General features: G+C 38.6%; 1 protein-coding gene and 3 long non-coding RNA genes across 4 annotated transcripts; 1 reads left to right on the top strand and 3 right to left on the bottom strand.

The window, feature by feature from the left end:
- Positions 1-34856: 34856 nt before the first annotated feature.
- LOC122411340 (uncharacterized) lies at positions 34857-37535 on the bottom strand. Its single transcript, XM_043420084.1, has one exon. The coding sequence runs from the start codon at positions 37533-37535 to the stop codon at positions 34857-34859; it is 2679 nt and encodes an 892-aa protein (XP_043276019.1).
- Positions 37536-38777: 1242 nt separating this feature from the next.
- LOC122411032 (uncharacterized) lies at positions 38778-39275 on the bottom strand. Its single transcript, XR_006261058.1, has 3 exons — positions 39047-39275; positions 38865-38923; positions 38778-38791 (listed from the first exon to the last, which is right to left on the bottom strand). It is a non-coding gene; the product is annotated as an uncharacterized lncRNA (long non-coding RNA).
- A 135-nt stretch (positions 39276-39410) lies between these two features.
- LOC122411037 (uncharacterized) lies at positions 39411-40275 on the bottom strand. Its single transcript, XR_006261061.1, has 3 exons — positions 39879-40275; positions 39600-39794; positions 39411-39514 (listed from the first exon to the last, which is right to left on the bottom strand). It is a non-coding gene; the product is annotated as an uncharacterized lncRNA (long non-coding RNA).
- Positions 40276-47842: 7567 nt separating this feature from the next.
- Positions 47843-48839, top strand: LOC122411033 (uncharacterized). Its single transcript, XR_006261059.1, has 3 exons — positions 47843-47867; positions 48040-48440; positions 48712-48839. It is a non-coding gene; the product is annotated as an uncharacterized lncRNA (long non-coding RNA).
- The last annotated feature ends 23250 nt before the right edge of the window (positions 48840-72089 follow it).

Genomic DNA, 72089 nt, shown 5'->3' with positions numbered 1-72089 from the left:
CGACTCTGAGACAAGTACATTTATAACAACAACATGACATGACGAGTTGCTGCCAGAGACTCTTTACCGGAGCGATAGCGTTTCCAATTATTTTCGAAAATTTTCAAAATTTGTTTCTTTAATAATTAATTAACTATAGTATTCCAGAGAATATTATAAGTTAACGTATTTTTTATTTTTTTTTTCTTTCGATCGCGACCTCTTCGAACTCTGTAGCTTAACGCGTTGAAGAGATATTAATTATTTATTTTTTAATAGCATCAAAAAATGGGTCGGATTTTCGCACACATTTTTGATGTTTATTTGTTTTTTTTTAGTGACAAATCTGGTGCCATAATACATTTTATATACCTATATATTTTTTTTCTGGTGCCATAATACAAGTATATACTTATATATATTTCGTGATATGACGTATGGTGTGTTGTTAAATGAATGAGGTTATAAAGATCGCGTTTGACAGTTCTCTGTAGTACAAGTATATATCTATATATTTCCGTGATGTAAAAGAAAGATCGCGAATGTAACAGTTTTCACCGACTATTCACCGACTATTTAAAAGCAGGACAATGTTTAGTGAAAATGGTGAAAAAAGTAAAGATGAAAAAAAGCGAAATAGAGGTCGAAATCCAAGATTGTGTTTTCAACAGTTAAAGTTTCATACGCAGAAGACTGCCAGTCAGAAGACCGAAATAAAATTTTGGTTCCTTCCGGATAGAGATTTCTTGAGTTGGTCCGTATTTTGAATTTTTGGATCAACAAAAATTTTTGGATCCGCAAAGAAAATGAAGAAAGATAGAGTGCGGGTGAGTATTCTTGCAGGCTCCGGTGACAATGCTTTTAAGTAAGTAGAATAATTTTTCAATATAATAGTAATTTTCTGATTACAGAATCTTTTATCTCCAGTGCTAATGAAATGTGGAAGCGGTCTGTTGCTGTTCCTTTTCATTTTTGGTTGTGAAGACTGTCGCAATGGTCCAAGTCCACGGGTTCCTAAAGTGTCAGAATTTGTTACGGACCAGCAAAAATTTTGTTGTCTGAGATAAAGGTATCAAAATTTGATCCTCAATCAGAATTTAAACCACAAGTTAATAGTAGAGATGAAGATGAAATTGCAATGAACAGCGTTAAAGTTTCATACTAGAAGACTGCCAGTCAGAAGACCGAGATAAAATTTTGGTTCCTTTCGGATAGAGATTTCTTGAGATTTGGATCAACGTTGATCTGCAAAGAAAATGAAAAAAGATCAAGTGCGGGTGAGTATACTTGCAGGCTCCGGTGACAATGCTTTTGAGTAAGTAGAATAATTTTTCAATATAATAGTAATTTTCTGATTACAGAATCTTTTATCTCCAGTGCTAATGAAATGTGGAAGCGGTCTGTTGCTGTTCCTTTTCATTTTTGGTTTTGAAGATTGTCGCAATGGTCCAAGCGTACAGGTTCCTAAAGTGTCAGACCTTGTTACGGACCAGCAAATCTGAGATAAAGGTATCAAAATTTGATCCTCAATCAGAATATAAACCACAAGCCCTTTAAACTCGTTCAGTTTAACCTTTTAAGCGGCAGAACCAATTCGCCTCATAGTGCCCAAAATGCGGGAAAAAAAAAGTATTCAGATTGTTACGAAATTTAGTACTCGGAGGTTTTTGGGGTCGCTGATTACGAATCCGCTCTCAAAATTTCGAAATTCAAAATGGCGGATTCAATATGGCGGCCGAAAATAAAAAATTCGTTTGAATCGGATAAAAATTGGTACTCGGGGGTTTTTGGGGTCATCGATTACGAATCCGCCCTCGAAATTTCAAAATTCAAAATGGCGGATCCAATATGGCGGACGAAAATGAAAAATTCATTTGAATCGGATAAAAATTGGTACTCGGGGGTTTTCGGGGTCACTGATTACGAATCCGTCCTCAAAATTTATAATTCGAAAACAATATCTCATATGCCGACCATGCACGGGGCAATTTTGAATAGTATTTGTGTTACATTTATTCACATATAAAACTTGAAAAACTCAGGGTTAATATAAAATCAATATGAAGAGAAAGGTGCCATTGCAAAAATTTTACATGATCAATTCATATGTGTCATAGAGAATCTTCTATTTTCAATTTATATACTCCGTAATCAGCGACCCCGAAGAATACTAAATTTCGACCGATTCAAATGAATTTTCGGATTTTTGACCACCATATTGGATCCGCCATTTTGAATTTCGAAATTTCGAGGGCGGATTCGTAATCAGCGATCCCGAAAACCCCTGAATGCCAATGCCTATCCGATTCGAATGAATTTTTGCATTTTCGGTTGCCATATTGGATCCGCCATTTTGAATTTCGAAATTTTGAGGGCGGATTCGTAATCAGCGACCCTAAAAACCCCCGAGTACCAATTTTTATCCGATTAAAATGAATTTTTAATTTTCGGCCGCCATATTGGATCCGCCATTTTGAATTTCAAAATTTTGAGAGCGGATTCGTAATCAGCGACCCCGAAAACCCCCGAGTACCAATTTTTATCCGATTCGAATGAATTTTTGCATTTTCGGCCGCCATATTGGATCCGCCATTTCGAATTTCGAAATTTTGAGAGCGGATTCGTAATCAGCGACCCCAGAAACCCCCGAGTATCAAATTTGGTGATAATTGATTGACTTAATCACGAGATAATCGATGTGCGCCATATGGCGTCATTGCCGCTTTGGGCCCAGAAAAAATGTGCGCCATATGGCGTCATTGCCGCTTTGGGCCCAGAAAAAATGTGCGCCATATGGCGTCATTGCCGCTTAAAAGGTTAATAGTATAGATGAAGATGAAATTGCAATAAAAATTTTTTTTTATTACAGTGGAAGCGGTGTTTCCTGATAAAACTTTTTTGATTCAAATGGACACGGTGTGATTTTTTTCCATGACCTCAGTTTGGTTGGTCAACACGGTTTTACAGTCTCAAGCGTTCCATGAAAATATATGGCTCAAAGTCTTGATTGTCCAGATTTCGTGATCTCAAGTGATTGATATGGAGGTATTCCTTGAGCCAAGGGCTTCAAATGAGTGGATACTGGGAATGAGATTCTTGGGTCAGACTCGTTGGGAATATGTTAGAACTTTTCAGTTCTGGAAGGTGCGATACTACAGAGAATGAAATTTCGATTCAGGTATATTTATATGCATTTTTTTGTAGTTTTCTATCAAATTGAATGAGAAACGAAGTCATCATTATGTGATTAATTGTATTCTATTTCAGTTAAAAAAAAAAATATTTCTGGATTTTCGCTGTGAGAATTCCGTCCAAACTGCTTGGTCATTTTTCGTGTTGCTCTTGCCAAGACACAACCATTGATTCAAGTGTTTCTCAAGGTAAGTCAGTATCCAAGTTTAACGCTACGAATTAGTCGATGATGGAAATTATTGCAATCATGGTTTGAAACACTTATATATATATGTCGAATTATTTAAATTATCACTTGTCTCGTTTTGATTTTCCGTCATATTTGTCGCGTTAAACAACTTTCGCTTTCTCAATTATGATCGATTACAAAAACTCGGTGATCTTGTCACGAGTGCACACGTCGGATCCCTTTTTCTTACTGACTCCTCTTTTCTTTTCAAACAACCCTTAGCAACGATCCATCTCTTGACATGTGCCTCACTTCAATTTCACCCAAGCACCTATGCCTGACGTCTTTGTAACACCATCAACCAATTTTGTTTTACTTCGACACGGCCATTCTGATTTGTCACATGTCCCCATGTGACTCATCTGTAATAATATACAATCAATAATTATCGACTCGGTCAATCCTGACAATCTTCATATTTTATTATTATTATTATTTTAAATCTTTTACATAGTTAGGGCTGATCAGGTCACAACTGCAGTTCATTTAATATCACATTATGTTTCATCACTTACATCCAGTGGAATTCTCTTTCATTTACTCATTACAGAATAAACGATCCATCACTTACATCCAGTGGAATTCTCTTTCATTTACTCATTACAGAATAAACGATCCATCACTTACATCCAGTGGAATTCTCTTCGTTTACCAATGGCAGAATAACCAATACGTCTATCACTTACATCCAGTGATAGGTATACCCTTTTCTCATTTCACACTTATCTCCAGCATTTTTATTATGCGATAGAATTCTTGTAACATTTCTATTGATAGAACATACATTGTAACCTGAATGCCCTCTCAATGTTTCCTTCATAAATTGTACTGAAATTTATTACATTTTTTTTTTTTTTAAATAAAATTTTGATATCATGAGGCTTAACTCACAAAGAGTCTAGATCCCCACTATCAGACTGCATATTACTATCCGGCATTTTCCGCAATCGGTCATGAGCATATTTATACGTCCGTTTAGAATCAAGAGAAGTGAGAACGTATCTATCTCCTTCAAGAATTTCAGTTATTTTAAAGGGTCCTCTGTATTTAGGGTCAAGTTTTGCTTGATTACGTTCTTCATTGCAAGCAAGACAAAGTCTCCCACTGTGAATTTGTTTACTTTTGCTTTGGTTTTATCGAATCTCATTTTATCATATGCACCGTTTTTATTCATGTTTATCACCGCTAATCTTCGTGCTTCTTCAATGTCAACTGAAGATTCATCATCCTCTGCAAACATTAACTTCAAAGGCCTATCGATTTTTCCAATAAATAATTCAAGTGGACTGCATTTAGTAACTCTATTAACAGTGCAATTTAGAGCCAACTGAACATCTGACAATGCATCTTGCCACGAACGTTCTTTACTCGTTTCCACCGCAGTTAACATATTCTTGAGTGTACTCATGACACGTTCAACTTGTCCATTTGCACGAGAACTACCAGTTGCTATTAAATGAAGATCAATTTTATGTGAATGACAAAATTCTTTGAAATCTGAATTCGCAAAACAGCGACCTTGATCAGCAATTACTCGTTTCGGAGATCCAAATAAAGATACCCCAAACGATAACGCTTTAATACTGCTCACTGCATCAATGTGGAGAGTGTGTTGTAGTATCACAAATTTCGTGAACGCATCAATTATCACGAATACATACTCCTTCCTGTCATTTTTTCCATTAAGCTTCCCAGTTACATCGAGATGTATTGTATGCCATGGTATAGCAATCTTTGGAATTGGATGCAACTCCGCTTGAATCTTTCCCGAATGTGATTTTGCAATTTTACAAGTAGCACAATTGTCCACAAATTTCTTCACAAATTTAGCCATATTTTCAAACCAATAAAGGTCATACAACTTTTCCAACGTTTTCTCCCATCCCAAATGCATTAAGGATTCGTGAGTGGTATTAATGACAGACCATCTGAGAGCTCGAGGTAAAATTGGTAACCATCTTGATCTTCCATTTCGTTGAATCTTCCGATACAGTACTCCAGATGGAATCTCAAAAGTTTTAGCCAAGTCACTATCCATTTCTTCTTTGTTTAAATCATTAATTAATTTTAAGATTTCAGTATCTCGTTGTTGCTCTGCAACCAACCAATGTTCAGAGAGTTCTGCCACATAAACTTCTTTTTGCTCAACTTTTTCAATCGTTTTGTAGCTATTTCAGGTAAGGGATTTCTTGAGAAGAAATCAACATGGCTCATACTCTTACCATTTCTGTGAGTAATTTCAAAATTAAATGCCTGTAGAAAGGCCCACCATCTATGAACTCGTGGAGTAAGATCTAACTTCTTTCGTGATGCTGCAAGTGAATTACAATCCGTTACCACTGTAAATTCACAACCATGCAGATAATGTCTAAAATGCTTAACTGCATTTACAACTGCAAGAGTTTCTAACTCATACGAATGATATTTTGATTCTGCATTTGTAGTGCGTTTACTGAAATACGCCACCACTCGTAACTTTCCTTCTATTTTTTGCATAAGAATAGCTCCATATCCAATAGAGCTTGCATCTGTATGCAATTCAGTTGGATATTTTGGATTGTATATTGTCAATACTGGTTCATTGGTCAATATAGTGATGATTTGTTGTCTTACTGCTTCATGATCTGGTTTCCACTCAAAATTTCTTGTACAAGAACTTGTCAGAGCAAAAAGCGGTGCCATAATCTGGGAAAACTTTGGCACAAACTGACGGAAATATGATGCCAATCCTATAAATTGACGCAACTGAGCTACCGTTTGTGGTGGGGGTAAGGCGATTAGAGCCTCAATTTTCTTTGAGTTTGGTCTCACTTCACCACGACTCACTTCATAACCCAGATATTCAACTTTTTGTTTCATGAAAGAACATTTTTTAATATTAAAAGAAAATCCCGCTTTTGTGAGTGTGCATAATACATTGTGAATTCTGTTCAAGGATTCCTCTATATCTTGAGTTCCAATTATCAGGATATCATCCATATACACGATGACATATGTATTAGCAAGATCCCCAAGAGCATTTATAACTGAACGTTGAAATATCGCTGGAGCGTTTCGAAGTCCAAACGGTAATGTAAGGTATTCGAAGTGACCTTCCGAAGTTATAAATGCAGTTTTCTCAATAGAATCAGGATGCATGGGCAATTGATGATAGCCACTAGCCATATCCAAAACGGTGAAATAATAACATCCGTAAAGCCTGTTTATCTGATCTGATATCAACGGCAATGGGAATCGTTCAGGAACCGTATTATCATTTAGCTCTCTATAATCTATACACATTCGATCCGAACCATCCTTTTTCTTGACTAAAAGGATAGGACTTGCAAAAGGAGAAGAACTCGGACGAATAATATGAGCATCCAAAAGCTCTTTTATTTTGTCACGAACTACTTTACGTTCTTCTTCACTCAATCTATATGGGCGTCGATAAACGGTTTTGTTTGGATCTTTAAGACGGATGTGTACCGGTTCCACTTTTGCACAACCATTTGGAGTTCCACACACAAATTGAGCTTTAAATTCATTCAAAATAGCTAATAATTTTGGTTTAAATTCCATTGGAATATCAGTATTGATATTTTCAAAACCAGACTCGTATGGTTTTACATTACAAGTGTTAACCACACATGTTTTTGTTATTTTTAATGTATCCACTGTCATCAATACAGTCAGACCCTGACTCAATATTTCAGCTCCGATCATGACGTCATGACGTAAATATTTATCAAGCAATACATGAAAAAGAATTTCAAAAGTGATATCATCAATGTGCACTGTAGACAATATTTGTAAAGTGCTATTAACACTGGTTTGCCCAATACCAGTCATAGCTACAACATTATTTATTCGCTTGCCTCGAATTTTATTAGCAATAGTCTCCTTCATAAGAGAACATTGAGATCCAGAATCAAAACAAAATGAAAACTGCTCACCGGATTGCCGAAACACACTCGTAGGTGTATTAACCACACACATATCGACACGGTGTTCAATGATATTGCCAGTTTTTTTTTTCATTTTTCTCCGGACAACGTGAAGCATAGTGACCAACCCTTTGGCACTTGAAACAAGTGACTGAGTTTGAAGATTTACTTGAAGTATTCTTCTTGAATGATTCTTTGACAACATCATTTGCTCTATCCTGTTTTTCATTTCCTTTCTTCATTCGACACGATGATGCTTTATGACCGATTTTATTGCAATAAAAACACTTGACAGCGGAAGATACTGTTATTTGCTTAGATTGTTTTAAATCATTTCCTTCATTTCGGTCATTACAATTATCCACAAACTTTCGTTTTAAAAATGACATAGCTTTCAATTCATTATGAAGCTGATTTCTTGTCTTGATATCAGTAGTAAATGCAAGACGTTGAATGCGTGAATCCAATCGTGCAACATGTGCCAATGTAGTAGACACCGCAATTTCTTCTATACTCAAGTTTTTCCATCGAGACGTCAATGACGTTATCATCGAAGCAGCATATGATGCAATACACTCACCTTCTTTTGGTTTACCACCCATCAAATTGATCAAAAATGCAGCAGGAGTTTCTAGTGACTCAAATCGTGTTATGAAAAGTTGTTTGAATTCTTGCCACGTCATGCCAGGATACGATATTTCCGATAACCATGATGATGCTTGTCCTTTCAATGCACGACTTAACACAATCATCAAAGCAGCATTTTGTAATGGTTGTTCCGTCATACAAATATCGGCAGTTGTTATCCATGCTTTAGCATTAATAGCGTTTTTATCCGGATCAAACTCAAGTAACCGCACACTATTATTAATTGACGGAGGTTTAATAACTTCCAATAATGCAAGAAAATTTCGATTTTGTTGTTCGAATAACGATCGCCACGATTCATCACTATTTTTATTTGTATTATGTAGGCTCATAGATTCCGTGGCTTCGAATCCACGAAATGATCCCACTTCTGATGTCGAATTATTTAAATTATCACTTGTCTCGTTTTGATTTTCCGTCATATTTGTCGCGTTAAACAACTTTCGCTTTCTCAATTATGATCGATTACAAAAACTCGGTGATCTTGTCACGAGTGCACACGTCGGATCCCTTTTTCTTACTGACTCCTCTTTTCTTTTCAAACAACCCTTAGCAACGATCCATCTCTTGACATGTGCCTCACTTCAATTTCACCCAAGCACCTATGCCTGACGTCTTTGTAACACCATCAACCAATTTTGTTTTACTTCGACATATATATATATATATATATATACGTTTTTTGCAGTTTTCCTCGTTGTTGCTGATAAGAAGTTACGGACTTGTGGCTTGGTTCATCGTGTTTTTCAGAAACGAGTTTGCTTAATGTATTTTGGTAAAAAATATGGTCCATTTTGAAATTTGCTCTGACTCGTTAATTCAGGAGTCAATGGGGTTGGACAAGAAATTTATGAGGGCGTTGATGGAATTCTTGATAATTTAGAAAATGGCGCTGAATTTGTAACCGCATAACAGACTATTCGAAAGTGTTGATGATTTTTAATCGAACAAAGTAAAATTTAAGTTGGAAATAAAATATGCGCGCGCATGTTTGTTTGGCTGTATAGTACTTAAAACAACTTTAATGTATAATAAAATGATTTTTCAAAAAAACTAATTCTGCGTAAGTTAGATTTTCAATATCGCGTTATCTGGAATTTTTATTAGCCGTAATTTGATATATTTTTCTCTTTCAATGAGGCAGGGAATTTTTTAAAAAATTTCCAAGATAGGGAAACTAAAAATCTATTTTATTAATTACAAATTTTTCCGAATACACTGATAGGTAATAATTATAATGCAGGAAATTCTATATTCACTTGTGGACAGACTTATGTCGGTCTTTCTGGTGTTACTACCTTAGACGGACTACATTTAATCAATTTCGATCCCCATTCTGTAAAAGCAGATGAGTTAGCTATAAGGGAATACAATCGTCTCAGACAGAAGTTTCGTACAGATCTTGCCCTCATAAAGTTTGCCAAACAATGGGCTCCCAAAATTCCAGATTTTGTTTGGGCTATATCCAAAAATGTTATGGAGTGTCAATCAGCGCCAAGTGAATGGAAAAATATGAGCTCCTGGTCTATTAACGGATTAACCAATACGGATGGTGTTTCGTGTTATGCTAATTCTATTATACAATGTATTTTCAATTGCAAACCTCTTAGGGAAGAATTTTTCAGAACTTCGGAGGAGAAAGAAAATCCTATACCTCTTTTACTTCGGTCTTATGTGGAAAGAAATAAATCAGTGAGTTCATGCGTTGTAAGAGAATATGTAGGAGAATCGTTTATTCAAAAAAAACAGCACGACGTTTCTGAATTTTTCATGGGAATCTGCAAAAAATCTGATTTACTTCGAAATGCTGTGGAACATAAATTGATTATTAAAGTTCGATGTAAAGCTTGTCAATATACGACCACAGATGAACAAGCAAATAATATACTAGTTTTGAGCTTTCCGCGTGTTAAAAAAGCTTTTACTTTACAGGAATTAATCGAACATAGTTTGTCTCAGTGGAATCCGATTGAAGGACATCAGTGCAATGCTTGTGGCGGAATGGGAACACTCTTAACAAAAACTTCGCTATCAACTGTTCAAGGCGTTTTGATTCTTCAACTTTTAATATTATCTATAGATGAAAAAACTATGAAACTTTCAAAGATTGATTTTAGTATTAAAGGTATTCCATCCGCTGTAGTTACTGTTTGCGGCGAAAAATATAAAGTCAATAGTGCTATTTTCCATCATGATCGAACAGTATTTGAAGGGCATTATACGAACATGTTAAGATCTGGTACGTCATGGGTTTTTGCTGATGATGCTAAGGTCGAAAAAAGAAGTTGGCCGAGAAACGCCAAGAATAGTTATGTGTATTTCTTGGAACGAACAAAAAAATGAATTAACGATAATAGTTGTGTCGTAACATGTCCTGTGAATTTTTTTCAAGTTCACAGTGCACAAAAAGTAGTCAAATCAAACCGTGAAAACAGCATGAGTGCTGTAAAAAAATTGGAGACAAGTACATTTATGTTTTATGTAACCTCGACTGACAAGGAACATCACTTTGGTGTCCCCCTCCGATTTTCTTGAAACTGCTGTATGTGAAAGAGCATTCGAAAGTAAGAGACACGTATTTTTTTTTATCGGCGGAAAAACGGTTTTAAGGGGTGAAACCACCCTTGAAAGTAAGGCATGTCAGGGGGTGATTTTGCAGTTTCACCAGCAAGCACTCAACAGATTTTGATAAAACCAAAACCAAAATGTTTCTTATCTGAAGTGATGAAAAGTTCACCCTGTGCACGAAAAAAAAAAAAAAAAACAGGGGGTTAACCACCCTTACATTCTTATATTTCTCACGCCACAATGAAAAGGAACGAATATGATGGAATGAAACGGGTTCTATTTCCATGAAAACATGAAAATAAAGTTCACATGTTTTTGCATTTTTGCAAAATAGCAGTCTTAAGGGGGTAAACTACCCCTTTTTTGAATTTTCGTACTGTATGTGGCTTATTTCTGTTTTACATGTTTTTGCTGATTCGAAATATTATAATAATTTCGAATCAAGATTTTCTGAGGTATCAAAGTCAATACAAGACTCTGAAAGTGTGAATCTCCCCCACTCGATTTTCCTCTTTATTCGCTATTTCAAAATTTCTCCCTGCATTTCGTTCAATTTGGTTGCTCTGCATCGAAATTACGAATTCAATAATTTTAGGAACGTATAATGATCGTATTGACCTCAATCTTGGCGGGCAAGGGAAGGAGGAGGGGAGCCATTTGATATTTACTACGATTCAACTTTGAAGTCTGAATAAGTCTATGCTGTTGATCTTGTTTACTAACGAACATTTTTTAAATGAAACTTCAATACACATTAACAATTCATTAACCGTCTCATAGTATAGAATCGGATTTTATTAGATAAGTACATATATCGAAATAAAATATAATAAAACCTATCATTTCCAGCAATTATGGCTCATACGTTGTACAATAATGATATTCATCAAAAAAATGTTTCAAACACAAAGATTTTTTGCACCATGCACATTTTATAATCGCTATATTATTGCAACCAGGTATTTCACAGTGTGTTTTTGATTGACCGAACCCAAAATCAACAGGATTTTCGAAATATTCCGGTTTTTCCGTAATATAATTACTTTTAAACCATGAATATTTGAAAAGATTGATATAGCGTGGAGATGACAATTGATTGTGGGCCAAAGATTGCAGTTTGATTATATTATTCCTCAAATGTAAATTTATATCAGCATCCACTAATAGAACACTATCTGAAAAATGTCGTACAAAATTTTTCCATATCCTGAATCCAAATACATCAAGCGGTTGAATTTTTCCAGTTGTACCTTTTGGGATAATCATTGTGATGATTTTTTTATCATGAGGGGTGGCTTCACGTACAACTTTGGGGCAGTGTCCACTCCAGGAATCAATCAGTAATACATTGTCACTTCCAACATTCGGAAAAAAAACTTTTTCCATCCAAATTTTAAAATGATCTGTAAACATATAACAAATTATATATTTATAACTATATTTTGGAAAAAGTTGATGCACCCTTAACGATAATACGCACCGGAAGTAAGTTTCCCAGATTTCGATGCTGTTACTATGACGTTATCTGGCTTAAACAATTCGTTCGTTACTCTCGGTCCAAATTCACCTTTTGCCTCCTTTAATACTATGAAAAGTGGAGAAAGTAGTTTCCCGTTGGCATTTATTGTTGGCTGAATCGTGTAGCTATGGGTCGTTGAAGACACTGATTGTACAACGCATTCAACTTTTTTCGATCCTTCCATCGCTAAAGTTCGTGCTGAATGGATTTCCAGTTGAAAACCGCTTTGGTCCGAATTATATACATTACTTGACCCATACTTTTCTATTAGTAATTTAACATCTTGAACAAATTTGTCCGCATTTGTTTGCAGAAGCGCTTCTTCCTCCACAGTTTTTCTCGTTATAAATTTATTAATTTTTCTGGAAACAATGCGATGCGATTTCTTAAATTTCCATAGCCAGTTATGAGAAGCTTTGAATCGTATATCTTCATGGCCTATTTCTTTCTGTGCCTGTAGAGCCCACTTTCGAAGGTCAATATCATGAACAATGACACCCGCGTCTACAGCAGTTTTCATATTCCGTAATGTGTATTCAGAAATTCGAGCAAGTTTTTCTTTATATGTACCACCCTTGTTCAGTTGTTGTGCCCAGCGTCGTAACTGCCGTATGGATTTTACAGATTTGTATTTTTGTTTGACGGTTTCAACACTGTAATTCTTTTTTTTACCAGATCTCCAATATTCAACAGCTTTTTTTTTATAATCATAGCTCAGCTCATCGTCACCAGAACAAGCGTCGGAATCGACATCATCATCCTTTTGCCATATCATATCTTCAACAGCAATTGCTTCGAACTCTTTAAATGGTTCTTGAAAATCAAGAGTTTCTTCCTGTATCATCTCAATCCCGTTGTAATCTTGCATAGAATCGATTAAAATTTTTTCGAAATTCTCCTTCATCTCTATTTCTGCATTATTAACAGGAGTTTGTGCAATGTTCATAGCTTCAAATGTAGCCAGTAACAATTTGATAACGTTGATTGGGTTGACTTTCATGCTGGTAAAAGTAGTAGGCACAATACACCAAAAGCACAGAAAAAGCACGCACGATTTGGAGCTCACTCAAAAATGCACTAGTACAATGCTAATGGTTACCGCCTTCGAAAATAAGTATCGAAAGAAAAAAATATTTATTAATCTCACGATGCCTGATAACGTTTTTATCTGATGCATGACTCAAGAATATTCGGAATGACTAATGTTATTCGGTGTGTGAGAATGCCAAAAATATCAGGTGATCATAACTACTTGATAACATTTTTATCTAGCACAAACACCGGGATCATATGTCTACGCCTCTATTTTTCCGCCAAAGTTATGAAAGTGTTTTATAGAGGCATTTTTATCTGTAGCATGGTACCTATTCATTTACGTGCAGTTTACAAGCTTTCTATGATCACCGAAAAAGTAGTTGTGAGAACTTCCCCCCCCCCCCCCCCCCCCCCCCCCGCCAAACCGACACCATCCAGGTCAATACGAGTTTTATATGTTCCTAAAATTATTAAATTTGTAATTTCGATGCAGAGCAACCAAATTGAACGAAATGCAGGGAGAAATTTTGAAATAGCGAATAAAGAGGAAAATCGAGTGGGGGAGATTCACCCATTCAGAGTCTTGTATTGACTTCGATACGTCAGAAAATCTTGATTCGAAACTATTATAATATTTCGAATCAGCAAAAACATGTAAAACAGAAATAAACCACCTACGGTACGAAAATTCAAAAAAGGGGTAGTTCACCCCCTTAAGACTGCTATTTTGCAAAAATGCAAAAACACGTGAACTTTATTTTCATGTTTTCATGGAAATAGAACCCGTTTCATTCCTTCATATTCGTTCCTTTTTATTGTGGCGTGAGATATATAAGAATGTAAGGGTGGTTAACCCCCTGTTTTTTTTTTTTTTTTTCGTGCACAGGGTGAACTTTTCATCACTTCAGATAAGAAACATTTTGGTTTTGGTTTTATCAAAATCAGTTGAGTGCTTGCTGGTGAAACTGCAAAATCACCCCCTGACATGCCTTACTTTCAAGGGTGGTTTCACCCCTTAAAACCGTTTTTCCGCCGATAAAAAAAAATACGTGTCTCTTACTTTCGAATGCTCTTTCACATACAGCAGTTTCAAGAAAATCGGAGGGGGACACCAAAGTGATGTTCCTTGTGAGTGAAACCCGACGTGTTACTCGTGTAGTCCAAAAAATAAATGCACGATGATTTATAAGAAGTTGTTCGATCTATTCTCTGGAAACTTGCTTCAATAATGAGCAATTAATTACTAAAGGTTATAAAAATCATTACTAAAGGTTATAAAAAAAAACTATTTCAAACGTAATGAATAAAAAAAATGAATCTGTTAAATCTTGGTAATGTATGAAAAACATTTGGTTCAAAGGAACAAAAGGTTGTCAAATAAATGCAAAAGGGACGAGTACATCGGATGACGAATAAACAAAATTTGTGTTTGAATAAAACAATTAAGAAAAGCTTTCACAAATCATGAAAAAACATTATATTAAAAAAAATAAAAATCTGGAATTATTTTGTAAAGGAAAAAAAAATTCAAATAGAACGTGAAAAATTCATTCTTACGGGAAGTATCCGGAACTTGAGAAAGTTCTAAAACTTGCTTCAAATGAGCAATTCATTACTAAAGGTTATAAAAAAACCATTTCAAACGTAATGAATAAAAAAAATGAATCTGCTAAATCCTGGTAATGTATGAAAAACGTTTGATGTTCAAATGAACAAAACGTTGTCAAATAAATGCAAGTGACGAGTACATCGGATGACGAATGAAAAAAATTAAAAACATAATGGTATGTAAAAAAAATTATGAAACCAACTGTAAATAATTTCAACAACACAATTAAGAAAAGCTTTCACAAATCGTGAAAAAAACATTATATTTAGAAGAAATACAAATCCGTAATTATATTGTAAAGGAAAAAAAAATTCAAATAGAACGTGAGAAATTCATTCCTACGGGAAGCATCCGGAACTTGAAAAAGTTCTAGTGAATCAAAAAGTTACCAAAAAATCGCATCAAAGGTAAAAGTCATTTGTTACTCTATGGTGACAGATACTTAGAAGAAAATCGATTCTTCTCAGACTTTCAGGATCCCTTGGTATTCACAATATTCGATGTCGATTTCGTGTCGGTACAAATTATGTTTAAATATGTGCTAAAAGTACTTGTCCGGCCCATCACTTTTCATTCAAATTGCTCATTCAAATAAAAATCAGGGCTCTTTTAGATCTAATGGATCATATGTATGCCTACAGAGGGAATTGAGAAAATTATCTCCAAGAGATTTTAACTTAATTGCATTCAATTTTTTTGTAATATACAAGAGATATTATTGTGTATTGATGAAAAAATACCCTTCGGACGATAAAAATTGTCAAGCTTCCAAATTAACTCTCCAGTTTATATTGAAATTTTCGAGAGGATTCGTCTGTATAATCTCGTTTTTTTTTATTATCACATACACAATTGCACTTTGTTAAAATCAACATAAAAACATGAGTGAATTGTTGCGAAGAAATAGTTGCCGCCGAGCATATATGAGATGATGTTCGAATTCAAGTGGGCGTGTAACGGCAGCGTTAATACTAGTTCCATAAAAATAATACATTAATTAAGGTCTAGTTTGATTTTTATTTGAATGAGCAATTTGAATGAAAAGTGATGGGCCGGACAAGTACTTTTAGCACATATTTAAACATAATTTGTACCGACACGAAATCGACATCGAATATTGTGAATACCAAGGGATCCTGAAAGTCTGAGAAGAATCGATTTTCTTCTAAGTATCTGTCACCATAGAGTAACAAATGACTTTTACCTTTGATGCGATTTTTTGGTAACTTTTTGATTCACTAGAACTTTTTCAAGTTCCGGATGCTTCCCGTAGGAATGAATTTCTCACGTTCTATTTGAATTTTTTTTTCCTTTACAATATAATTACGGATTTGTATTTCTTCTAAATATAATGTTTTTTTCACGATTTGTGAAAGCTTTTCTTAATTGTGTTGTTGAAATTATTTACAGTTGGTTTCATAATTTTTTTTACATACCATTATGTTTTTAATTTTTTTCATTCGTCATCCGATGTACTCGTCACTTGCATTTATTTGACAACGTTTTGTTCATTTGAACATCAAACGTTTTTCATACATTACCAGGATTTAGCAGATTCATTTTTTTTATTCATTACGTTTGAAATGGTTTTTTTATAACCTTTAGTAATGAATTGCTCATTTGAAGCAAGTTTTAGAACTTTCTCAAGTTCCGGATACTTCCCGTAAGAATGAATTTTTCACGTTCTATTTGAATTTTTTTTTCCTTTACAAAATAATTCCAGATTTTTATTTTTTTTAATATAATGTTTTTTCATGATTTGTGAAAGCTTTTCTTAATTGTTTTATTCAAACACAAATTTTGTTTATTCGTCATCCGATGTACTCGTCCCTTTTGCATTTATTTGACAACCTTTTGTTCCTTTGAACCAAATGTTTTTCATACATTACCAAGATTTAACAGATTCATTTTTTTTATTCATTACGTTTGAAATAGTTTTTTTTTATAACCTTTCGGTAGAGTCTCGGGACAAGTACATTGACAGTCCTGTCGTCTGCTGGCCTGAGGCTCTCGCCGAGACTATACTTTCTCTGAATAAAACGATTCGCGGTGGTGGGAGTAAAATGTGCAAATGATTTTATTGAATTACGAAGCTCAGGAGCAATTTAGCAACTGGAAAATTGAAGTTTAAGCCAATTGAGTAATTCTCTTTCGATTCCGCCCTAAATTAGCATGATCGGTAGTGTAATTGCTGAGAAAAAACTTTGCACGGGCTCAAGATTATGCAAAAGTTACCAACGCATTCAAGAATTTATGCGTCTGTATATATGAACACCATCAAAGGCACTTTGATGCTCTAGTGTTTCTGATTAGTTGGATCTGACGACATCCGTTTTTAGACGTTGTGATTGGTTGTTGAAATTGGTTGTTGTTTATCGGAAATCTGACGTCAAATTCAGCACGTAGCACACGGCAGCACAGCAGACATTAAAAAAACGTAGCACGGTAACAGCAGTCATAAATTCGATCGATATATACAGGGTGTCCCATTTTAATCTTACACCTGACTTTTCTCGGAAAATATTGCTCGGATGCAATATTGTGTGGATCAAAACTTTTAGGGGTTGAAGGGGGACGTTTGATAAAAATTGGTTTGTGGATCCAAAATTCAAAATGGCGGCGTTAGAATGGCCGACATGTTTTTTTCGAATGGAAACATAACTTTTTTTCATCACCAAAAAATTTTTCAGCGCAAAACCAACAACTTTTGTTGGAAAAATTTTTTGATTAAGTTCATATTTTTTTAAGTGAGAACATAATTTTCAACTGTTTTAGAGGTATCCAGGACGCACCGCGAAGAGATCTTTAACGTACAAAGTGCAAGTGCGTTTGCGTGTGCGTCTGCATATGCGTGCATACGTGGAGGTGCATGTGTGTGTTTTTTTTATTTTCATTTTATTTTTCAACTTTTTTTAAAAAGAGGGGCATGCAATGCCTTTATGCCCATAGGTACGAGCTCACAAGGATTAGGTCTCTGCGGTTCGTCACTACCGCAGTATTTTCGGACTCCAAACCCTCCTTGTAAGTGTACTCTGATCCCTCCCTAGAGATGTTTAAAGATCCCTCCATTCATGTTTAAACATGCCTGAACTCTTCTCTCAAAACCATCAACTGTGCGTAGGAGAACATCTCTCGGGATCGCACGGCAGGCAGCTCTTATCCGCTCCTTCATGTTCTCTCGTGTTGTTGGAGCTTGACGGTAGACAGCGTCTTTTAAGTACCCCCACAAAAAGAAATCAGGAGACGTAAGATCTGGTGACCTTGGATGCCAATTTACAGGACCGTCTCGACCAATCCACCGTTGACCAAATGTTGTATCCAGATGATTTCGAACAACATGAGCCCAGTGAGCGGGTGCACCGTCTTGCTGAAACCACATCTGTTGACGTGTTTCCAAATCCAGATCTTCTAGCAAAAGAGGCAGTTCATTTTGTAGAAAATCAAGGTAACGGACAGAGTTCACATTTCCCTCGAAAAAATGGGGACCTATTAATTGCCCGTTCATAATACCACACCATACGTTCAAACTCCATCGATGCTGGTGATCGATCTGTCTCAACCAATGTGGATTCTGATCAGACCAATACCGAAAGTTCCATCGGTTCACTTGACCACGGTTGTTGAAAGTGGATTCATCACTGAACATAACGTATCGAAAAAAGTCCCTGGATCGCTCGATTTGTCTCAACGCCCACCGACAAAACGCCACCCTTCGCAACGGATCTGGATTAGGAGTGTCTTGGTGGAATTGTAATCGGTACGGGTGAAGTTTCGCACCTCTCAATACACGGTGCACTGTCGATTTGGGAAACCCCAGTCGTTCCGAGATCACTTTGGCACTCAAATGAGGATCAATTGCTATCATGGCTAAAATAGCCATGTTTCGGGCTTCATGCAATCCACCAAAATTATTGACGTTTGGGAAATGTCGACGGTGGCGGATCATCCGACCTGCCCTCGCTCGCTGCTCAAGGGTTCGGATTGTCTGCCGTGATGGGTGACGACGATTAGGATATTCACGTCGATACAAATTTTCAGCTCGGAAGTAATTGCCCCGACACCTCCCTAAAATAATCAGCATATCAACGATTTCGTTGGGACTGAAATCAGCCATTGTTGCTAATTTTCAGAATTTTCCTCTAATTTAAGAACTTTTAAAAATTTCGAGAATCAAGAATTTTTCTCTGATTTCAGAACCTTTACAAATTTTCGATTTCGTCTCTTGCTAATGGCTGCGGAGTCAGAAGATAAACGTTTCAATTAATTTTTCATCCGTGGGCGATCACAATGACTTCTAGAATAAAAAATTCTTCTCTGATTTACAACTCAAAACTAGGCGTAAGTCTCGCTTACGTGAACTTATCTTTAAGCGTAAGCCTCGCTTGCGTGTACTTATCTTTAAGCGTAAGCCTCGCTTACGATTAAAGGTAAGTTCACTTTGCGAGAGATTAAAGAAAACATCATTGGTAGTACTGACGTAGTCTGACTTTGCGTAGTTCTCTTACTTTAGAGTTTTAAATCAGAGAAGAGACGCGCGAGATGCTGTGGGATGATTGGAGGTAGGCCGTAACTGTCGAAGAACCATCCGTGTCCATTTCGATCGACGTACATGGCGACCCAGTGGGCCCCTGGGCGTTTGTATCCATCGGTGTTAACCACGAATGCCGTCGGTTTCGTCCACACCTTCGGGATACGATCGGCCGGGTAGACGCCTATAGCATGCTCCTTTATGTTTTTGAGAGATTGTAAGATCTGAAGACTGTTCATGATTCAGGGGTTCTTCTTCCTCCACGGTCCTGGCCTCAGACATACCAATGCTCCACGACGTGGTAGTCCTATACTCCGATAAGGAGGTAATCCGTTCGCTTTGACAGAGCCAGGCTTTGATTCTCATAGCGTTGTTCAGGGCGCATCTGTAGGCCTGTCTGTGATTTGCGACGCGGTGGTGCATACAGCATGCGTCGCTTCGAGGTAGCTGACGTAATGAAGGAGCCTCTTCATCATCTTCTAAATTTATAATAAAATAGCCCGTGAGTTGCGCCAGATACGATGATTTGTCAGAGCCGCGCGTGAAAATCCGTGTCGCCTGACCCGCAATCCTTTTCAGATTTGTCTCCAACGCTTGTAGCGATGTATCGCCTTTAGACCATTCTATACCATGGACATTATCGCGTAGCCACATATTTTGACGTCTCACAAAGACTGGCAAGTTATCGTCCGTATAGGGTGGCTTTACAATCCAGTGACCATAGTCTTCAGTTTTTACCGATACGACGGCTACTTCTTTAGGTATAAACTGGTAATCTCTACCTCTCACGCCCTGCACATCAATAACAATATACATGATGCCGTCTTTTTTATTTGACCGTCACTCTTTGAATGCTCAGTGAAAACTGAGGGTGCTTCTCTCTCTCGCTCATCAACCGCTGAAATCTACGATGACCTGTCTGGATGAGTCAATCTCAAGCACATTATCATATTCAGCGTACACAATACAGTAAATCGTTGTAGGTAAAGACCCCGCGAAGCGTACTTCTATCCTCACGCTGCCATGCCTCACCAGATTCCAGTGGGTGCTGCTATTAGCAGAGAGATCGGGTGTCAGATCAAACGCGAAAAGGCAATGGCCGTATGGGTAGTTCAAACGCGAGATACAATTACCGTCGTTGAGAAAGTGAATACCCGAGCCAGAAAATAACGTGTGATATGCATCCACATACATATTACTATCTGTGAAGTCTGTCTGCAGGGGTTTTGACGGTATCTGTTGGCCGTCTACATATAAAGAAAGATAATTGATCGAGTAGTGGTGAAAATTGAACGGATTTTTGCCATAATCACCGTTGAAAGCCTTATTATCGACAAAACCAATTATTATACGTTTTGGTAGTTGGCCCAGTACGACGTTATCAAGAGTATCGTCGTGTATTCCGGCGTGCATTGATATAGCTTTAAGGATATATTGCACAGGCGATACAATGTTGCCATGCTAAACCATGCTAAAAACATAAAAAAATTCAAAATGATCAGAATTTTATAAAATTTGGTGAACATATTCTTTAGTGCCAAATTTGACAATACAAATTTTTTAAGATTTTTCTTCTGTACAGTTATCGAGTAATTGATCACTAAAGTTCACGTGTATAAGCATAGCGTTTCCATATATATAGGTATACATTCCGGGCATAAGAAATCTGCTTTTGCGTAATTACTTGATAACTAAACAGAAGAAAATTTTGAAAAAATTTGTGTTTTCGCACTTGATGTTGAAGAACATAATCACCAAATTTGATCAATTTCTAATTATTTCGACTTTTGTATAATTCACCCTTAACCTCGACACGCGTCAGCGGATATTTTGCTGTGGATTTAGACAGAGCTCTCGCATGAGACAGGAGTATACCGGGCGCTATCTTAACGCGTCGCACGATTAGCGATGCTTCTGTAATGCGGATTTTACAGTTTTTCAAATCAGTCATGAGACAGAAAGCACTATTGTTCTGCACGAGTCGCAAACGCATCTCAACACCGTTCAGCAAAAACCTTTCCTGATTGAAGATATCGCAATGCAGATGTCCAAGAAGATCGATCGTTCTATCCTTGCCTAACGCATCCCGTCTCTCTACAAGGCCTTTGTTACCATCGCCCTTATCATCCATTGCTCCCTCTGTATCGCTATACCATAAAGCGCTCGTAAGATGCGAGGTCTTCGCGGCGTACGCGTAGTTCAACAGAGTTTCAATATAAGCTCTATAAGCATAAGCATTGTTAGGAGGAGACACAAGTTTTTGATTCAAAAATACATCGATCTGGCTGAACATTGAGTGTAGGAGATTATTGACAGGTCCTACATCGGGTGATACGCCCTCTAACCCCCCTGTCTTTTTATAATCTGGGGCATCTATCTTAACGCGTATACTTAGCATTGTATACGCGAGATCAATGTACTCATCCCCCTGGCCTGGGACGACAAATTCTATCGGTGAATCATCCGTCAGCGATGAGATTGGTTTGTAGTATACAGAGTGTGTCCCCTCGATCGTTGTCTGGGTTGGCGGTAATGAAAATAATTCAAGCTCCGACTTAAGACACTCGCACGAGTGCGCGTGTAGGAACGCCATTTTTCAGAGCGCAGTTTAAGCAAAAATATCCGTCACTGTTCTTGGTTTCTTGTTACGTCTCGTGACACGTGGTTTAGCCGATGATCTTCTACCTCTCACACCCTTCTTCCTCTTTTTAACACACTTCGTTCTTGCACCACCGCCGCTTGAACGTTTTCGCGATTTCACCGCCTTTCTTTTCACAGAGTTGCGCCGTGATACGCTCCCCGCAGCAGAATGCACCAGTTTATTAATTTTGCTGCCTTTATAGCCGGAGCCCTTCATGAGCGATGTAATTTTTTCCTCAGCTTTACGCCTCAGGTTTTGCCCTGATTCGCGCAGGCGCGTTTGAAGGCCATGTTAATCCCCGAGCGAAGCGCCTCTCTACCAACAGTCCGAGCCCCCTGTTTCAAGAGAGGTATGATACGTCGAAAGAGACCCCCTAAAAAACTTCCAATACCATGACCTCGCTGGTTTGGTGAGCCGATATACACATGGCTGATACCGCCATAGCCTGTTCGAGCCCCGCTCCCCGTTTGCATCTCGAAGTACTCGTCATAGTAATCCATTGTAGATACACCCAGGTCAGTCTATACGTTTGAACTGTAGCGTCACCGTCAGCGTCCCGTGCTCGAATGGTATTGGCTCGCCAAACTCATCCCTTATATCAATGGTTATTGTTTGAAAACTAGTATGTAGTAAGGGAATATAACGCGGTGGCGAGAAGCTTTTTATCCTCACAGATCCGTAATTATGGGCATCGGCGATAGCAACAGGCACAACACGTAGCAATGGTGTGCGAACATCGCCGGTAATATAGGGCTCGCAGATACCGGTATAAACGTACATCATGTTGGGGGTCCCGTTGGCTAAATTGGCAGGCCTCTGAGCAGTGTATCCTCCACGGGGTACTACTACGCCTCCTGTTTCGGTGAACCCTAAAACATTGCTCAGTACGTCGGAGAAAAAAAAGGTATGCTCCAGGTTCTTACAGGATTCGCAGACGCGCTTCACCGTCACATACCCGTTGCGGGCGTACTTGAATTTCAAATGGCCCGTGACATAAGGTATTTCGTTAATAGCCTCGAGCAATGTCCCTATGCTGTGGTATACACCGGGTGGCACACAGGCGTTATCTTCCTTAAAAGCAAAAGCCGTTGAAACACCGGTCGCCAACTCGCGCTCGATAGGCACGTACTTCACCGGGGTACCAGCCGGCTGCCTCGTTGTCACACTCAGGAGGTTTCGCGCGCCCTCGACAGGTACGTACTTCGTTGAGATACCAACCGCCTGCTCCGTTGTCATATTCAGAAAGTTTCGTTTGCCATCGGTAGGCACGTGTAAAATGGTTGCGGGTATATGGATCTCAGCTAATGAAACAGCCCAACTACCGTGAAGAGACATACGCTGCGGTAGATGTGTGGTATACCGTGTTGTTACATTATCGGGATAATAATCCATACTACTATTACTAGCAAGGAAAGGTTCTCTGCTGACGTCCTTCGATTTTGATGAAATTTAAATATGTTATTCTACATCAAAATCTAAAAGACACGTATTTTTTTTTATCGGCGGAAAAACGTTTCTAGGGGTTGAAATCACCCTTCAAAGTTGAGACCTCCGAGGGGTACTTTTCAGGTTTCACCTATTTTCACCTGAGATAATAGAATGCACCCAAATGGATAATTATCTTAATGATAAACGATGAAAAATGCAACTGGTTTCATATCGGAGGGTTGCATAGGAAAAAAGTTATAGGGGTTGAAATTCACAAAATCGTTATAACAAAAAAATTATTGCACCTATCTCGATGAACTTAATTGCATTTCGAAGAGGGCAAAAAAATAGTAGATACGGGTTTTTGCGTTTTTCTCGCAAATCAAGTTAAGGGGGTGAACTACCCCTATATATGTTTACATCAAATCTCAATAAAACGGCAGTAATTTTTTGTTTTCCTTATTTCTTCTGGTCGTGATACGTTTTTCTTTCACATTTTCAATATTTACATCTTAAATGATGGATAGATTTTTCTCGAAATTACATTTTCATAACTAGTGAAAGTTATAGAACCTAAAGTATGCGTCCAATCCTTATGGTTTATTTTTCATTTGAAGGCAATCTGACTCTTCTAGTTATACTTAGAAGATTCCATTCAAAATTTATTTAAACAATGGATTTTACCTAATTGAGCAAGAAAAATGCGAGAACATCAAATTTTTCGGTTGAAAATTCTATCACATCCATAGTTTGAAAGAATTCACTTTTTCCCGCCAAAAATTACTGATGGGATAACTTCTACAGATAACAATTTTTTTTATTAGTTAATATTGAATAACCCCCAAGACAAATTCCAAAAATATCTATTCCTTATGTTTTTCACAAAAATTCGGTAAATATTGACACATTTCTATAGTTATCATCAATTCAAGTTATCATCAACTCCCCCCCTCCCCCCGCCGTCCCTTTACTTGACGGTGTTATTTGGAAGTCATCTCTGTTCAGTCTGTGACTGGCTCCCAAAATTAGATTTGAAATACGACGCAGAAGCAGTGATAAAACTGCGATCGCGGAATATATTCACCACAGTCGGTTATTTTTATTCTACACGAAAGAAGTGCCTTACAATTCGAGACTATTTAAAACGAAGTTGCAAGTATTAATCAAAATGAAGATAAATCCTTTGAACGTTATTAGAATGCTTCTCGCAACTTTTGAAGTCATGCATTTACCGGATTTGCCAGTGAATAACGATGAAATACAGTTGAAAGAAAACTTTGAAAATATTTTGTTGACTGCAATGAACGAATACAGTGGTTTTGAAATGGTAGAAGAAAATTCTTTGGATTTTGAAGAACCGTTCAAGGATTGGGAAATGGAAATTGTTGAAGATAAGGAGTGGGCAAACGCCTTGCATGAACGAGAACTTCCGCCTGATACATGCACTCGTGATGACGAAGATTTATCTCACGAGTACAAATTAAGGGCCGTTCAGTATTGGCGCAGCGGGAAGAAAGGAAATTTAAGTCTGGGCAGTGTTAAACAAAAGTTCAAGAGAGTGCAATCTATACGACAGTTGCAGCGGTGGGCACACAATTTGAACAAGGGTGGGACGTACAAAGAAAAATTAGCACGAATTTGTAGTTACACTTTGGAAAATTTCAAAGCTGCTGTGGATGCTGGTTTAATAGTGCACGATTCCGATTTGAAAAAAATGGGCCTTACATGCTCAAAAAGAAATAGGGCATTCTGATTTTCGTTTCAAAGCATCTCCTAAGTGGATAAAATCATTTAAAGCGGCTCATCGTATCGTATCGAGAAAAATTAATAAGTTCATTACATCCAAAACAATTGAAGATGGAGAAATCTTGGAACAATAAATTCAAAAATTTGTCTTTGACGTAAAGCAAAATACTGCAACATACAAATTGTCAAATCCATTCAACGCAGATCAGAGTGGCTTCCAGCTAGAAATGCATTCCGGAAGAACTTTAGCAATCGAAGGAGAAAAGCAAGTACAATGTCTTGTACAATCAGTCTCATCTACGACCCACAGTTATACGATTCAGCCGACTATATCAGCTGACGGCAAACTGCTATCTCCTCTATTTTTGGTTTTAAAAGAACCAACCGGCAAGATTGGTCCAATAGTGGAGAAAACGCTTTTCAGACCAGATAATGTGTACATAGAAGTATCCAAGTCTGGGAAGCTTACTTCAGGTATAAATTACACCCACTGTTTGTGTATAGATATTTTTTCGAATGAAAAAAATACGTTTTTCTAATTTCAGATCATTTCAAAATTTGGTTGCAGCATGTGTTTTTCCCGAAAATTGGTTCAAAATCTTTATTACTGATTGATTCTTGGACTGGACACTGTCCCCAAGCTGTACTTGATGTAAAACCTTCAAATAGAGATGTCAAAGTAATGATTATACCTAAAGGAACTACCGGAAAAATCCAACCCCTCGATGTTTTTGGATTCCGAGTATGGAAAAATTTTGTTAGACATTTTTCTGATACTTGTCTATTGATGAATTATAATATTGATTTGCATTTGAGAAATAATATCATAAAGCTGCAGTCACTCGTTCATAACCAACTGTCGTCACCACGTTATATCGATCTTTTCAAATATTCTTGGTACAAAAGTGGTTATATTGAAGAAAAACCAGCCAATTTTGAAAATCCTGTAGACTTTGCATTTGGAGATTCTTGCTACTCACATTGTGAAGTTCCAGGATGTGAAAATGTTGCTATTGTTCGCTGTTCCTGGTGTAAAAAGTCGCTATGTTTTAAACACTTTTTCGATGACTATCATTACTGCAGTACTTACAACGGCTAATAGAGCATACGATTATATATTCGCTTCTATTTATTGCTGTTGACATATTATCAATAAAAGATATAAGCATATTGTACGCTCTCTTTTTTTTTACTTGACTACGCAATTTTTCTATGCGTCATCCCAAATCTTGGTCATATCTACCGAAACGAATATGTGTAAGCTCTCATCATATGCCTGTGTTATCTCATTGCCAAATATAAATCAGTCAGAATTATCAATAAGGAAAAACGTATCACGACCAGAGGAAATAAGGAAAACAAAAAATTACTGCCGTTTTATTGAGATTTGATGTAAACATATATAGGGGTAGTTCACCCCCTTAACTTGATTTGCGAGAAAAACGCAAAAACCCTACTATTTTTTTGCCCTCTTCGAAATGCAATTAAGTTCATCGAGATAGGTGCAATACTTTTTTTGTTATAACGATTTTGTGAATTTCAACCCCTATAACTTTTTTCCTATGCAACCCTCCGATATGAAACCAGTTGCATTTTTCATCGTTTATCATTAAGATAATTATCCATTTGGGTGCATTCTATTATCTCAGGTGAAAATAGGTGAAACCTGAAAAGTACCCCTCGGAGGTCTCAACTTTGAAGGGTGATTTCAACCCCTAGAAACGTTTTTCCGCCGATAAAAAAAAATACGTGTCTTTTAGATTTTGATGTAGAATAACATATTTAAATTTCATCAAAATCGAAGGACGTCAGCAGAGAACCTTTCGTAGGCAAAACCATGTAAAACTCGTCTTTCATTTTAATGCCCGCTGTTTAACCTGCTTTGTTTGCACTCTCGATAGCTCGGGCTCATAAAATATACCATCAATATCCTCGTCGTGGAGATCGCGCAGGAAGTATACCGCAGGGCAAATGCCGGACGACACACGGTGAATCTTGAACAGCTCGCTACTCCAGCCACCTTCGTAACCTTTTGCAAAGGCCGCCTTCGCGCTACTGATATGCACAATGTCACCCACCTTATATTTAGGGAGACAATGCTCTGGTCTTTTGTATCGCTGTATCAGGTTATTCCGAGCCTTAGCGGCTGTAGCAAACGTCACTGAGACGGGCTTCATTTTTATAGCGCTATGCGTAGAGTTGTTGTATGCTGAAACAATGCTCTGTAGAACGTCGAGGTAGCGTTTTTGCCGGGAATACGTGAAATAGCGCCACATTCTCTCCTTCAGCGTTCTATTGAATCTCTCGACAATAGCCGCTTTGATATCGGGGTTTCTCGCAATGCGAAATCGTATGTCTTTTTTCTTTAGAAGATCCTGAAATGCAGCACCTACGAATTCTTTACCTCTATCCGTCTGCAGATAAACGGGTGATCGACCGTTGCTATTTTTCTTAGACAAGATGAGATTAAACGCTTTAGCCACAGATGCGGCAGATTTGTCGCGTAGAGGTTGAACCCATGCGAATTTACTGAGTGTCTATCACAACGAGTAGATAAACATAGCCGTCGTTATAATCTTTAATTGAGCGAAAATCTACCAGATCAGCTTCCCAAAAATCATCAATGTTCCGTACGTTATAAAAACGTCGCGGAAAGTGCTGTCGCACGGGTTTGTGTTTCGTGTAAGCATCCTGTCCCTCAAGCCACTGCAACGTCTTCGTTCTGGATACTTTTTTCTGACGTGCCAGACGTAGCAGTTTAGCAGCACCTGAAAACGATGCTTCATGGGATGGATTAAAATACACTTTTTCCAACGTTTTCATATTTATAATTTGAGGTTAGCCCAGGTTACATGTCTTTTCTTATGATATTTATTAGGATAACCGTTGCCGCTCTGCCCTGCGTTATCTGATTTGCTATCGCGGCCGCTGAAGAACGGCGACTGACTCGTCGCACCTGTACTGTCGCTGTTTGTACTGCTGTTGCTGCTCTCCTCGAGCTGTGACGGTCGTAGCTTTGAATTGGCCCTTGTCTCCTGCCACAATGCGTCATTGCCGATGAACTCCCGCGGTGTCTGTATTGCTCTCAGAAATTTAGCGAAAGCACCACGCCCCGCCGGTTTAGATATTTTTCTAGCTCTCATGGCGTCGTTCACAAGATCAACAATATTCGAGCCCTGAATCGGGCTACCCTCAATCGATACGACTCCTCCGGAATCCCAAGAAAAATTGCTGCGTGGCGCGTCATGTAAACGGCGGAGCAGCAACTTCGCTTTCGTGCGATATTTGGCTGGTATGCTTTCAATTATGACGGAGTCGTTCATGCCGTTACGAATTTCTCCTTTTTCACTTTTATCATAATTAGGCGTCGTTGCATGGTCGTTCTTCATAAGATCGCTGTGTTGTCGAGCTCTCTCGTCATCAGAAAAATGGAGATAACGCTGTAGCACAACCAGGTACGCTGTCCATTTTTCCCTCTCATTCTTGTAGGTATTAGAGTTCAAAATTTCATTCATCTCCGCGTCCAGTCTGGATAATACGGTATCAGTAGATTGTGGCGGTTGTGCCGAGGCGTTCCAGCCGGCCGTTGGCTGTCTCTGGTTTTGCATGCCCAGCTGTGCCACATGCTCCTCAGGGATAAGAACCATTTTTCTCGCGTGCTCCATCATCCCCGTCCGCCAATCAGGCTCGATAGAACAGTGCCTAGTATCGGTGGTAGTAGGAGCGGTAGAAACCCGCCGCTCTGGATAACAAAACGTTTTTTACTTTTCCAGCAGCCTTTTTTCGCGGCTAAACGACGGAGAGCGGGAGCGTGTCGTCGTAGCTTTTTTCGCTGATCAGCCTTCAAAGGAACGTTACCGCAAAGGACGTTCAAAGCACACTCGCAGATACAGCGGACGATGCTTGGGTCCGCTTTACGCAGGACAGCCTCGCGCTGCTCTTTATTGAGATACTGAAGAGCCCGTAGTATCGTCACGTGCTTTTTACAGAGCGGTGCACCGTTTCGCTCCATTACGCGTGTCAAACTGTCTAACCTCTCGACGTATCACCCCTTTTAGCCGATTTTTTCAACCTATAGGGATGGGGGGTAGGGGTGCCTTTAAGAATATACCACACGCATAGACCAATACAATAATAAGGGTGGGAGGTGTTTCCACAGGTGTTGGGTCCTTGCGTTATCTTGTTAGCTCGCTGAAGCGCGCTCAAAACGATCATGCATTTATCACAGTGCGATAGCCTTTTGGGCGCCATTAGATGCGCTGAACTGGTAATTCACCAGCATTGCATCCGCTTTTAAACTGTTTCCGCGGTACGTAGACAAAATGATGGGGGTCGTCGGGAAAAATACAGGTACGGAATCTACAGTTGTCAGGCGTCGATTGTTTCAGGTCGAGTAGCAAATAACCGTGCGGCTTGGCTGTTGCGTCGTGGTACGCCTCCTGCAGGAAACGCGGGTTTTCAGGATACACCTGTCGCGCGAGATGCTGAATTTGAGCACGATCACGGGGATTTTTGAAAATCACTATATAGTTGGCATTCAGCGAGATATCTCGCTGGCCGTGTCCTTGATGGAATAAGTTCTGGGTAATAAAAATAACGCTCAGATTTTTATGATGACTGCCTTTGGTGAAAAGGTCCACAACATTGTTGTTAGACGCCTCGCGCATCAAATCATCGATTATGAGAAGTTTTGCGCGAGGGTCGTTAGCATAATCAGCACTCTGAGGTAGAACCTCGTGGAACTCTATTGATTCACCATACTCCGTGTACGCTGACTGCCACTCGGAGTAATAGAAAATGACTCTCTCAAACGGCTCACTGTTCATCCGTGAAATAAACTTTAAAAACTTTTTTACAAAGTACGTTTTACCGCAGCCTGTGGGACCACAGATCATTGAGGTCCAGGGATGCTTCCACCGTACATCCATCTGCGCGAATGACCACGTTTCCTGCGGGGCAGTATAATAAACCCTAGGAAAAAAAAGGTTGGGACAAGTACATTGATGGTCCCTCGTTTGCTAATAAATCCATCCATAAAAAAACTTTAAAAAAAATTTTCTTTAAAAATTGTCAAAAAAATTATTTTATAAAAAAAAAAATACAGTACAATTCGAAAAAAAATTGACAAATCTAGAAAAACATTATGTTTAAAAAAAAAATATTCTGTATCTATTTTTTAAAGTTCAAAAAAATCAAATAACAAGTAAAAAATAAAAAACCGAAAAATCGCGTTTGAAATCATTATGCAAACCGATGCCTCATCCTTCTTATTTGATTCGAACAGCTAAATCAATTGAAAAAAAATTCCATCTAATTTACGTGCAGCATTAAAATTTATTATATCAATTCGAGGCCAAGTATTTTCTAATGAATTGAAAAAAGTTACCACTTGAGTTACGTACAGCACTAAAATTTATGATATCAATCAGTGGACAAGTATTTTATTAGTAACTCCAAATTTTGACATTATTAAAATGTTCTAAGAAGCTTTTAAATCCAAAAAAAATCACATGAAAGCTAGTCATTCGTTACTCTATGGTGGCAAAGACTTATAAGAAAATCGATTTTTCTCAGACTTTCAGGATCCTTTGGTATTATTCACAAAATTCAACGTCGATTGGATCGATAGAAATTATATTTAAATATGTGTTAAAAGTACTTGTCCGGCCCATCACTTTCCGTTTAAATTGTTTATCCAAATAAAAATCAGGGCTTGTCTAGAACTGATGGTTCACAAGTCACAAGTATTCATGCAGAGGGAATTGAGAGAATTATCTTTACGTAATTTTTACTTAGTTGCACTAATTTAATAAGAAACGGAAACAAATTATTCCGCAATATACAAGGGATTTTATTCTGCATCGATAAATGAAACAAATTGTACATAATATATATGTTCATGCTTCCAAAATAACTCTCCAGTTTATATTCAATGATGTCAATTCTTACTTCCTACTTATTCTTCCAGCGAACGAATTCCATACGGACTAAGAACTAACCTCTACTGTTATTAAAAGCATTAAACTAATAATGAATCGCATTTCAACAAATTTTTAACCAGATTCTGCCGTACAATTTCATTTTTTTATGATTGATTTTTTATTGAATGAATAGTGATGGGCCGGACAAGTACTTTTAACACATATTTAAACATAATCTGTATCGATCCAATCGACGTTGAATTTTGTGAATAATACCAAAGGATCCTGAAAGTCTGAGAAAAATCGATTTTCTTATAAGTCTTTGCCACCATAGAGTAACGAATGACTAGCTTTCATGTGATTTTTTTTGGATTTAAAAGCTTCTTAGAACATTTTAATAATGTCAAAATTTGGAGTTACTAATAAAATACTTGTCCACTGATTGATATCATAAATTTTAGTGCTGTACGTAACTCAAGTGGTAACTTTTTTCAATTCATTAGAAAATACTTGGCCTCGAATTGATATAATAAATTTTAATGCTGCACGTAAATTAGATGGAATTTTTTTCAATTGATTTAGCTGTTCGAATCAAATAAGAAGGATGAGGCATCGGTTTGCATAATGATTTCAAACGCGATTTTTCGGTTTTTTATTTTTTACTTGTTATTTGATTTTTTTGAACTTTAAAAAATAGATACAGAATATTTTTTTTTTAAACATAATGTTTTTTCTAGATTTGTCAATTTTTTTTCGAATTGTACTGTATTTTTTTTTTTATAAAATAATTTTTTTGACAATTTTTAAAGAAAATTTTTTTTAAAGTTTTTTTATGGATGGATTTATTAGCAAACGAGGGACCATCAATGTACTTGTCCCAACCTTTTTTTTCCTAGGGGAAGTTTATGGTTTGATATCACGTATTTTTTCTCTAAAGTTCCTTATTTATGTTCAGTTGACTATAGGATTTTAGTTTAAATTTCTACGAATTATTTATGATTTTCGGCTTATAACGTTGGTTTTCACGAAAAAAGACCTATTTTTCGTCAAAACAGTACTGAAAATATTTCGTCACAGGTCTGTCCTTGGACTTTCAGGATTTTTTTCCATGTACTGTAATGTGTTTTATCAATTAGGAATCAAAGAGCACGGTGGAAAGCAGGTTGGAGGCCGAGATATGTTTTTCGGCTTGTAACTTTGGTTTCCACGAAAATAGACCTATTTTTCGTCAAAATTGTATTGGAACTATTTCGATAGAGGTTTGTTCTTGGACTTTGGTGATTTTTCTCCTTGTCTTCTAATATGTTTTGTCCATTGGGAACTCAAGAGCATGGAGCAATGCGTGTTGCGGCCCGAGATGTGATTTTCAGCTTATAACGTTAGAAAAAAGAAAGGAAAAGAGGAAAGATAGATCAAATTCAAGACTCAACAAATCCAACAGAATTGGCCATTTTTAAATGTCGCTTTTGCATTCTGAATCTAGACATTTTCGTGTCTTCCAAAACGTACCCCCGACGAAATATATTTCCAAAGTTTGCAAGTGGCCGCTGCGATCCAATTATCTACAGTTTGATAGTTGCCGAAAAAAGGCACCTGGAAACATTTATTATGTTAGAACTCAAAGAAGCAAAAAAAACTGAGCGTACTTAATTCAACAGAGCAACGGAATTCAAAGACGTTTAAGGTACCTGCATTGGTTGTGGAGGTAAACAATTTAATTTCAGGATAATTTAGAAATAAATTTAGAAATTCAGAAATTCAGCATAGAATTTAGAAAAAGGTAAATTAAGTTAATTAGTAAAGCTGAAGACTTTTGGGATGAATTTTCTAGATTACCTGATACGGTTGGAGTAAATGATTTGAATGATTGGCACACATGCTGCAACACAGAAATATCAAAGTTTGGAAGTATTCGCTGTATATCAGTCATACAAACTTCAATACTATTTGAAAAGGAACACTTAAAAACTTACCCAACCAAGTTCCATTACATATTACCATAATCAAAGATAAGGGGTGATCCGTAGCACACATATTTATGCACAGAAATTTCAGAGTTCGCAGGTATCTGCTGCGGTTCAATGTATCTGCGCAATGAGCTTCGAAGACAGCAATTTCAAATCTATCCATAAATGAGCAACTGAAGACTTTTATAATCAATTTTTTACTTCATATATATGTTACGGTTAGAGTCAAAATGTAAAATGAATGGCACAGTATATAAATTGTATAGTTTGCAGATTTTCGCTGTATTTCAATGATCCGAATCTACAGCATTATAATGAAAAGTTGTCAAAAGTCATGATGTCCCATTAAAATGACATAGCGCACATTGCATTCAGAAATTCTGTAAGTTTCTGGGGATGTTGGTAGGCATTATATTTGATCACATCCAAAACTGAGCAACTGTAGACTTATCGGAATGAATTTTTTTTATAATAATTCCATATTTGTAGTTAGTTTCTAAATTTATCACTCGACAGACAGGGAAAAGAATAACTACCCAGTATACCAAGACCAGAAATTTTTTTGAAAATCTGATTTACAAAATGTGCAATTCAAGATTATGGTTAGAAACCTCTCGAATCATGTTACCACTATCATCATGAAGAAAGAGTAGAAAATCATAGGACACATATTAGGGAACGAATTAATAATATGTATCGATCCTCTGCAAACTGATGGGGTGAAAACAAGGATCGGAGAGGGCAGAGCCAAACTGAATATCAAGCAAAATATGGGAATGTTTATATATAATGTTGACACAAGAAATAAATTAGAAAACATTTATTCAAGTAAAGTTTCTAATATCATTCTAACAGTTCCGTGTGTTTTTGTTCTATTTATTCGTATGTATAGCCTATTTACACATGATATATAACCACGCCAGTGACGATATATTCGCACTGGACAATATTTTGTAATCTGGTTTAATTGAAGGATTATTTCAGTCAACACTTATTTCCAATCGAACGAAATAATGAAATCTTGAAAAGTTTCATTGACATATGCATCGCGCATTTTTTATATTCTTTTTCACACACACATCACAGACTACATTTACGCGGCCGCTTTGATACCGATTTAATATATCATAAATTTTAACAAAATAAATAGTTATATGCACTTCTTTAGATGACGAAAATTATTTTTTTATTTATCCCGCACGCACTTCGTAATGTCGAAACTCTGTTCATGCGATCAAAAACTGACACACGGTTTGTATATATATATGTATATCGATCGAATTTATGACTGCTGTTACCAGCTGTGCTGCGTCGTGTGCTACGTTATGAAGTTGACGTCAGATTTCCAATCATCAACAACTAATTTCAACAACCAATCACAACGTCTAAAAATGGATGTCGTCAGATCCAACCAATCAGAAACTCGATAGCATCAAAGTGCCTTTGATGGTGTTATACTATAATATACAGACACATAAATTCTTGAATGTGTTGGTAACTTTTGCATAATCTTGAGCCCGTGCAAAGTTTTTTCTCAGCAATTACGCCACCAATAATGCTGATTTTGGGCTCATTCGATAGAGAATTTCTCAATTAGCTGAAAGTTCAATTTACAAAGTCGTACATAACTCATAGGCTTCGCAATTAAAGAAAATCACATGCCAATTTTACCCCCACCACCGCGAATCGTTTTATTCAGAGAAAGTATAGTCTCGGCGAGAGCCTCGGGCCAGCAGACGACAGGGCTGTCAATGTACTTGTCCCGAGACTCTACCGAGTCTCTTGATATAAAGAATTCGAGCAGTTGAAACATGTATAGAGCTTTTATTTTCCGGTAACAGTATAAATATTTTACAGTAATAACATAGATATTTTACAACGCTGCTTAACAATGTTTAAAGCGAGAGTTTTTATAAACGGTTATTTGTAGCCGTAAGGGAGCGAGCCGTATTCGCCATCACGTCTTCGCTTGACGCTCAGAGGCATGCACGATTTCTTTTCGGGTCGTGTGACAACCTGGTGGAACGGTGTACGACGTATTGAATCAAACTGTAGTACAACAGGATTTTCTCTCTCACCTATTATAAATGACCGTATTGATTCGTAATTTATCAGCGAGCTGTTTGCGTAATTCAGCGTTATGCCTTTAACCTTGCAAACCTCGCTTTCCGCGCCGCTCGGCGTATTAACTATGAAAGAATAAAATTTAGGGCCGCCTGAGATGATAGACTTAATGTAACTGCCCTCGCCGTAAGAGCTTAGCTCGTCGGTTAAATCCCCTAGCAATTGACCCGTTGGCGGTTCATACTCTCCAGGCTCTTTTCTCGTGACATAAATAACGGAATCGGTGTCGCAGTACAGAGCACGCTTACCCAGCGGTTCGAGATAGGTGTAAAGTTTTAAACGGGCTTGGGCTGTGGTGTATGCAGCTATGACAGTATTTGCTATATTAGACGGTATTACAGCATCATCGGTTTTCGTATAATTAACATACAGCACCTGGTTGTTAACAGGTAGCATACCAGTGATCTCGTGCTCGGGGCTATTTAGCAGCTCCATAAGTTTTTCGCGTGTCGACACTATTTCTGTTTGTGGTAAATTTTCGCGTTGTCCAAATTTACCCCAAAAGGAGTTAAGACAAAGTTTGGCTACCGAGCGCAGCCCCGGGTTTTTCGCTACCGCACCCCGCTCCAGCTGAACCCCTTCGGCTGTCTTAAAAGCAGTTATATAACGATCTTGGGCAGCCTCGTCATCTGCATAACCCTCGGGCCAACCGCTAGCCTCTTGTTTGATTTTAAGAAAAGTGTTTATGTACCCGGTGAAAAGGCCCCCCTTCTGTGTATCGCGGTTGTACTGCGTTATCTTATACTGCCAAATCTCGCTCACGGTTAATATTTTATACCCGCACGCAATAGCTTTTCGCAATTCATCCACTACCCAAGTACCGCTAAACACACGCTCCGCGGGGTCTTCATGAGGACACGCGTCCTGGTTCATTGTTTCGCAGCAGCTACGACATAACCCGAATAACAGGCGCTGATGCATTCGCACCGGCAGCACCGGATGATAAAGATTTTGCGGTGGAAGCACTGTACATTTAACAAGGCCCTCGACGCGGGAAAGACTGATATTATTTTCGGGACCTGTCAGCTCCCTGCACTCGTCGCCGACGTATACCGTTGGATGGCCCACCGGATATTTGCCGTACTTGCAGATGTATGGGTACAAAGAGCAAACGTCAACATATCGTATCTGCTCCCCGTCTTTCACGTCATACAGAGTGACCATGTTTTCCGTGCGACCACCGAAAAAAGCATCGCGCGGATTGAGAGGCTCCGCTCGAACCAGAGGGTGATCACTCACAAAAGCGCTCATCTCTAAATCTGTTTTTATCATCCGGTCATACGCGCACTCCCAAATCTCGGTTAACGTGTAGCCGCTTGAGCGAATTCTCTGCGATATAGCGTTTGTTCTCTCGAGACGCTCGTTCAGTGTATCACCGTCGCTTTGTACACGGTCTCTGTTTACAGTGAAACAGCTCAAACACCCGTGCCAATAGCAACCGTGAAACTGTAACACGTGGGCTGAATCAGGTGTTTCGTAGTAACCGTCTACTAATAAATTTTGAGGCAATTTAAACTCGCGCGAGCGTCCTGCTTGAATGATACGACGATTTAAAGAATGCTCCATCCACACGAGCCAAGAGATCGCTTTTTTTGACTGATTGTGAGCCCATCTGTAACCACCCGTAGGTATAATTCCCGTCGTGTTAGGTTTTAAAAAATTTTTTCGAAAGATTTGAAAGCAGGCGGACGCGATTGTTGTGTTTTCGCTAAACGGGCAAACGCGTCCGCTGTCCTTGAACATTTTCCGGAAAACCACACAGGCCTGTCTCAATATCGTAACGTCGTTTTTACAATAGGTTATGAGCTCGTTTGAAAAGTTAAATACATAAGAGGCATTCTTTAACTCGTTATACCATGCAAAAAAACGCTCGCGTTCCTCCGGGCGCATAGTGTCGGGAGAGTAATCGGCTGCGGGCGGCATCGGCCCAATATAATTTTGATTCTCGGGTCTATTGAACAGATGCGGAAAAGATCCTTTGGCGAGAGCAGTTTTTAGACCGAAAGATTTAGGCAGTGCACTCAGAGGCATGTGAAAGTAGTTCAAGCTGTCGAGAAACACGAGTTTGCCAACGCGCATTGTGATGATTTTAGTGCCGTTCATTATTAAAGACGGGAGCTGCGTTTTTTTCTCCTCGATGAAGTAGCGCAGGATAAACTGGGCGTCGAAACCACCGGCGTTATGGGCTATTAAAAATATGTGAGAGAAGTTCGGCATACTCTGTATGGCTAACTCCATAAGTTGACACACAGGGTTCGTCCTAAATATAAACTCGTGATCCCCGCAATGCTCGCACGGCTCGTCTATAGAAGCATTATCGCAGCACTTGGTGCAGACACGTTGAGCTACGCAAAGATTCGGTTCGTGAACGCGCGTTGTAGGATCACCTTTTACAGGGGTACACTGCTGCGTTTCAAAATCATAGAATATGAATATGTTCTCTTTTGGCCTCTCATCGACGCGAATAGGCCTCATATAGCACAGGCAATTATAGGGGTGCCGCGATTTACACGTTTTACAGGAACCCTCCCCGCACACATGCGTCTTTTTCTCTAAAGGTCTTATCGCGCGAAAGCAGTTACGGCACCGCTGAAGAGACTCGCAAACAGTGTTTACCCTGTGTTTACGACGGATGGTAATAGCCCTGTGATTTTCTAAACATTGTTCCCCAAAAAAATCGCGGTTACATGTCTCGCATCTGATCGCGGCAGCTGCTCCCAGAGCGCAGGGCGGTGCTTGAAGGCAGCGAGGGCATTTCTTTTTTAAACATCTATGATCCCGACGAGAACGAGCGTTACAGATTGCGCAGAAGTTTAAGCTGCCTACAGCACCACGCAGATTCAAGATAGGCTGGAAATGATGCGACAGCTCATAATACAGAATGTATAACGTGTGCCGGACTGAGCCTACTGTATCCATAACCGTCTGTGTACCGTCAAACACCGGTCTTTCGCGTCGCCCCAAAGTTAAAAACTCGAAAACCACGATAGCTAACCCCTCGCGAGCCAAATAATTCTGGTATATAGCAATTTCGCGCATACCGCAGCCAGCGGGCTGTATAACAACATTTGCGCTTCTCGTGAGCTCAAGCGCCGCCTCTTTTTGAAGCGACCCGTTAATCTGTCGTATACGCTGCCATCTAGAATGCAGAGCCCCCGAGCGTATCTCACCCCTTTCCGCGTACGCGCGTGCTGTTACTAACGAGCGCGGTAGACACAGATTGTCGGTATTTCGAATCGTTAAAATTGATTTTTTAGCAACGCCCTCGTGTGTCAAATCTTTTCGCCCCCTACCCTCCAAACCTTTAACGATACATACTTTTATATGGAAAGAATCATTAATATCCAGAGACGCTGCACTTTGAGCTATGTTTGTTATTAATTGCCAGATATCTACAAATGTATAGGCGCGGACAGGACGGAATGAAAGCCACACGGGGCCGTGCGCTAAGCAGCTCGCGGAGAACGAGATCCCCGCGTTGTCACCACCCTCACAGTGACTCGTGAGATGCGTCAGAAGATCGCGGAATGCTCCTTCAAGCCATGTTGTCACGTTTGCGCCAGCGTGAGGCTGGCGGATACGCAATGTTATCTCCCGACCACGTAGTTGAAAACGTTTGAAATAACGGGCTGTATCGTGCGTGATGATGATCCGCCCTCCCGGGGGTTGCACATCCCCGAAAGCCTCGTTCCCCTGTGTATTGCGTGTTCTTCCCCTGCCCGTTTGTATATCTGTAATCAAACAAAGGCGTGAGTTATAGAGTAGAGATCGCCGATAAAAAGGCATATTGTAACTTTAGTGTACCTCGTACTAATCGCGGTACGCCTATAACGAGATAGCTGACGAGTCAGCTGACGAGTACCCTGTGGTAAATATAATAAAGCCTTTTTAAACATATCCTGTATATACCGCAAGGGCTAGAGATAAAGAGAGAGAAAGCGCGCGAGTGAGGGAGAAAGAGAGAGAAGACGTTATTATTTCTTTACCTGAATCACACTCCATCAGCTCTTGAAACCATAGGCCGAAGCGTCTAGCTTCTAATCGCTCCTCGTTTAGACGCTCCCCCTCCTCCTCCTCCTCCTCCTGTCGAGCATCCATCGGATACACCCCCAGCTGATTCTCGGGCTGTACGAGGTCATCTTCCTGCTGACGATGGTGGTGATACGATGGACCCGCTATCGCTCCGTCGTCATCGTTTGCTCTGGCTTGCCGGTACACAGCTGTTTGGGTTATTTCATAATTTCTGTTTATTAACGCGGTTTATTTTTATTTTATTATCATTGTACGACTATGCTTACCCAGTATATCTGACCGATCGCTAAACATCAAGGAGAGGTTGAGAATAGTCGACGCCTCGTCGTCATCAGACTCGGGTTGCAGCGGTATCGGTTCGGCCGATGCTGCCGAGGTGCTCGCCCTAGGCTCTTCCTCAGCCCTCTCCTCATACTGCGGTTCTGAAAAAAAATACCGCCCCAGTAGTTTTTATGTCTAAAAACGAAAATCGAGGATAATAACGTCAAAACAGAGCTGAATACGCACGGTAGAGGGCGGTTTGATGCTCTGCTTCCTCCACAGCTCTCGTCGCCTCAGCGAGAGCCTCTTCTTCTTCTTCGTCGCTCACCGCGTCGTAAAACTGCCGATGGCCTATGGTGAAATCCTGCGGTATCGGCTCGGCCGGGGCTGCCGAGGTGCTCGCTCTAGGCTCTTCCCCTACCCCCTCCTCATGCAGCGGTTCTGAAAAAATACCACACCCAGTAGTTTTTATGTCTAAAAACGAAAATCGGGGATAATAACGCCAAAACAGAGTTGAATACGCACGGTAGAGGACGGCTTGACGCTCTAGATCCGTTTCCTCCGCAGCTCTCGTCGCCTCAGCGAGAGCCTCTTCTTCGTCACTCCCCGCATCGTAAAACTGCCGATAGCCTATGGTAAAAATAACTGCTGTATTGCTAACCGCCAACAACAGTGATTTATCGAGCTAATGGTACTTACATCTGATTTCATCGACAAGGCCTCTTACGCGGGGAGCTTCTAAAACACCGCGGCGCTGTAACTCCTCATACACAACACCCAGCACTCGTTGACCACTTAATATGCCTCTGTTATAGGCCACCACTAGAGCGCGTAAAGGGGCCCACCAGATCACGTATTTAAGTCTGTTCACGAGTCGATCACCCGATAAACGCAGCAGCTCGTAACACCATAGATCATTACACCGACGTCTCAGCTGAGCGCTATGTGGTTTTGTTAGACGTAAAAGACCCAAAATACAAGAACGCACTGATTCATCCGACATTGTAAGGGGTAATCGTTAAATATCGCTCTATATAACGGTTGAATCGCTACTGACATATCTCGAGCGAGAAGATAGGTGTGAATCATAATTAAAATGCTAGCGATATTTTTTTTCAAGACGGCAAAGGAGCAGTCGCTGAAGTTTTACAGTACTCTGCATGGTCCCCGGTGTTTGCGTGAAAAAGCACGCGCACGAGTGAGACAGCTTTGTTTATGCCTGTGCAAGCATATTTCCGAGCATATTGCTCCATCTCCTGTATAGCATCTTCTCCCGAAGACCGAGCTGTGTCTTTAGCCCTCGGAGATACGCCCTTCATAAGTGAATCGGTTGAATCCGCAAAAATAGCATATAATAAAGAATATATATCGGTGGGGTTTGTTTAGAGGTATCAAGAGGCTGCAGCCGTATGCGTCGATTTGACAGCTCTGTATAAAGCATCGCGTCTCACGGGAGAGCGAGAGAGAGGTTTGCTCGCTAAAGGATCAGTGTGATGAGAGCGAGCGAGACGATATACGGTATCACTGCTACAACTGTGAAGCGCTGTGCCTCTACACCTAGCGAAAGAGCGAGTGAGAGAATGCACAGTTTCGCGAGTGTGAGCGAGAGGGCATATGCTGTTGCTGCTGCTCTCGCGCTCGTGCGCTTCACAAGAGAGAGTGAGCGAGAAAATGTATCATGGCTCCAGGTGTGGGCGAGAGGCTGTGCTCTATCCTCGTTACAGCTCTGGAGCGCTCGGCCGATGCACGTGCAATTCTGATGACGCTGCACGGCGGCGTCGCGAGAGCGCAGGGCCTCGCATCTCATGAGAGAGCGAGCGAGAGGCTTTATCACGACACGGGTGCGAGCGAGATAGCATGCGCTATCGTTGCCACGACTCTCAAATGCTCGAGTATTGTGCCTCACGAGAGAGAAAGAGGATGTATCATGACGTTGGAGCGAGCGAGACGGTATATGCCATCGTTGCTGGCTGTTGCTTAAAGAACCAGCGCGATGCTATGACTTAAGGTCAATGCTGCGATGACGTACTCCCCCCCCTGCTTAGAGGCTGTGCCCGGTGAGCGCGAGGTACCGCATCTCAAGAGAGAGCGAGCGAGAGCATATACGTTGACGCGTATGCTAGCACGAGAGCGAGCAAGAGGGTGTACGCCGTCGAGGCTGCAGCCACGTGCAGTTTTGATGAAGCAGCGAATACCTCAAGCTCTCGCGAGGCATCGCGCCTCGCGAGCGGCCTTATCTAAGCGTGAGAGTGAGCGAGAGGGCATGTGTGAATCCTTTGCCCCATATACGAGGATGACTGCATCGGGCCGAGGTGTCGGCTGTTTTTACGGCCCCTCCTGTCCTTCTTTTACCCCCGCAATGATGTGCTCATCATAAGCACGTATTTGCATAAACGTCTTAGCCTTCTTTGCCCATCAGTCTTCAATCGAGTCGCGCGCGAGTATCTCGTCCCGGTCACTCTCTCATATTCTGTCGGTCTACAAGTTTTTCCTTTTTTTTTTGTTTTCCTCAAAATGTATCCACGCTACCGCTATTACGAGTTTCTGTCTCGCTCATTTACGTGCCGCGTCATACGGTTGTTGAGCGTTGCGTCCCTGTACATCCGTACCGACGCTCTAGAACAATTGTATCTCCACGTGGTAGATTTAATGTATAGTGAGTTTAAAGACGGGAGGTTGGGCCGGCCCATCCAAAGCGAGGAGGCAACGCCGGGTGTGAACTGTGTGGTGGTGCTGCAGGGCTCGCGTATTGCGTACCGTGGGGAAATAGTGTACTGTGATAGCGGTGATTTTGTCGAGGTGCATCTGGTGGACCACGGTGACAGTGAGTTTTTCGATTTAAACTGCCTCTACCACCCCTCACCGGCGTTAGAGGCGATACCGGCGCTCGTGATAGAGTGCTCCCTCCACAGCCTCGCCTACTTAGAGGCTTTTCACCATCCCATCCATGAGATGGAAGCGCTGTGCGAGGGGCCTCTTACGGCTACGGTCATGAGCCCTCCTACACGTCACTCCCTGAGCATCCAGCTGTTTGCCGAGGACTGCCGGGATCTCGGGGGTGTTCTCGTGAACGAGCTGCAGGCCGCCTATCCCGATTACGACGAAGGGGTTGAAGACGGGCTCCTCGGCGTTGCTGCCGCCCCGGACGACCCAGAAGAGTAGTGTGTGTGTGTGTGTGTGTGTGTGTGTGTGTGTGTTTGTGTGCGCGTGAAAAACAATGGTGCACGAGACAGCGTCGTGGAGCCTGGATCGGGGACAGAGAGAGACGCGTCACCCTGGTGAGTTTTTCGATATATATTTTTTATTTTATTTTATTTTTATTTTTATTTTTTATTTTTTCTTTTTTTTTTTTTTGATTTTTTTTTACCCGTTTTAAAAATAAAATTAATATGTATAGAGATAGAGAGATTTTTTTATTTTATATTTTTTACAAATATAAAATAAAAAAATATACACCGGAAAAAACGATGGTGCACTATGACGACGCGCTCACCCCCTCCGCACACCCGCAAACCTCTCGCCCACAACGCCGGCCGCTCGGCCTAGTGGGGGAAAGGAGTGGGGATAGGAGTGGGGGTCGCCATAGTGCACCACCTACTACTAAGATTAAAATGGGACACCCTGTATATATAAATATATATGTACAAACCATGTGTCAGTTTGTGATCGGATAAACAGAGTTTCGACGTTACGAAGTGCGTGCGGGATAAATAAAAATAGTTTTCGTCATCTAACGAAGTGCATATTACTATTTATTTTGTTAAAATTTGTGATCAACTGAACCGCTAATAATTGGAAATAAGTGTTAACTGAAATAATTCTCAATTAAACCAGAGTGCGAGAAATATTGTCCAGTGTGAATATATCGTCAGTTGCGTGGTTATATATCATGTGTAAATAGGTTATATATACGCATTAATAAAAGAAAAACACACGGAACTGTTCGAATAATGTTAGAAACTATAATTGAATAATTGTTTTCTAATTTATTTGTTGTGTTATCATTATTTTAAAACATTCCTATATTTTGCTTGAAATTAAGTTTGGCTCTGCCCTCTCCGATCCTTGTTTTCACCCCATCGGTTTGCAGCGGATCGATACATATTATTAATTCCTTGCCTGAAATGTGTCCTCTGATTTCTACTACTTCTTCATGCTGATTGAGGTAACATCAGTTGAGAGGTTTCTAACCATGATCTTCAATTGCACATTTTGTAAATCAGATTTTTAAAAAAATGTCTGGTCTTGGTATAAGTATAGTTATTTTTTTTCTACATAGTCTCTCGAGTGATAAATTTGGAAACTTGATCCAGAAAGCCTTTGGATGCTTTTTTTGCTAATAATATGAAAAGTCGAAACTTCGGAATGCGGTAGGCAAACACAAATTTTGACAACCATACTTATCAAATGACATGTATGTTGAGTATTCCTATTCTGCAAACTGCAAATGTGGAATTATTAAAGAAAAAATTCATTATGATAAGTCTACTGTTGCTCAGTTTTGGATGCGATTAAGTATAATGCCTGCAAACATCATGGAATCCTACAAAATTTCTGAATGTTATGTGCGCTATGTCATTTTAATGTAACATCATGACTTTTAACAACTTTTCACTATAATACTACAGATTTGGATTATGGAAATACAGCAAAAATCTGCAAACTATAAAATTTATATACTCTGCCATTCATTTTACTTTTTGACTCTCTCTATAACATAATGTGACGAAACACTCGAACTCGAACCTAACCTCAAAAACATCGCGAGGCGGCGCGATGTTTTGACCGAGCGCGTACAATGACCGGTGAGATGCGTCACTGCTGGCCGGCGGCGGCCGTACTGGAGGGCAATACAAAGGCCCGATACAAGCCGCGTATTAAAAACTCGAACTATTATATTTTTTTTCTTTTGTTAATTAAAATTCAACGCGATTTCGCAAAATATTGTAACAAGGCTCAAATGAAGCGGAAAATTATAAGGAATCGAAGAAAATTAATGAAAAGGTTAAAACTTGTAGAAAAATTTGTATTATTTCAATTAGAGCGAGACGCGTGCTTACGGCGCATGCGCGGGGGTAAGCGTTCATGGGCTATAGGAACCCGAACGTGACTTTTCCCGATTTTACGAATAAAATTGAAATTAACGATAATAAATAAAACAATGAGGCCAAATCATAAAAACAATTAAATAATGGCAATTTTCATTAGAATTTTATTATTTTAAAGTCACGCTGAGCTAAAAATTATTAAAAGAAGAATTCGGCGCATCGGGCAAAATAGAGATCAGCCAATAGCAAGGCGCGAATCATGGCAAAAAGCCAATAGAGAAGCCCGTTACAAGAGAATGCGCAGAACACGTCCGAAACAGGGAAATTCGGCGTTTGAGAGATTTTAGAGTGGGGAACGGGGTATAAGAGTCGGTGCACGGCAGTAGATATACAACACGGGTTCTGGATACTTTTTTGCTGAGTCATTGTCACGATGACGTCATCACTTCGAATGTTCTAGAACGATGACGTCATCATTTCGAATGTTCTGGAACGATGACGTCATCATTTCGAATGTTCTAGAACGATGACGTCATTTCGAAAGTTCTAGAACTATGACGTCATCATCATTTCGAACGATGACGTCATCATTTCGAAAATTCTGGATACTTTTTTGCTGAGTCATTGTCACGATGACGTCATCATTTCGAATGTTCTAGAACGATGACGTCGTCATTTCGAATGTTCTAGAACGATGACGTCATCATTTCGAATGTTATGGAACGATGACGTCATCATTTCGAAAATTCTGGATACTTTTTTGCTGAGTCATTGTCACGATGACCTCATCATTTCGAATGTTCTAGAACGATGACGTCATCATTTCGAATGTTCTAGAACGATGACGTCATCATTTCGAATAACGATGTCGTCATTTCGAAAATTCTAGAACGTCATTTCAAAATGTTTTAGGAGACGCCCTTTCCTGTTTTACCGACTGAACATTTCGAAAAAATGTTGGAACCATAGATGGAGTCATTTTCACGATGACGTCATCATTTCGAATGCTCCAGAACGATTTCCTGTTTTACCGACTGAAAATTTCGGAAAACTGTTGGAACCGTAGATGGCGCAATTTGGATCCATCGGAAATGGCCATCAGATGACGTCATCATTTCGAAGAACGATGACGTTATTCCGGATGTTCCAGAATGATGCATCATCTCGAACCTTCTGGAACCTCCGATGACGTCATTTCGAATGTTCCGGTTCTGGATACTCTGGATCCAATGGAAATAACCAATCAGATGACGTCATCTCGAATGTTCTAGAACGTCATTTCAAAATGTTCTATGAGACACTCTTTCCTGTTTTACCGACTGAACATTTCGGAAAAATATTGGAACCGTAGATGTCGCAATTAATAGTCGCTCCTGGTACATTCCAAGAAATTTCAAATCTGATTGATGATGTCACCTCGATTTGAAAAAATTCTGGAAAAATGTGTGTCATAGTGAGGATGTATCCTATAAAAGGAGATTTTTTCCCTCATCATCACTTTATGCTGAATACTTGAGCATCACGATACCGTGAAAACCAAGCTGAGCAATGGAAGCCATTTTGGATTTGCAAGGTTTCAAGATGCCTATCAATAAGTTCGTATTGAAAGAGCTGGCTGCCGTTAAAATTTATCCTAGTGCGGAAGCTTATGAAGAGTTTGGAATCCCATTCACATGGAGGCTTAAACCGTAGATTTCGCAATGGACAGGGAGCTGGTCCTGATAATAGTACATTCCAAGAATTTTAAAATCTGATTGATGGCATCATCTCGAAATGTTCTATGAGCCCTGTTTTCTTTCCTGCAAAAAAAAAAAAAGCTAATTTTTTTCTCGGAAACTATTCAGCTTAGCTCAAATTATCTAGGAATAAGAATATATCTTAGAATTAGTCAAAGAATACTCACAAATTTTTTAAGAAAAAAAAAAACAAAATAGGCAATGTTAATTTTTTGATATTTTGGAAAACCAAAAATCATCTCAAAAATATTTCAAAATTTTTTAGGATATTCTTTGGCCAATTCTAAGATATTTTTGTACCTACATAATTTGAGCTAAGCTGAATAGTTTCTGAAAAAAAATTAGCTTATGTTTTTGTAGAATATTTACGTTCCTACCACCATATTGTAAAATTACATGAAAATTCCCTGTTAAACTTCAATTATCGTGATCACCCCTGATCATGACTACAGTATGAATTCTTTGCGGTAACATTGCAAAAAAAAAATACAAAAAAGTTTTTTTCAAAAATGTTCACGTTTTTTACGTTTAAATCGGTCATATTTTTTTCTTTCTATCTCATCAGAATTTTGAGCCAATATTCTGGAAGAGCATACAATTCTACGTCGATTTATTTGAAAACAAAATTTTTTCAACGCCGATAACATAAAAAACAATCGCGTTGAAAGTTTGGTAAAAAATCAAGACGCTTGAGCGTTAATGAGTTAAGAAAGAAAATAACTCATCTTTCAAACATGACATAGTTCAGTCATTAGCTGCACTATAGAATGTATCCGCGATAGTTCGAGCATGTGTGTAACAAGATGCCCTGCGGATGCCCCTACCACGTGGAGAAAAAATAATTATTTATATTTTTCTGGGGGTCACCGAGTGACGCAAGTATTTATAATCAAGTTTGCTCTATGATTCAAGAAAAAGTTTCGAATTATTACTTGCTTATTCAATTACGTTTATAACATATGTTTTTCCGCAGTGGAGCGTCTTATCTCCTGTAACCCGATCTTCTTTTGCGTGGTCCAGTGACACGAGACTCACGAAATATGCATTACGCAATTATTAGTATACTAATTGTTTAAAATAATATTTTATGTGAAATATCTTTTGTAAAAAATGTTTTGCAATTATAATTTGTAAATAGAAATAATATTTTTAAAAAATCTTTGGAAATGCATCTGAATTTGAAATGATTATTTATTAAATATTCTTACTGATACATAGTTTTGTAAAAACTTTTAGAACCATCTATCGCTAAGAAAATGTTCTATTTTAATAAAATATCATTTTTTCCATTTAAAAACAATTTTTGATTGTGAGTATTGGATCACTTTTATCATTAAAAACATAATATATATTGTTTGTTAAAGTAATTTTTTATTTTGCATATTATTTTGAAATTTATTTATTCGAATGTTCTTGATATTCTTATAGAAGTATATGAAGAAATTTCTAGAATTATTCGAACAATTTTGAAAAGTATTTGAAGCAATCTACCATTTTACTTGATTCAAAGAAAACATTTTGTAAAGAAGTCTGAATATTTATATTAAAAACTAATTCAATGTTATAATTAATTTTTTGAAAGAATTTAATGAGAATTTGTGTAAGTCGTATTTAAATCTTTCTCGAATCACTAAACATAAACATAAACATTTGAGACTATATAAAGCGACACATCGCCAAGACGGACCCATCAATCGCTGAGAGTCACCGAACAGTCAACATTATAATCAGTGAGTAATATTTCGTGTGTAACTTTTTTAAAGTCTTCAAACATCAATTGTGTGGAGTGATTGTTAATCCAAAAATAATTTTCAACGTGATTCTGAATTAATTGTAATAAACAATTGATTTTAAGAGGATTTAAAAATTCTATTTCTATAAGTTTCCATTTAAATGTTAAAGATTATGGAAGTATCATCATCAACTCGTACAACAGTCGTTGCGGTCAGCGTACCGCGACAATGGTTGTCAGCGTGTTCAAGGGATGTATTGGAGAGCATCTTACGGCGAGCACTCCGATCATACATCGTGGCTGAAAACGATGTATCAGTAAGAATCGCGGGGATAGAGGCGCAACTGGTTGAATTCCATTTCGGTGAATACTGGTTCGTGCCAAAAAATCTCTTCAACGACAATAACGATGACAACAACGACAACAACGATAACACAGACAAGGGGAATGAGAATGACAACGACGACGACGACGACGTAATTGTCCTAGATGACAGCAACGATAACAAAGACAAGGGAAACGAGAAGGACAACAACGATGATGACGATGTAACCGTCCTAAATTAAACATGGTAAGTAACCACATTTTTTTTCTGTTATCTTGTCTGTAACATTTTTTCTACACGTTCCATCTGTAAACGTGGATCGTTCACGTTTCTATTAATTATTTCCTGAAAATTTAATTTTTCTCATAAATTTTATATTCAATATAAAGTCATAGGTTAAAGAGTCAAAGTTGTTCTTGCTCACGAACGATCTAGGTTTACAGACGAAAGGTTAAGAATTATAATTTCAATAAAATTAACTAGAAATTAATATATGTTTCTGTGTTTTTCTTTTCAGTATCGCCATCAACTGCGGTTCCAATACCACGATCGTGATCACAATTATCATCATCATCATCCCATCATAGTATCATCGGGAACGAGTATCAGAATTTTTTTATAAAGTTATTTTGACTCAATAAAAAACTATTTTTTACAAAAAAAATATTTCATCATGTATATGATACATAAATCATTACTACAATAAAAAGGTTTTTACCATCCTTTATAATTATAAAAAATTGTTTTTCATTAAATATGGTAAAATTAAATGTTTATCGTGTGTACTGGGTATATTATTCCAAAATTATAACCTTCCTTTATTTCACAATAATTTCATCTTTGGATACATACGCACACAGCGTCTATCATTCAAGTAATAGTCTATCATTCAATAAAAGAATTTAATTCTCGATCTATATACATCCTATATACATTCGATATACATACATACGATTCTATATACATCCTTATCTCAACAGATGATGAAAACAGAATCCGTCACGCTCCGTATGTAAACAGAGCAACGATGCACTCCCGAGGTTGTTTCTATACCCATCCTTATTCAACCTATCACCAGTCCGAATACTCAAATTCACACAGCTGTTCCGGTCATTAACCCTCAACACAGTTGAAGGCCGAAAAAAAATACCTGAGACATATTGTAAATCTTCAATACTCGATTAAAGCCATTTTCGTTTTAAGACGTGTAGACATTTTTACATTGAAATAACACACTTTCGGGGAAATCGATCGTTAGTGTTTGAGGATTAACTTTTAGTATATTTTTTATATTCTTAAGAAAAGATGATACGAAAATATGTTTTTTACATTTTTATTCGTTGATTGTTGTTATACATTTTTCAACAATTTTGCATGGAAATAAAAATGTTTACATGAAAATAAATGTTTTTTACATATAAATAAATTCACACTGGTTATATTTTCCACCCAAAGGGCGCACATGAAGATGATTTTCCACAGATGCTTGAGTCATTTTTTGAAATTCCTCAGGATATTCTCGGAATGCTTTGGTGATTCTGGCTCGTAGAAATACTTGAAATTCGTTCTCAAGTTCCATTGTGATTTGTCCTCCGAATGTTGTATTGATTTGCTTTAATCCGGTGATTTTGTAGATTTTTCCAGGCTCCAAATCTACGAATTTCTTCGTTGGTAAGAAATTATCCATGCGACTGACTTTGTTGATTATCGACAAATCCATATTACTGAGATCACTGTTCTTGATATAAATATAATTGTGACAACTTTCTTGTGAGATTGTTTTTATCACTTTTCAATTGAATGAGCTTTCGAAGTTCTTGAATATTTTTCAAAAATAATTCGATTCTCGTTTTTAATTCTCGACGATCCTTATTTCGATCTCGCATTTGGTTTATGGACATCATGAAAAATTCAGCCTTTTATACTCATCTACCCCTTCTCCCTGGATTTTTTCTGAATGACATCATCTATCCCGAATGATCCAGAATATTCTATTGATATTATTTATCATGAGTTATCCAGAAATATTTTCCATCGTGAATGCTGCCATCTACTCGCACTTTCTGGAATATACTCTCCCCAGACGACGATGGAATTTTCGTTGCTCATTCGTTCTATACTTGGGGTTAAAAACATACGAAAAAAAAGGGTGGTAATTTATGGTTTTTCAGAAGCCCTCAATGTTGGGAGCCTTAAGAAAAACAATCAATTTTCATTAAAAACTTTCGAATTTTTTTTGTACCTTATTTATGGGAAAAATGTAGAAAAAACTTAGAAATTTTTTTTTCATTTTTGTTATGACCATGACTCGTTTAACATAAAAAACGTGACCCTCAAATTTGATTAATGTTTGATCGGTTGCAACGAAGAAACGATTTGTTAGATCGTAATGTAACTTCGGCAGGGTTTTTGGGGGTATATTCAGCTGTAAATGGCATACTCAACATCAGTCATTTCATGATTATTTGAAATTTGGCTACTGACTTTCTGGAAAACCATAAATTACCTTTTTTTCGTATGTTTTTAAATTCACGATAAGGATGGAAAAAAAATTCGTCTTCAAGATCGCAACGGAACCTTGTACGACATTCATTACAATTTTCAGACCTGCCCTTGAATTTCCTGTGCGACCATTGGTAACCGAGATATCGTCGATCAAAGACAAAAGTGTTCTTCATTCAAAGTTCAACATCTGAGCAAAAAATGGTCCTACCAAAGTTTTTAAAAAAGCAAATTGAGGCTTAATAAACCAGATATCCGGTCCATACCATGGCTTAGTTGAAAAAAATAAATCTACGCTTGTGGGATTGATAAAAAAGCATAAAAATTTGCTGTTTTTTTCTCGCACTTTTTCTCAAAATTGCGCAGAATATGTAACTCTGTATTTTTTTCGTCATAAGATCTTGAAGATAGAAACCGGAAGCTTCAAAATGCGTTTTTTTTTTTTAGACCTCGATACGACCATTTTTCACTGAAATATAACATTTTAAAAAATTACTAAATCATGCAGAAAAATTGATATTTAAATCTAAGTTCATGCTTACAGGTACGTCTTCCTCTTACCGGACATAGCGTAGACCGGCTTTGCGTAGATTTTTTTTTATCATTTGGAACCGTTTTGGGAGGCGGCGCGATCAATTTTTTTTTTACCCATATCAAGGGCCACCCTAATATATATACATATATATGTACACTGTGTTCTATTAATGCCTGAACCTGGACCTGTCATAATGCAACTTGAACGGTCGGTAACAATTGATAGGTCCAGGCATTAATTTCTAAATTCATTTCGAAATTCTCCTGAAATTTTTTTTCTCCAAAACCAATGCAGGTACCTTAAACTTCTTTGAATTCCGTTGCAAAGTCCAAGAACAGACCTGTGACGAAATATTTCGAGTACAATTTCGACGAAAAATAGGTCTTTTTTCGTGAAAATCAACGTTATAAGCCGAAAATCATATTCCAGCCTCCAACCCGCTTTCGAGCGTGCTCTTTAGTTTCTAATTGACAAAACATATTAGAGTACGAAGAAAAAAATTGCCAAAGTCCACGGACAGACCTGTGACGAAATATTTTCAGTACTATTTTGATGAAACATAGGTCTTTTTTTGTGAAAACCAACGTTATAAGCCGAAAATAATAAATAATTCATAGAAATTTAAACTAAAAGCCTATAGTCTACTGAACATAAATATGGAACTTTTGAGAAAAAAGATGTGATATCAAACCATAAACTTCCCCTAGGAAAAAATATTGTTTTATAAAAAAAATACTGAACAATTCGAAAAAAATATCACAAATCTTGAAAAAACATTATGTTAAAAAAAAATAATCTGTATCTATTTTTTAAAGTGTCAAAAGAATCAAATAACAAGTAAAAAATAAAAAACCGAAAAATCGCGCTTGAAATCATTTTGGAAACCGATGCGTCATTCTTCTTATTTCATTCGAACAGCTAAATCAATTTAAAAAAATTCTATCTAATTATGTGCAGCATTAAAATTTATTATATCAATTCGAGTCCAAGTATTTTCTAATAAATTGAAAAAAGTTACCATTTGAGTTACGTGCAGCACTAAAATTTATGATACATTTATGATACAACTAAGATACAAAGGACAAGCAGTTTATGAGTCACTCCAAATTTTGACATTATTAAAGTGGTCTAAGAAGCTTTTAAATCCACAAAAATCACATGCAAGCTAGTCATTGCTTACTCTACGCTGGCAAAGGCTTATAAGAAAATCGATTCTTTTCAGACTTTCTGGAGCTGCTGATATTATTCACAATATTCGACGTCGATTGGATCGATACAAATTATGTTTAAATATGAGTTAGAGGTACTTGTTCGGCCCATCACTTTCCATTAAAATCGTTTATTTAAATAAAAATCAGGGCTTTTTTAGAACTGATGGAGCCCAAATATTCATGCAGAGGAAATTTCGAGAGTTATCTTCAAGTAATTTTCTCTTAATTGCACTCATTTAATAAGGATGGAAACGAATTGTCCTGTAGCATACAAGGGATGTTATTGTGCATCGATAAATAAAAGATATTTTGCACATTAAATATGTTCAAGCATTCAAAATAATTTCCCGGTTTGTATTGCAATGACGGCAATTTCTACTTCTCACTTCTTCCAGCGAACGAATTTCATTCGTTATAACTAACCTGTACTATTATTAAGAACATTAAACTAATAATAATTCGCATTTCAATATATTTTAACCGGATGCTGCCATACAATTTCATTTTTTTATGATTGATTTTTATTTGAATGAATAGTGATGGGCCGGACAAGTACTTTTAACTCATATTTAAACATAATTTGTATCGATCCAATCGACGTCGAATATTGTGTATAATATCAGCAGCTCCTGAAAGTCTGAAAAGAATCGATTTTCTTATCAGCCACTGCCAGCGTAGAGTAAGCAATGACTAGCTTGCATGTGATTTTTGTGGATTTAAAAGCTTCTTAGACCACTTTAATAATGTAAAAATTTGGAGTGACTCATAAATTGCTTGTCCTTCGATTGATATCATAAATTTTAGTGCTGCACGTAACTCAAATAGTAACTTTTTTCAATTTATTAGAAAATACTTGGCCTCGAATTGATATAATAAATTTTAATGCTGTACGTAAATTAGATAGAATTTTTTTTAGGTGATTTAGCCCTTCGAATCAAATAAGAAGAATGAGGCATCGGTTTCCAAAATGATTTCAAGCGCGATTTTTCGGTTTTTATTTTTTACTTGTTATTTGGTTCTTTTAACACTTTAAAAAATAGATACAGTTTAGTTTTTTTTAAAGATAATGCTTTTTCAAGATTTGTGAAATTTTTTTCGAATTGTTCTGTATTTTTTTTATAAAATAATTTTTTTGCCCATTTTTTATAAAAATTTTGTTTTAAAGTTTTTTTCATGGATGGTATAACCTATTTACAAATGATATAAATGATAAACTTATTTTCAGTCAAACGAATTAATGAAATCTTAAAAAGTTTCATCGACATGCACCGCGTATTTTTTTATTTTATTCTTTTTTACACACGACAGATCACAGATGTTACGTCCCAGCATTACGCTAAACGCCCCTCACTTTTTCTCTTCAACCCAAACGCTATCACGAGTATATTTCTAACCTTTATGATCATTTGTCGATACATAGTTCGTATCTAAGAATATATATAAACACAGAGCGTATCCAGACCATCCATAACAAATACATCCTGCGAGACACTCGGCGCTCGCACATATTTTTTTCCTCAACTGTTCATTCTTTAAACACTCACAACGCGTGCCCTAGACTCTCCCCGACGTTCCGGCACCATAAATAATCCTATAAGACGAGCACGGAAAACCAGGAATAAACACTCCAAGACCGATTTCCTATCCTTGAATTTATTATCAATGCAGCATTTCCTAAATCCACACAAAATTCCAGAGATGCGTTCCGAAACTCGCGTTTCCCACGAGTCCCGAAAACAGATGCTCTTATCTCAAGTGCAACACGTGCACATCTCAGAACTCCGCTCAACACACTTTCCCTAATTCTAAGAAATCTCGAGCGACTTTTCCTCCAATCATATCTCCGGAAAAGTCTCCCCCATATTCAAATCCAATCATCAAATCAGACGATACTTTTTACCCAATCCAAATTAAAAAACCACAGAGAACAAACCCCCTTTACAGCATCCTACCCCCAAAAAACACATCCTCCTCTCGAACTCTAACTAGGCTAAGAATCTTAGTTGTTAGGCAGTTAGCATCGAACTATAAAGACATTAACATCGGAGAACTCTCCTTTCTCTAAATCCTAATTCATCTTAGAGAGCTCCGAATAATAGGTAACTCTTTGTTTAACAGTTTAATTTCTTAATTTGTAAAGTAAATAAGTGCATAAGTGTCTCAATAAACACATCAGAATATTTTGTAATAAACAAAATATCATCGAGTGTACTTATTTCATCAAGCCTTCGACACCGCTCAACAATTGGAAAATCCTTCCAATTCGCGGGCACAACCTCAATAAAAGGTCACGTATACCTGAAAATATAGTATATGTTCTCGGGCCTCGCACAAGTCCCAAAGAAGACTCACTGGCAGAGGTACTCAACGTACACTCTGCTTCTCTAAATCGGCGACTGTGCGCCCCCAACTAATCCTCCCTCCTGGGACGTAACATATTACTATATTAAAAACTGGTGGCAGCGGAAACCAAAAAAAAACACCATTTTTTAATTTTATATTAAAAACTGGTGGCAGCGGAAAACAAGGAAATCAACACTCACCATTTTTAATTTTATCTTCAAAACTGGTGGCAACGGAGAACAACAAAAATCAGCAAACACCAATTCTTCAATTTTATCTCCAAAATTGGTGGCATCGGAAAACAACAACAAAAACCCACCACTTTTAATTTTATATTAAAAATTGGTGTCAACGGAATTCACACCGAAGGACAACATCGAAAATAAATATCAACAAGTATCAACGAACTCTAGAAATCTCCTCCAACACGTACGAGTACTCCAAGCCATCGGAGGGACACAGCCATAAACCATCGGCATCATCGAAGAGCAGGTCAAAAACACCAGCAGCGGTAGACTACTAGCAGGATCATCACCACAGCTCAACAACGAGTTCATTGGCACGTGTCACCCAACTACAAGATCTTCGTAACGTAAGTCATAAAACTCACAATGTCCAACGAAGACCAGAACCCCACGAACGTCTACGGACAGGGCGGACCGCCAAATCAAAATAACGCAGGTCAGCCGAATCCACAGAACTAATTTGGACCAAATCCCAACCCTCTACAAGTTAATGTAGATATAGACGTACTCAGTAGATATATTGCAGATAATATTCAACGTCAAGCTCCCCAATATGTCAATGCTAATCGAGCACCAGAAAACACACCATACCCCATACATGCGAATTATAAAGATTTCACTAGGTATGTACCAGAGTTCGATGGTACAACAAAAACATGTTCCCTCAATACTTTTATTAATTATTGTGAATCCGCAAGAGAATACACTCAAGCGGTTGGCGAAAGACCAGTAGTCGCATTACTGAGAAGTAAATGCAAAGGCGTTGCATGCGAAAGTCTAGAAAGTTTTACAATTTCAACAATCGATGACCTCATCAATATTTTGAGAAGTAGATTCATTACATCGAAACCCTTGTTCGCGTGGCTCGAGGAATTAAACACTTTCGAACAAAAAGATAAAGAAACATTGCTCGCTTTCTATAGTCGAATCAACTTGCATCTTACTCAAACTCAACAGGCCATCGGCTTGTCAAAATTGCAAGACCCGGAAGGAGCAAAAAATTACGCTCGAGACATGGCAATAAATCAATTCCGTAGAGGCGTAAACCCAGCTTACAGCGCTCACATACCTATCACAGTCTTCGCTACCCTCGAAAGTATTTATCAACAGACAATCGAAATCGAAAAACTAGTAGGACCAATAGAAAGAAATAACAAAAATCAATCAACCTGCCTCCCTATTAGTTCGCAAGATAACAAAAACTCAAATAATAAATCAATGCAAAACACAAACACGACCGGTAAACTTTGTAAATTTTGCAAGAAAACAAATCACGTTACGGACGACTGTTACGCTCTTGCAAAACAAAACAAACAATAAGAACAACAACAAAAACCTCAACAATTACAGCAACAACAAACGACTGAAAACAAAAGTAGTGTATCTTGCAACTATTGCAAAAAACCGGGACACGTAATAAACGACTGTCGTAGGAGAGCGTACAATAACGGTAAAAAGGCTGCGGCGAATGCAGGTAACCAGCTGGGAAACGAGTCAACGACCTCTCCGCCAGGTGCCTCGACGGGACAGAATCAGTAGAGGCACCAAAATCCGAAAGACCCGAAGAAATAAAACGAAATATTCTTCGGGCTAATTGCAATCTCAGCGCGTCTTCTCATAACTATAACGCGCCAACCATCGTATTAGAGTCACGGGACTTAATCAAAGAACAAACCCTATTCCTCGCTGACTCGGGATCGCAATTAAATCTAATCAAAATTCAAAACATCGCAGATAAAAATACAATAAACGAATCGATCATTTACGAACTATACGGAATCTCAAGTTCCGATAGACCTAAAACTCTCGATCAAATTAATATCGCTATTCATGGAAAACCGGAAATGTTTCATGTTGTAGGCGACGATTATCCTGTAGAATTTGATGCAATACTTGGTCATGAGACCCTCGGTAATAGCAACGGTAAAATTGACTGGATGGAGAGGTGCGTGCAAATCAATGATGTAAAAGTACCATTTACAAACACCGAATCATTTCTTCTGCGGGCCAGACAGAAAATGGTCATGTTTGTTCGAGTGGGAAATACTCTAGAGACAGGCTACGTACCCTGCATAAGATTTCCAGAAGGCGTTTACGCAGGCGAAGCATTGATGAAAAACACCGACGGCAAAGCTTACCTTTACGCTATCAATACCCTTGACAAAGACGTTAAAGTGGACGTTCCCGTTATATCCCTCTATCCTTTTGATATGAGTACGGACGAAAACGAGGAACAGAACGAAGATTCCGCAATTGGCAAAGCTAAAATACATAGTATCCCTTCTCGGACGCGAGAAAATCGTGTAGAAAACGTGATAAACCTTTTGCGCCTCGACCACCTTAATGTCGAAGAGCGAGATGCGGCAAATGCACTCGTTGCAGAAAACGCAGACCTCTTTCATTTACCGGGCGACCCTCTGAAACCAACTAGCGAATGCAAGCATCGAATCTTAACAGTGAACGACAGACCTGTCAACACGAGACAATACCGACATCCACCCTTTCATAGACCAGAGATCGAAAAACAAATTAACGATTTATTAGAACTCAATATAATCGAACCATCTAAATCTCCGTACAATTCACCGGTGTGGATAGTTCCGAAAAAAGCAGACTCAAAAGGAAATAAAAGATGGAGACTTGTGATCGATTTTAGAAAACTCAACGAAGTCACGATAGGAGACGCTTATCCTTTACCCTTAATAACCGATATCCTTGATCAACTCGGCGGAGCAAAATACTTTTCAATTTTCGATTTAGCATCTGGATTCCACCAAATACAGATGGATCCAGCAGATAAACATAAAACAGCTTTTACAACCCCCCACGGTCACTATGAGTTTAACAGAATGCCATTCGGTCTAAAGAATGCACCAGCAACCTTTCAGCGCCTAATGGACCTCGTACTTAAAGGTCTTCAGGGCAATGAACCGTTCGTATACCTGGATGACATAGTCATCTACGCTCGTTCCTTAGACGAACACAATAGTAAATTCAAAAAATTGGCCGAACGTCTACGAAATGCTAATCTTACTCTCCAAACCGATAAATGCGAATTTTTAAGAACGGAAGTACGATATCTAGGTCACCTTATATCAACTGATGGCGTAAAGCCCGACCCTAAAAACATCGAAGCGGTTCAAAAATTTAACGTACCAAAAACCCCAAAAAACGTTAAAGAGTTTTTAGGACTTGCAGGTTACTACCGGCGTTTCATAAAAAATTTCGCATCAATAGCAAAACCATTATCAGATCTAACGAGCAAAAATGTCGAATTCCACTGGAATTCAGAACATCAATTAGCATTCGAAACGCTGCGTGATAAACTCTGCTCTGCTCCAATCCTTCAATACCCGAATTTCTCCGAACCTTTCATCGTGACAACCGACGCATCTAATTATGCGGTCGGTGCAATTCTTTCACAAGGCAAAGTCGGTCAAGACCCTATGGTGGCTGCTGCCTCAAGGGTCCTAAATAAAGCCGAACGGAACTACTCCACCACCGAAAAAGAGATGGTCGCAGTGCTCTTCACAATAAAAACCTTCAGACCCTACCTTTATGGCAGGGAATTCTTACTTCTAACGGATCACCGACCACTTGCTTGGATCGACTCAATGAGTGACCCGACGTCGCGTGTACTGAGATGGAGAGAAAGATTAAAAGAGTTCGAATATAAAATCGAATACAAACCGGGAAAAATAAACACAAACGCTGACGCACTATCGCGTAATCCAATAACTCTCCCGATAAAACTCAAATGGCGAATCAGTCAGACACCTACAGGTGGAAAGCTATTAAGCTTGAACCCAGGTATCGCCAGAACATACTCGTCTGTTTCAAATTCAGACAAAAACTTAAAGAGACCCAAAGTTTCTTTCTCTAATTCGGAAGGTGATCAAAAAGATCCCTCCACATCAATCCATGTTTCAGAACTAACTGATTACACGGATACGGAAGTTCCTAGAGAAACGTACGTTAATCAAGTTGGTGGAGAAACAAACGAAATCCTAAATCATCAGCGATCTGATCAATCGTCTGATATATGCCTCAATAATGGGAGCATCCTAAATCCAGAGCTCGAAGAAATAAATTCGTCTAAATCTTTTAATTCCGAGCATCATACGAATTTACGAGAGCAAAAAGAAAAAACAAGTTCGTCTAAATCTAGTAGCACAGAGCATCATACGAACTCGTTACAAAATCAAAAAGCAAACTTGTCTAAATCAATTAACTCTAACCCTCATACAAGTTTGCAAAGAAAAAAGAATTCGTCTAAATCTTCAAATTCCGAGCATCATACGAATTCATCAAAAAATTTAAAAATAAATTCGTCTAAATCTTCAAATTCCGAGCATCATACGAATTCATCAAAAAATTTAAAAATAAATTCGTCTAAATCTTCAAACTCAGAGCATCACACGAATTTATCAAAAAATTTAAAAACAAATTCGTCCAAATCAACCAATTCAAAACGCGACGCGAATTTGTCTCTCAATTCAATCAAAAAACAAAAATCTCAAAGTAGCAATTCAGAAAACCAAGAACTCTATTCGGAATACGATAGATGTAAAAGGAAAATCCTAATGAAGAAGAAAGATCGCGATAAACGACACAAATCCTACAGCACTCATAAAAATCGATCTCCCTCTTCTTCAGAAGAATGCGAAGACAATACAGTCGACGCGGTCTCTTCAATCGCAACAGATCAAGAGATTTACCCATCCTCGGATCAGAAAATTTCTGAGGAACAGGACAAATCCTTCATAACCCTCGAAAATATACACCCCGAAAACTCTAACCCTGCTGAATCAATGGAGGTCACATCACCACATTGTCTAAGCACACCTTCGGCCGAATCCAGCACAGAATCCGACGAAAAATCCCTGTACTTTACTCCTCAAACCCCTCCAATTCTCAGTGACCACATGTCACCAAGAATAACTGAGATCCCACAAAAACCTTTAGAAAAACGTACACAAAAAACGGCAGAATTCACACCGCCCCCCAGTAAACGTACGAAAAGAAAATCGCACAGCACCACAAGCTCTCTCGAATCAGGGAGTAATCCAGATAGGGAAACCCAAAAGAGCGAAACTCAGTCTCAAACATGCGATACACAGAACCCCGAAAACAGCCAGGAAACACCAAGTGATCTAAACGGGAAAGAAATAGCCCCTAACGAAAAAACGGTACCTGACACAAATTTAATATGCACAACGCTCTCGAACGAAAAGCCTAACGCCATAGAAAATAAAGAAAATACCATTTTAACACACATTAAATCCCCAAAAGACAGTAAAGACCCCGTAGTAATGGCAAATACGGTTCACAACGATCAGTGGAAAATTCCCAAGCCCCTCAAGAAGCAAAGAATGAAAAAACCACCATTGTTACCGACTCGTAGATCGTCAAGAGAAAGAAAACCAAAGCAATGCACATATTGTTCACAAGCGGGACAACACACGCATGAATATAAAAACTACACCAAACAAATCTAAGATTCAAACAAAACCGGGCTTAGCCCACCCCAAAGAATAATGCCTACAGTCGTATCAACGACGAGCATTCCAGCAAACCCTCCTAAAAACAAAAAACAAAAACGTACGGACAAAATTCATAAAATTCTTAAACGAAATGACACAATCATCGAAGACGAAATTTGCATATCCCCGGAAAACGAAAACGACAAAGAAGCGTCGTCCGAAAACGAAAGGCCGCTAAGCCTCCACAACGAAAACAATTTTGAATTATTGCACGAGGACGAAGTACCGACAAACCCCCAAAGGCACGAACCCCTTACACCGACCATAAATATCGTCACACAACCTCCGAGTGAAACTCCCCCTCCAGCGGGAGGCACCCCAAATATCGTGAACGATAGCGGCACAGAAATCGACACCGTCAATACTATCGAAACAAATGACAATTTAGAAATGGTCAAAGACAACTATATATGTTTCATCTCAGCAGACGGTACGGTGTCAAGCGAGATTGGCAAGAGACTAATCGAACTAGGCTTCCTCACCTTATTCCCCTCGAACAAACTGGAAGTAGGTCAAGTACTAGTTTCAGGCTCTAAAAATAAAAAGACATTTGGCTTAGTCATTCAAGAAAACGATTCATCACCCATCACTCTAGAAAATTTCACAAAATCATTAAAAAATCTCAGAATCAAGATGGAAGAATTAAAGTTGAATTCAGCAGCAATTTCTCAAAAAAGAAATAATTTCGACCCTTCAATTTGGATCAAAATAAAAAATCTCATACGCGAAATTTTCGCACATTCAAAAATCCAAATAAAAATATGTAAAGACGAGATTACAACTCCACCTCAAGAGCACAGATTAGAAATAATAAGAGAGTGCCACGACTTCCCGGTAGCAGGCCATAAAGGAGTCACCAAGACATATAATAGAATCCGTCAAAGATATTTTTGGGACAATCTAAAAAAACAAGTAGAAGACTACGTCAGGCAATGCGAAAGTTGTCAGAGGAGAAAATTGGTTCGAATAAAAACGAAACAACCTATGGTCATTACCGACACCCCGATCGACGTGTTCAATAAGATCGCAATGGACATAGTCGGACCGATAACACCGGTATCAACCCTAGGTCATCGTTTTATCCTCACCATTCAAGATAATCTCTCGAAATTCTCCTTCGCAATTCCGCTCATGAGCGCGACAGCAAACGAAATCGCAGACGCACTGGTAACAGAATTCATATGTGTTTTCACTTGTCCAAAAATAATTTTGACAAATCAAGGAGCAGCGTTTATTGGCCGCGTCATGAAACAGTTAACAAAAATCTTCAAAATTAAACAAATCAAAACTACAGCCTTTCACCCACAGTCAAACGGGTCCCTTGAACGAAGCCATCAGGTACTCACAGATTACCTGAAGCACTATACCAACAAAAAAGACTGGCATAAATGGCTTAAGCTAGCAACACTTTCATACAACGCGACCATACACGAAGGCACAAAATTCTCGCCATACCGTCTAGTCTTTGGCATAGAACCTCGTCTTCCATCTCAATTCACACAAATGGACGATTTCATCACGTTCGATGATCACGTGAAAAACCTCGCGACTCAATTACAGGAAGTACGAAAATTAGCGCGAAACAATCTAGAAGCCGCAAAACAAAAATCGAAAACCTATTACGATAGAAATATCCATCAAGTAAAATTTAATGTCGGCGAAAAAATTTATTTAGTAAAGAATCCAAAGATCGGAAAATTCGATGACAACTATAAAGGTCCTTATCTAATAACACGCACCTTCCCAGAACAGAATGATATCGAAATCGAACTCGAAAATAAAAAGAGGAAAATCATTCATTGCGATAGAGCAAAAATAGCACATTAAGAATCATTCGAAACTGCTCAGGACTCATAAAATCGGAACCTTTTCAGGATCATGGACACCGCGTTCAGGATGTTTTTGACCATCGCTCTTCTAACAACCTCATGGCAAGCGGGTCACGCCCTAATCGCATACGATTACGGAGCACCGGCCATGAACATAACAACACTGTCTCTCTTGGACATCAAGGAATGCGATATTCCGATTCATAAACCGATAATCACGACATCAAAAATTCAGCTTCTACAGAGAGTTCAGTTCTCGCAAATTAAAGTTCGACAATGCAAAATAGAAATTCATAGAACAGTAAGGCATTGTGGTGCATTTTCACATAGCTCAGACGTAGAATACGGAATAGTAGAGTTCATAAAAGAAACTTCATCGGAAGAATGCCTTAGCATTCACAGATCGAACACGTATCAAGCGTACAATGTCGTGTTTGGCAACTTGGCAATGAACTCCACCAACCCTAGGTCAGTTACAATGGCAGGTAGCGTCGACAGACACGGGTCTTGCCAAGGAACGTCATACTCAGACCCTTACGGTACCTGGGAAAACGTAGTCGTCACAGGCCAGATATATATAAGTATTCACGAATACACAGCCGAAGTGAGCCTCGATCTGAACGAAATTATTTTACAATCGGGTAATCGCTGTAAACACACGTCGGGAAGATGCCTCGACTGGGAAGGCGGTTATACCCATTGGGACCCCTTACCAAACGAACATTGCGGATTTAAAAACTACGAAATAATATACGAAGGTAAAGCCGAAAGAATAAAAGATACCAAAGGCTCCCCGAGTGGAGAAGAAATCTTTTCGATCACTTCTACCGATATAACATTCGCATTGGCAATAAAAGGGCAAACTTCCGTCTGTGGCTATAAACTCATCAGAACCGAACACCCCAAACTTTTCATACTCGAACAAGTAAACGGCGACGTTTTCACAACCAAACATATATCGGTAATGAACATGGACATTTTCGCTTACATGAACTCAAAATTCGTATACGTCGTAAAGCACTTCGGTAGCCAAATAACTAGCCTTTATAATAACGTCATCAGGCAGGAGTGCGAAATAGAAAAACGAGTCTTGCGTAATACGTTAGGCTTCGCATCTCTCGCACCAGCCGAATTTGCATATCACTACATGAATGAACCGGGTTATGTAGCGCACGTCGCGGGAGAGGTAATCCGAATAGCGAAATGCGTACCGGTCAATGTAGCTACCAGAAAAACAGAAGAGTGTTATCAAGAACTCCCTATCAAAAGAGGAAATGAATCTCTGTTTATGATGCCCAGAACTCGAATTATCACAAAAACGGAACATCAAATCGAATGTAATTCTTTTCTTTCACCTATGTACCGCATTAATAATAATTGGTACCAATCCCTACCCCAATTGGCACCGGCCGCAGCGCCGGAAGAAATCACGGCTATGACGCAACCGTCATGGACCTTCATTACCCCCGCACACCTCGCAGAGAGCGGAATCTATTCACCCCGCGACCTCGACAACCTGCGAACCAGCATAATGTTTCCAGTCGAACGCAATGCCGTATTGAACACATTAGCTCGTGGTGCGACAGGTCGAGCCGCAGCTGACCAGGGCATTACAATAACCCACTGGATAAACGACAAATTCATCCAGGAGTCAGTTGAACGAGCTTGGGGAAAAGTCTATTCGTTTTTTAATACGGTGGGCACATTCAGTGCAACACTGCTTGGCATGTGGGTCACTCTGAAAATCATAAAATTTGTAATCGACACACTAGTGCACGGTTACGCACTCCATTCCATATACGGTTGGAGCGTATGGCTCATAGGCTCGATTTGGGACTCGGTTACTACCCTCCTCCCCCACCTAGCCAGGAAACCTGAAAACATAAAAAAAGAAAACAACGAGCTAGAAGAGGATGGTAATGGAGAGGTACCCTTAGAGAGTATCAGCGCCGCAGCACCAAACGAACCAGCGAAAGCCCAAAAGCCGCAGGTATACCCTACCTGTCCCGCACCCCATGCAGAAAACACGGCAACGCCAATCTGGCAGCCGCGCACCCACCCCAGCATAAAGCAGGGTAACGAACAAGTATAACGCGAGCAAAACAGAAACGCGAATATACTAATTTAACATTTTTTTTTTTAATATTATGAAAATAACCCAGTTAAAACATTTTAAAAAATAATAATAGTAATAATAATAATCAAATACTTTAACTAAACTAAACATTTCAAATAAATTCTAACTTTTGACTCTCTATCCCCAAATCTCTTTTGTCCTCTATTACCATATTTAACATACTCCCTCTTATTTTTCTCTCTTTTTCTTCTCTTTCTCTCTCGCTCGTCCTCCTTCGTCAGCAGGCAAACCAAACGACGAGCGGAAAAACGAAGACTATATCGACGAAATCCAACGACGATACACGACAAATAATCAAAAACGAACGAAAATATCAACGAAAACCCAACGATGACAAACGACAAAAACCAGACGACGAGTAAACGACAAGAACTTAAAATAATGGGAACAGGAAATTCTTTTTTTTAAAAAAAAAAAAAAACAAACAAAGTAATCTTTCAAAATTTATTCCTCCCTTCCCATTAAGAGAAGGAAAGACACCAAGCTCCTCATTACATTAACTCAAATATAAATATCAAAATAAACATAAAAACAATATAAATTCCCCTCCTCAATCATCGTCATAAGCGGCGTAAATGCCACGAGGTGATGACCACGCAGGGTGGTCCCAATCCTCCTCTGGATGGACTGACCCCAGACGACCCTCCATCAACCACCTTATGCCGAAAACGTCGAAGCCTCCGGATTCCTCGAATAGACGGTTCATCCTCCGAACCTCCATTTTCTCCATTCGTCGCCTCTTAATGTCCTCAACGAAGAGGATGCCAGACTCCTAAAAAAAAAAAAAAAAAAAATAACAAAGAACAAACAACGAGAATTAGTACAAATAATAGAGAAACAAAAAATAAAAAAATTTAAAAAAATAAAAATAAAAATAAAAAAGGTTCAAACTAAATTTACGTACCTTAACCATCTCAAAAAATTTCCTCTTGCAAGCCATGTTTTTTTTTTCTTTTTCTCTCGTTTTTTTTTGTGTCGTTTCAAGAAGTCCTTAGACTCGGAACCTTGTCGAAGTTTTGAGAATAGAGTTCTCGGTCAGAGTTCGAAGAATTGTGTGGAAAATTACTCGAACCACGCTTTAAATAAGCACAATAAGTAACACCCACCCTTAGACTCAAACTATCGCCATCGCTTATTGGTCAAGACACCAAAAACGTAGTCGCACCCCTAGTCCCCACCATCACTAAATACAAACCCTTAGTCCCACATCCCACTCCTACGCTGAAATGAAGCGAAAAGCAACCCCACCTCGAATACCCCCATCGAACTCTGAAACTCAGAAAATTATACCAATGTTAAACTAGAATATATATTTCAACATTACACACAAGCTTGGCGTGCATGGTTTTCAATGGGAAGCTCGGGAAGAGACAATTGTTCAAATTTACTATGAAAACAATAATTAATTAGAATTGTATGAACGAGTGTGAAAAAAACCGATCCCCCAATAAAATAAGAGGGGCCCTGTTATATAATGATTTGGTAAACAATACAGATGGGTGAAATTTGTGGATAAAATTGAACGATTAAACGAACGGATAAAAAAATGAAATCAATCAATCCCTTTATATGCCTTTATCTTGTACGGATAGATACGGCCATTCTTTCATGCCCATACGCATTTTAATTTATCCACGCGTCACTTTCACTCGTTTGTCCGTACACTCTTTTTTTTACCAAATGGGCAGATGATTGGATGAATTACACAAGTATTGAAATAGATGAACAAAGAAGTAAGCTGTGTAAACATTGATTTGAGAAAAGAAAACGCGTTGAATACGAAACATTTGGAGTAATGAATTTATCAGTCAAACTAGTCAAGAATAGATATTTTTCTTTGTGTACACAGCGTGGGATCTCACGGCGGACTACTCAATAAAATAGTTGGATGGAAAAGGGATGGCAAATTAAAAAACAATTACATGAGAGGATCATCAAGTTTTCTTCAAATATATGGACGGATGAGGCATTCCTTCGCCGAGCTTCCGATTGAAAACCATGCACGCCAAGCTTGTGTGTAATGTTGAAAATGAATTTGTGCAGTTCATCGTATAGATACAATGCATGCACTTGTACGCGTAAACTGTTTTAAGTTTATAACCCGAGCTAGCATAAAAACAGATGATAATCTCTTAATAATTGCAGAATCATTCGAGAAACCTTTGTTGCTCTGTGACGTTTGCTGGAAAATTTTTCTGAATAAGTGAGGGATTAGGGCTAAAAGTGTACACGAATGAATTCCACAAGAACCTTAATGCATTCACTGTACTTGGCTACGTTAGAAAATGATCTCATTTTTTTTTATTTCCAAAATTCAGAATTCCTACAGGAAACGTAATTCATTCACTGTATATGTTACAATAGATCTCATATTTTTTCACAGTTAAACATTTTTTTAAATTTATTTATTGACAATGCGAATATAGAAAATCATTTAAAACGACGGTCACGACCTTTTAATACTTGGCGTGCCTTTTTTACTTTTTGAAGTTTTAATATTTACTGATTTCACTTCTTTTTGCGAGACGTGACAACTATATAGGAATCGTATTTCATTCACTATATTTGTCAACTTCAGAAAACGATCTCATTTTTTTTTATATTTTGAAATTTTTTATTGATAATGCAAATATAGAAAATTATTGGAAACTACGGTCGCGACCTTTTAATAATTGGCGTTCTTTTTTTACTTTGTCAATTATTTTTTTTCTGATTTAGCTTATTTTTTAGAGGCGTGACAATATTTACTTAAGAAAAAAAATACATTCCTCGTCTTCGACGAAAATTTTTAAAACGATTTGTTTCAAGTTGAGTGCTTTTCTCTATGTGCCAAAAGCAATCGACACAGCCAATTTTTCTATGTAGACGGACGAAAACTGTGCGGTTATGTTCATGTGAGTTGAAACCTTTTACAAGCAATAATGGTGACGATTTTGATTATGCATTCAGCAAATCGAATTTTCCAATGAAAGATTGGGAAATTCCTATGCAATGGGATGATATTTTCATTTTCTATTCCTTTTTTTGTAAAGCTCCACTTGTTTACTTGGAAAAATGATTTTTGAAACTATCTTCTTCTCATTCATGGATTCCATGTTGACATGGATACTGTCAATGGTTTGCAGTGTCCAAGGAGATGTTTCCATGGTATTCAATGTCTAAGACCACAGCTTTATGGTTATTGGTGTCCAGTGATATTTTTTCATGTAATCATTCTTCTGTAACGTCTGAACCTGCCTCGTCAATGTAAACTATTAAATCGCAGATCTAGATATCGATAACTATGAGGAAATATATCGTAAACCATTGCACCGTTTACCTAAATATCGGGAAATATAAAATTGTCGAATATATATTGAAAAATACGAAGGCATCCACCTAGACATCGAAAACCCTATAGTCGCCAAACTAGACATCGAAAACTATAGAGCCGACGACCTAGATATCGACAACCTTAGAAAAACTCACCACACTATCGGAAACTATGGAGCCGTTGACTTTCATATCGGGAACCATGGACAAATTCACCTTAACATCGGAAACTATGGAGCTATCGACCGGGATAGTGAAAACTATGAAGTCGTCAACCTAATCCACGAAAACAATGGGAAAACATACCTGGACATTGAAAACTACGGAGCCGTTGATCTAGACCTCGAAAAGCATGAAAAAACATACCAGGACGACGAAAGCCATGGAGAAATATACCTAGCCATCGAAAACCATGGAGCTGTCGACGTAGACATCAAAAACAATGGAACCGTCGACCTAGACCATGAAAACCATGGAGAACCATAACCAAACATCGAAAACTATGGAATTGTTGACCTAGCATCAAAAGCCATGACGGAATATACCTGGACCACGAAAACTATGAAGGAACATACGTAGACATTTAAAACTATGAAGAAATATACCTGGACATCCAAAACCATGGAGGAATATACCTAGACACTGAAAAATATGTAGACACATACCTAGACATCGAAAAGTATGAAGTCATCGACCTAGATCACGGAAATGATGAAGAAATATACCTAGAGAACAAAAACTATGGAAACTCAGACCTAGCCATCGAAAACTGTGGAACCATCAACTTAGACCACGAAAACCATGGAGAAACATACCCAGACATCGAAAACCATGGAGAAATATACCTGAACCACGAAAACCATGATGAAACATGCCTAGACATTGAAAACCATGGAGGAATATACCTGGACGACGAAAAACATGGAGGAATATACCTGGACCACGAAAACCATGAAGGAACATGGTTTTCGTGGTCCTTCATATTTGGTCATTGAAAACTGTGGAGCCGTCGACCTCGACTGCGAAAACCATGAAGAAACATACCTAGACCACGAAAACCATGGAAGAATCTACGTAGACCACAAAAACCATAGAGAAACATATCCATACACCGAAAACCATGGAGGAATATACCTGGACCACGAAAACCATGAAGAAACATGCCTAGTCATTGAAAACCATGGAGGAATATACCTAGACATCGAAACCCATGGAGCAATTATCCTAGACCACCAAAACCCGAGAGAAATATACCTGGACATCGAAAACTCTGGAGCCGTCGACCTCGACTGCGAAAGCCATGAAGAAACATACCTAGACCACGAAAACCATGGAGGAATCTACCTAGACCACGAAAACTATGGAGGAATGTACCTAGACCACGAAAACCATGGAGAAACATATCCATACATCGAAAACCATGGAGGAATATACCTGGACCACGAAAACCATGAAGGAACATGTCCAGACATTCAAAAGCAAGAAGGAATATAACTAGACATCAAAACCCATGGAGGAATTATCCTAGACCACGAAAACCATGCAGAAGCATACTTGGACATCGAAAACTGTGGCGCCGTCGACCTTGACCGCGAAAACCATGATTAAACATGCCTAGACATAGAAAACCATGGAGGAATATACCTAGACATCGAAACCCATGGAGGAATTATCCTCGACCACGAAAACCCGAGAGAAACATACCTGGACTTCGAAAACTGTGGAGCCGTCGACCTCGATTGCGAAAACCATGAAGAAACATATCCAGACCACGAAAGCCATAGAGGAATATACCTAGACATCGAAACCCATGGAGAAATTATCCTCGACCACGAAAACCCGAGAGAAACATACCTGGACATCGAACACTGTGGAGCCGTCGACCTCGACTGCGAAAACCATGAAGAAACATAACTAGACCACGAAAACCATGGAGAAACATATCCATACATCGAAAACCATGAAGGAATATACCTAGACATCAAAACCCATGGAGGAATTATCCTAGACCACGAAAACCATGGAGAAGCATACTTGGACATCGAAAACTATGGAGCCGTCGACCTCGACCGCGAAAACCATGAAGAAACATGCCTAGACATTGAAAACTATGGAGGAATATACCTAGACATCGAAACCCATGGAGGAATTATCCTCGACCACGAAAACCCGAGAGAAACATACCTGGACATCGAAAACTGTGGAGCCGTCGACCTCGACCGCGAAAACCATGAAGAAACATGCCTAGACATTGAAAACTATGGAGGAATATACCTAGACATCGAAACCCATGGAGGAATTATCCTCGACCACGAAAACCCGAGAGAAACATACCTGGACATCGAAAACTGTGGATCCGTCGACCTCGACTACGAACACCATGAAGAAACATACCTAGACCACGAAAACCATGGAGGAATCTACTTACACCGAGACAACCATGGAGGAATATACCTGGATGACGAAAACCATGAAGAAACATGCCTAGACATTGAAAACCATGAAGAAACATACCTAGACCACGAAAACCATGGAGGATTGTACCTAGACCACGAAAACCATGGAGAAAAATATCCATACATCGAAAACCATGGAGGAATATACCTGGACCACGAAAACCATGAAGGAACACGTCTAGACATTGAAAACCATGAAGGAATATACCTAGACATCAAAACCCATGGAGAAATTATCCTAGACCACGAAAATCATGGAGAAACATACCTAGACATCGAAAACTGTGGAACCGTCGACCTCGACCGCGAAAACCATGAAGAGACATACTTAGACCACGAAAACCATGGAGAAATATACCTTAGACATCAAGAACTATGGAGAAATACACCTGGACATTAAAAACTATGGAGAAATACACCTGCACATCAGAAACCATAGAGGAATATACCTAGACATCGAAACCCATAGAGGAATTATCCGAGACCACGAAAACCATGGAGAAACATACCTGGACATCGAAACCTGTGGAGCCGTCAACCTCGATCGCGAAAACCATGGAGGAATATACCTAGACATCAAGAACTATAGAGAAATACACGTGGCCATGAAAAACTATGGAGAAATACACTCGCACATCAGAAACCATGGAGGAATATACCTAGACATCGAAATCCATGGAGGAATTATCCGAAACCATGAAAACCATGGAGAAACATACCTGAACATCGAAAACTAAGGAGCCGTCGACCCAGACCTCGAAAACCATGAAAAAACATACCTTGACGACGAAAGCCATGGAGGAATATATCTGGACATAAAAAACTATGGGGTCGTCCACCTAGAAATCGAAAATCGCGATAGAATGTACCTAAACCTAGTCTCCAAAACCCATGAGCTATCGCCCTAGACATCCTCGAATAATCCAGCGGCGTCGACCAGAATTTTATATTTTTTTAGTTTTATTATTTATTATTTAATGTTATTCGTATTATTCAATTTTTTCATTTTATTGTATTATTATCATTTTATATTATAGTATAATATAATATATATATTATATTATATATTAATTATAATAAAATATTTATTATAATAATATTTTATTATTAATTAATATTAATAAATAAAATATATATTATATAATTAATTTTAAAACCAGGAGCTGGTATTGCCCCCGCTGTGCGCCCATTCTCTGTCTCTCTCGCTCGGCGACGCAGAAGGAGAGGGGGTAGCCGCGTTCAGCGTAGTGCGTGACGTAGAGTGTGACAAAAGTAAGAAATCGTGCAAAGGACGTAAGTCCAAATGTAAACAAGCGTAACTTACGCCCCTCTGTCTCTAAGAAAATGAAAATCCCGAAATGATGGATTTTAAATCACTAACGTTACATATCTCAGGATCTACTGGACGGATTTACTTGCAACAAAGACCAATGGAAAGAGAAAAATCGAAAAAAAATCGTCACAAATTTTCAAGTTCTTTTATGAAATGGTTTTTTTGTGAGAGCCATTTGAAAATTCTGTGACGTCATAAAACCGGCATATTCGCGTATATAAGAGTAGCGGCAGGGCTCGCGCTGGCTTTTCTTTTGCGCTGCAGTTTTTCCTTTTAATACTTGGCGTCGAGCCGCTACCGCGTCTCTTGATATATATACATTTCATATAAGAACAATAAAAATAATTAACAATAATCTTGAAGACACAAAATCTATGTAATAATAAACAATACCTCAAAATTATTGATTAAGATATTGTAACATATATTGTAACACAATACATACCTTA

Source organism: Venturia canescens, chromosome 5 (assembly GCF_019457755.1).
Source record: "Venturia canescens isolate UGA chromosome 5, ASM1945775v1, whole genome shotgun sequence".
NCBI lineage: Eukaryota > Metazoa > Arthropoda > Insecta > Hymenoptera > Ichneumonidae > Venturia > Venturia canescens.
The sequence above is the reverse complement of the archived record's forward strand: the minus strand, read 5'-3'. Positions and strand labels throughout refer to the sequence as shown.

What these genes read in the sequence shown, in the direction of transcription:
- LOC122411340 (XM_043420084.1), bottom strand. Translation starts at nt 37,535, where the DNA reads ATGAGGCCTATTCGCGTCGATGAGAGGCCAAAAGAGAACATATTCATA.